Source organism: Panicum virgatum, chromosome 2N (assembly GCF_016808335.1).
Source record: "Panicum virgatum strain AP13 chromosome 2N, P.virgatum_v5, whole genome shotgun sequence".
In the NCBI taxonomy this organism is placed as follows: domain Eukaryota; kingdom Viridiplantae; phylum Streptophyta; class Magnoliopsida; order Poales; family Poaceae; genus Panicum; species Panicum virgatum.
Window position 1 is genome coordinate 70089854 of NC_053146.1, and position 70199 is coordinate 70160052.

The 70199-nt window shown below is 47.1% G+C and overlaps 5 protein-coding genes across 9 annotated transcripts in view; 3 read left to right on the forward strand and 2 right to left on the reverse strand.

Moving 5' to 3' along the window:
• The first annotated feature begins 4135 nt into the window (after window positions 1–4135).
• On the forward strand, window positions 4136–16744 carry LOC120662270 (two-component response regulator-like PRR37). 3 transcript variants are annotated; one of them, XM_039941451.1, is made up of 10 exons: window positions 4136–4304; window positions 4388–4457; window positions 4661–5109; window positions 11162–11323; window positions 11439–11572; window positions 11770–11937; window positions 14288–14474; window positions 14561–14942; window positions 15024–15867; window positions 15953–16744. In XM_039941451.1, exons 3-10 carry the CDS (start codon window positions 4797–4799, stop codon window positions 15998–16000), a joined length of 2238 nt encoding a protein of 745 aa, XP_039797385.1. In that variant the 5' UTR covers window positions 4136–4304; window positions 4388–4457; window positions 4661–4796; the 3' UTR covers window positions 16001–16744. The 3 variants fall into 3 exon arrangements, with proteins under 3 accessions (XP_039797385.1, XP_039797383.1, XP_039797384.1); XM_039941449.1 differs by having other exon boundaries at window positions 15024–15813; window positions 16249–16744; XM_039941450.1 differs by lacking the exon at window positions 4388–4457 and having other exon boundaries at window positions 4173–4304; window positions 15024–15813; window positions 16249–16744.
• Window positions 16745–17960: 1216 nt separating this feature from the next.
• LOC120662271 (serine/threonine-protein kinase PBL27-like) lies at window positions 17961–20663 on the forward strand. Its single transcript, XM_039941452.1, has 4 exons — window positions 17961–18215; window positions 18517–18755; window positions 19038–19227; window positions 19334–20663. The coding sequence occupies exons 1-4, from the start codon at window positions 18137–18139 to the stop codon at window positions 19888–19890; spliced, it is 1065 nt and encodes a 354-aa protein (XP_039797386.1). The 5' UTR covers window positions 17961–18136; the 3' UTR covers window positions 19891–20663.
• On the reverse strand, window positions 19907–21563 carry LOC120662981 (protein NETWORKED 2D-like). Its single transcript, XM_039942021.1, has 2 exons — window positions 20144–21563; window positions 19907–20046 (listed from the first exon to the last, which is right to left on the reverse strand). Exons 1-2 carry the CDS (start codon window positions 21561–21563, stop codon window positions 19907–19909), a joined length of 1560 nt encoding a protein of 519 aa, XP_039797955.1.
• A 2492-nt stretch (window positions 21564–24055) lies between these two features.
• Window positions 24056–25929, forward strand: LOC120662272 (glutathione S-transferase T3-like). The gene is made up of 3 exons (XM_039941453.1): window positions 24056–24190; window positions 25027–25480; window positions 25567–25929. The coding sequence occupies exons 2-3, from the start codon at window positions 25103–25105 to the stop codon at window positions 25912–25914; spliced, it is 726 nt and encodes a 241-aa protein (XP_039797387.1). The 5' UTR covers window positions 24056–24190; window positions 25027–25102; the 3' UTR covers window positions 25915–25929.
• Window positions 25930–65434: 39505 nt separating this feature from the next.
• LOC120662273 overlaps window positions 65435–70199 on the reverse strand; it is a 5492-nt gene continuing 727 nt past the window's right edge. For 2 of the 3 annotated variants that reach the window (XM_039941454.1, XM_039941456.1), the window contains exons 2-5: window positions 69257–69309; window positions 66944–68920; window positions 66542–66725; window positions 65435–66461 (exon numbers count right to left, since the gene is read on the reverse strand). In XM_039941454.1, coding sequence (XP_039797388.1) covers window positions 65836–66461; window positions 66542–66725; window positions 66944–68920; window positions 69257–69309 — 2840 coding nt within the window. In that variant the 3' untranslated portion in view covers window positions 65435–65835. The remainder of the gene's footprint in view (window positions 66462–66541; window positions 66726–66943; window positions 68921–69256; window positions 69310–70199) is intronic. The other variant, XM_039941455.1, reaches the window with a different exon arrangement.

Below are 70199 nucleotides of genomic sequence, written 5' to 3' on the forward strand. Positions count from 1 at the left end.
AGCAAGCTGAGAAAAAGCCACGAAGAATCAACATGGAGGATGGGCTGTTGCTCTCTGCCCCAAGTCCAAACTGAAGGCCAAAGCAAGCACTACTATGACTACGAGGAATAAGGGAGATAAAGCATGAGGAGGGAAAAAGGATTCACCTGAAGCCACACAAGACAAAGCAAAAGAAGATGCAAAGGAAGGCACACAAAAAGCACGGCTCCTCAGCCACACCAAGAGAAGGATAAGAGAAAGAAGGATGATGCCTGCAGAATCTCTGATGGCACGCAGCATTGTTCTGCAGCCATGGCTCAGTCCCAAGGCTATTCACCAAAGTGACATTCAACTGCCCAGCCCAGCCCAGCCCGGCCTAAGTCGTGCCCGTGGTTCCCTTCTTTTAACGGCGATTCGTGTGTTTTGGCCTGGATGGAGATGCAAATTAAACCAGATAAATCATCAAATGATAATCTAGGAGTGATGCCTTCATCCATGGCCATTCATTAAATATAGTATAGGTTTTTGCATTTGGGTGCTTGTTAGTTTCATCCTCTCTCTCTCTCTCTCTGTCTCTTTCTTTATTTTTGTCTTTGTTTGAAAAAAAAATGAGTTTGCATGTGTGCCTGTACTTGGGCATCAGACCACTTTAGCTCTCTTGCTACTAGTGTGCTACTGTCTGGAGCTGGCTGGAAGATGCACTTTGCACAGATGGATGAATGAAGTGATGCATGGTAGGATACCCCCGAATATATATCTGGATTGTGGTTGGCTCTTTAGATAGGTACACCTTTGTGGCCACAAAGTATGGGGAAGGTCGAGCACAAATAATAGGAGGCATGTTTCCTTTATTTTTTCCCGCTCTTCCTTCCTTTCCCCTCGACTCCATCAGTCGAGGAAGAAAAGAAAAGAAACAACAAATGATACAATATCCTTCAGTTTAACTTTGCCGCTCTGGTCCTCCTTAAATTTGTGATCGGTGTGGTGTGCAACACCATATTTTGATCCTTGATATCTCACAATGTTCATGACCATAAAATATTTTCAAATATCAACACAATAATCTTAGGTTTGTGTTGTATATATAATCTACAAATGAAAGTCTAAGTCTCTGTTAAATATTAAAGAAATTTGAACCTTAATCAGCAGCGTCCTTATTCTCAAATACACACACACAGCAATACTATTCTACACTCTAGGTGTAGCGTTTATTCTACATCCAGTAGTCAAATTACTAACCGAACTTATCAGAAATTATTGAACCGAGTTATCGTATTACTGAATCATGTTAAGTAAAATGGTGTTCAGTAACTGCATACAACGGTTATTACTGAAAATTTGTTCAGTAATTAGTTGGATATAGAATAGTGTTCGCCAGCTTAATTGGCCTGGCCCACACCAAAAATGGGTTGCAGCCTATGAAACAATTGTACGTTGGAAGTTGGAGTGATATGAGCTTCACTTTGCAGCACAAACCAAAAAAGAAAAGAGAAGTTGGAATGATATTTCTTCATGTACTGTTATTTTACTGAAAGGGTCTCTTACTTTTATTCGTGATTACTTGCTGTTGTCCGAAACAACGTAGATTTTTCAAAACTAGTATGATCAAAGGGATGTAGCGCACCTTTTGTTTAGATACTATAGGGACACACAAGTGTAATATAATTTGCTACAAAAATGAAAAAAAAATTCTGATAGGTTACTAGGAATGGGCACTCAATCAGTCACAAGTCACAACACTATTTTCTTTTCTTAAAAAAGGTAAGACGAGAGGAGAGGGAGCGGTGCGGGACAAAAATGTTTTCTGAACTGCTGATATCATATTAAGTGATTGAGGTGAGAAATAGAAAATGGTTCGCAGACTCGTCCCGTCAGATGAACTAGGTTTATTTTAAGATGCAATTTAGACTCGAGCATTTGATATAAAACAAATAATACTATATATGCCTGTATATGTAGGGGCCCATTTGGGAGGGTTCCTTCCTAGATGACGGCTTCATTAGTGAAGCTAAAAGCCGGTAAAACACAAAAACTAGTTTCACCTGCCTTCTAATTTATTTTAGCACTGCCTTATAAAAATAGATTCATGCTAAAATATCTCGATTTGTGTAAAACAGATGAATCCGAAGCCGAAATAAACCTTGCTAAACAGGATATCTTAAACCTTACATCTTCAATATTTAGACTAGTCTTAGTGTATAATTTTATTGTACTATTATTAAAACTGAGAATTTGACAATCAATCTGGATTAGTGTTATGGAGATGAAACTCCTATCTCCTCCTAAAAAACTCTCTTTCTTTCTTCTCTCTTCTCGTGATCATGATGACTCTGTTATATTAGCAATTAGCAATTTACTGATCTATATAACCCACTAAGTGTTATAATTGTATTTCTCTCAATTCTCATACTGCCACGTCATCAACCCACTAAGTGTCATGCTGCCATGTCATCAACCCACTAAGTGTCATAATTTCTATTTCTCTCCTATCATGTTTTCCATGTATTTCCACTATGTTGCGGTTCATCATAAGTATAAATAAAGAAGAAACCCAATATCCAAACTTTTTATTTATCAACTAAATATTACTCTATGTAACATACATATGTTAAATTTCCCTCTCTTTATTTTCTTTTATTATTGCCTCTTAAATGTTATTTTTATTTTCAATGTATTTCTTTTTATTATTGCCTCATGAATGGTATTTTTATTTATCAATTAAGTATTAATCTATCTAATATTAATAAATAAATAAATTTATATTTACTCCAAAAATGCAAAACAATTAGTCTCCTATAGTCTTTCTGTCTTCTAATATTGATGCATCCCACTAGGAATGTTAATTTATATTTCTCTTAAACCTTATTGAGTCACCAACGATGGAAGAAGCACTTCATCCACCTTCTGACCCTATCTCTTCATTTCTCTCATGTTTGTAACTTGATCATCCAAATTGTAGTTTCCATAAGTCTCTCTGTCTACCAATACCACCACCACCCCTTCCACTTCTTCTGATATGTACACCCCCAACACTCTATATATTTTGTCCGGTCGAAGCCCATCGCAGCGTTGCACACACACTCGACTCCATTATTCTATTCGGTTCTGGCAGCTCCTTGTCTTCCCTAGTTATTTCACTACTCTAAAATTCTACCTTGCGTCATTGTGGTTTGCAGGAAGAGCATCGTGCAGCAGAGACGTCGTCAATCCATATGTGTTCTCCACCTCCTGCCCCTAAGAGTTAAGGAGTAGAGTTGTTGCACGTGTTTCCTTTTCCACCATCACTAGAGTACTAATTCTGTCATTTACAAAATCTATGCTCGGGGAACCATGGATTCATGGTCACTGATTTTTTTTTGCAGGATTGTTCCTGTCTCTTCTCTTCCTTACATATTCATTCATTGTGTTATAATATTAGTTCTATGTTTGGTTGCTCTTTAATATTTTAATATTTGATACAATTATATTTGTACAACTTATTTCAATTATCAATATTACACATAACTGCATTCCTCACACTTTAATTTTTTTTCAAAATATTTGTAGAAACTTTGCTTAGCCAAGAGAGTCGATACAAAGTCGAATCACTTGCAGACTTTTCCATTTCCTCCCAGAATAAAATTAAAGCGATCTTACCATACCTATTATGATTTCTCTTTTTTTCAGTTTCATCAACTTGAATTTTTTATATGTGCACCAACTTTAGTATTTAAGCATATCTTATATATAATCATGCCATATATCTCAAATGCTATAATTGACTGCAACATCATATCTCCATCTTTTCAGTACACTCAACTTTAACATTTTTATCCAAAAATTCTGCAGCACCTCTCGCGAGGTATTCAACTAGTATGATATAAAATTTCACGAAACTGCTATGAAACCTCCGCTTAAACGGTGGCATACCCGGCGTCCCGTTGGGATTCCAGGGCGGGAGTATGACGCCGCTAAGCAAGCAAGGTTAACGGCGTGACGATCTTTCCCGCCGCGCCGAGCGGGATGGGATGGCCCGGCCCATCGGCAGGCCGAGCTGGACGGAGCGGTGTGGCCGCCAGGCGGGCCCGGGAGGCCATGTGGGGTGATATGCTCGCGGATCTCTGGGAGGCGCGCGGCTTTTGATTTCGTCGGATCTCGGGGTGGGCCACCACCGCCGCTGCCCACCTCGATTTGCTCCACGTCATCGCCCCCTCCCAATATTTATCTGCTCCTTGTGTGGAGATGGGCAACGACTCCCCCTCCGCCGCCGCAGGTCTCCGCCTCCGGCTGTCATGCCACTGCCTTCTCCTCCGCCCTCCGTTTCCTGACTCAGCCGCCGCCCCAAGGTACCTCCTCTCCTCTAATCGAGGCGTTCCATTCTGGGGACGGATCATGGATGTAATAATAATCTGCAAAATCCCGTCTGCAGTTTAGCTTTTTGGCAAGGCACGACCTCCCTCCGTCCCTCCTCCATTTGCTGACTCGCCTACACTAGAAAGGTATGCTGGCTGCTCCGCCCGCGTTCAATTCTTGGCGATCGTTGTTGCTAGGACTGGAGCGAGGACAAATCTGGATCCCACTCTGAACGAGCAAAATATACGACACTAGCAAATAGTAGCTCATCTTGCTTCCTCGTTCATTCTCTGAACCTATCTTCGTTCTGCTCATCTGTCTCCTCAACCACCTTCTTGTTTGCGCGCAGTGGATTTCTGAGTTGTTGGATGCAACAGAGGTGCTCTCCAAGGCAAGCGTAACATGTGCCCAACCATCTATTCATTAACTCAAGACCTGCCTCGGATCAATCCCGCCACTTTCGTCTACCTCTTCGAGTCTGGCTGATGGAAGGTGCCCGTCAGCAACCGGGCGTGGACGGACCTTTCCTCAGAGATGCCAGACTGCTTGGGAACGGCGCCGTGGGTGTGGCTGGAGACTATGGGCTCCAGCAGGGGGAGGACGACTTGAGGAGCAGTGATCCGGATGGCCCGCTCAGCGGGCCAACCGCTGGTCTGCAGCAGGGTGACATGGAAAACCACCAGCAGGTCTGTTGGGAGCGCGTCCTCCAGAAGAAGACTATCAAAGTCTTGCTCGTGGAGAGTGATGATTCAACTAGGCAGGTGGTCAGTGCCCTGCTTCGTCACTGCATGTATGAAGGTTTGTTTCGTCCCAATTCATCCTTCTGACCCCTCTATCAGTTACTTGAAAAGATCTGTTTTTACTTAACAGCTGTCTCTATTTAGTAGTGCCCACTACTTATGGACTAATCCCAACAAAATTCCATCACACCAATAGGGGGAGGTGTGTGTGTGTGTGTGTAGGGGTGGGCAATTGGTCAGACCGAACCGATCAGTTCGATTCATCAGTCTTTTTCAAAGTTCGGTCTTCAGAAATTTGAGACTGATCGGTCTTTTCTAAAACACAGGACCGAGACATTTCGGTCTCGGTTAGTTCGGTTCGGTCATGGCTGAACTAAAAAAAAGGCATGTGATAGCATAATTAATTAGAAATTGACAGCATTTTGCCTCTTTCAAAGCGCAAATCACAAGCAGTACATAATAGATGAAAAGACCAACACAGAATTACAGTTGTTTATATATCTACAGTTAACACTTCTATTGGGCTGGGCTGTTTTTGGGCTACGTAATGGGCCTTATACATAGTTTGGTCAATTCGGTTAACCGTGCTCAAAGACCGAACTAACCGTAGAAAGTTCGGTTACCTGGAGGCCAAGACCGAACTGCTGACTGAACATTTCGGTTTCGGTCTTTTCGGTCTCGGTTCCTGTCTTTTCGGTTCGGTCTTCGGTCCTCGGTTAATTATGCCCAGTCCTATGTGTGTGTGTGTGTGTGTGTGTTGGTAGAGCTGGGCATTCGGTTCCTCGGTTCTTTTGAAAATTTTGTCCCAGGAAATAGGAAGCGATCGGTTCTTTTTCAGATGTAGGAATCGATGAATTTTGGTTTCGGCGGTTCCGGTTCTAACCGAAGGAACCAAAATTTTTCAGGATGCATAAAATAGCCCATTCAATAGCAAATTTTAGGAGCATTTGAACTGAATTGATGTAGCAAATTTCAGGAGCATTTCAATAGTTCACTGCAGGATGCAATTGATGTAGCCTTTGTGGACAAGACAGAGAAAAGGGGAAGGAGAAGTGGCTGTGGGTGCCTGCATCGGTCAGCTGCGAGCGCTGGCCGTGTGGCAGGCGCTGGGTGGCTAGGGTCCCTGGGTCGAGGTTGGGGACTCGGCCACTCGGGGGGCGCTGGCCATGGCACCGTGCAGCGGGTGCAGTTTGCACGCGCTGGGCCACTGGCCTGGCCGGGGGCGTCTGGCTGAGGTGGCGGGTTCGGCGAGAGCTGAGCGTTGGGTAGCGGCGGGGGCCGGGTAGGAGGCGGTGGGGCTGGGGGCGCCGGCGGCCAAGGGGTGGATGGCACTGGCGAAGACGTGAAGTGGCAGGAGTGCGGATGGTGGGGACGGGGACGTTAGATGCGGATGACGGTCAGTGAGAGTGCGGGACTGGGTGGGAGCCTGGGGGAGTGGGAGGTGCGGTGCGGGGGGTGTGGGTTAGGTTTCACCCCTAGGGTTGGCTATTGGTCTGATGGGGGCTTAATGAGTTAATGGGATGAATGCTATTAATCTTTGTTCCCTCGATTAACCGAGAACTGAACTGAATTAACCGAGTAAATTCGGTTCCCAAGAGGAACCAAACTTCTCGGTTCTCGATTAAATTTGCCCAGTCCTATGTGTCTTTGTGTGTGTGTGTGTGGGGGGGGGGGGGGCTCAGGTTCAGAACCACAATATGAGTGGCCTAATGGCCGATCCATCGCAAACATTGGCCTACCCACCATGCCATGATTCCAGTTAAGACTAAATTCATGCTTCAGCTTCATCAGGTGAATTGTGTGAGCTACTTAATGTATTAGCCACTAATTTTGGATAATATTTTTTTAGAAAATGGAAATTGTTCTGTCCTCTACAAGTTGGTTTATTACAAATGGAGAACAAACATAACCGAAAGAATAAATTAAACGGGACGGAGTCCATTATTATTCGTCCATCCATTCTTGGCAAAAAAGGTCCATGGCCTTGACCTCTAATCTCAAGCTTGTCGAATGGAAGATCTTCATTACCTCCTTAGTCCTCACAGAGCAACGCCCACAACCGTTGTAAATAGCCTGCACAAAGGAAGGGTACTGTTTTTTTTTTCTTGAAAACAATATCATTACAGCAACACCAAATAGCCCAGCAAAGAGCTGTTTAAACCCACAAAGATAGTTAATTTATCTTTTTCTCTCTCTTTTTTTCCCCCAATAAGCCAGCTCCTAGCATATGTGACATAGATCATGGTGGTGTTAACCCAGTAGCGATATGAACTATTCTCCAAATGGACCGCATGATGACATTCAATGCTTAATTGTTTCATTGCAGTTACGGAAACAATACTTTTGGTTCCTGTCCAATTCCTTTTTGCTAGATTACCCTTTGTTAATATGGCTCCATGTCGAAGGTACCACAATAATATTTTTAATTTTAACCGGAATTTCCAGCCTCAAAATGAGAAAACAACACCCAGATTTAGCATGTATTGATGCATGAAGCATACTGAAAATTGACCATACTTATGTAATCCCAAGTAAAAGTGTATTTCTCATTTGATAAATGAATATGGGCTATTTTGGCTACTAAGTTATGCCAATCAATAAGCCTCTTACCCGTTAGCGCCCTACAGGAAGAAATATCTAGTGTCATTTGCCCCATTATGGTATGGTGATTAAGGACCATATTATATAGGATAGAGAACCGCTCCTTGAGAGGTATAGAACCTACCCAAGTGTCTTCTCAAAATCTAGCTTCGAACCCATCTTTTAGTTTGAATTTTGGAAGCCCTTGTAAAAAAATGTGAATCACCTGGTTTAATTTCCACCCTTGGCAAGGTCTTTGAGTTCACATACTTATTCCTGAGTAGGGTCTGCCATGTCCCTTGTTCATTTATCAACTGAAAAAGCCATTTACCCACAAGACATTTCTCCAGTTGGAGAACAGCTACACAATACTAGCGATAAAGGAAACCTTTTTCTGGTTTAAACCAGGATATCATACGAGTCTGACCATGTATTTTTTACTACTAGACATGTAATGCAGTAGAAGAATTGTTTAGTTGCATGTAGTTTTGCTAGCAAAATGTGCACTACTGGATCTAGGGCAAGTGGTATGTCTTTACAGTTTAAATGCTTGTGGCCCATCATGATTCTAAAACTGTAGTTTTCATAATTCATTTGAGTCAATTAGCGGATCCAATCCGGTTGGCTCTAGGACATATGTCCAACAATCTCCTGTTTGCATTAGAGTCAACCATACAAGTATTTTAATGCTCAAGCCCTTTAAGTGTGCGATCTGTTAGGTTCATGTATAGACATTTGTGACTCTTTAAAAAAATTTCTGGACCATAAATCATGGCACCTAGTAGGACATATTGATTCCTAAATTCACATAAAGTTCATATTGGTTGAACCTTGATGTACACGTGCACTGATCCTTTGCCGCATGATACTAGTCAAGTTCAAGGTGAGATTTGTACCACCCTTGTGATAGCTCTACCATTCACTTGATCTTGTATTGGATTATTTCACACAACTAATCTGTTTTGTCATATTTAGGTTAACCTCTTTAGCATGGCCTGGCTGTGCACTTTCTTAGTCCATCCACATCGAGGGGGTCCAACAATATCTCTCTCGTTTTTTGGGAGGGGAATATTCCATCTTGATGCACCAATATCCCATTCCATATTTCATTATGAATTTGAAAACTATTTTTTTTGTTTTTACATAAAGGAAGTTTCTGTTGAAATCAAGACAACCACATCAAGGTGATACAGCCATTTTGAAATTGCCCCCGACCTTTGCATGACTAGGATACATACAACCCATGAAACACGTGCACCAAAAGTTTTAATTGGATACAAAAGAAATTGCTAGGGATCATCAATTTGAAGACTAGGTTGCTATCTGTGCTCCTGGGTTAAACTCTCCCTAACCACCTGCTCCAAGTGCTGACATGCTGCTATAACAAAATCTTGTGAACCTGGATTATAAAGTGGGTAACTAAGAAATAATCAAGAGAAGAATTTTTGTTCTTGGCAAAAACAATATCATTCCTACATAGCCATAGTGACCAACTCGTAGCAGCCGCCCCCAACTAAGTAGTGGTTTCAAGTCCTTTCTAATTCCCCATAGCCAACTAACAAACAAATGTGAGTCCTGAAGCCATATGAATATGAAAAAAACTGCTTTTATAGCTACCCAATTACAGAGTAGCATTTGGTAGCTCCAAAATGCACCATCACACACAGTGAGAAACAGTTTCTATCTCGGGTAGTGAGAAACAGTTTCTATCTCGGGTCTAAGGAGTAGGTATTACATGAGCTCTTGATGGCACATATTAACATAACGGTCCCAACAAAAGTCTTGAAACAGGTCAAGTCCAACACCATGCTCCAAGCATCTTTCAGCACTGTTGTTAGGGTTTAGGGTTTAAGCACCATTACCCTAAAGTCCTAAACCCTTGGTATCTCCATATATATGGTCCATGAAACACGACCATAATTCAATACATGTGCTGGTTTATTGCTAACAAATAGTCACACACTTGCTAACCAATTGCCTCTCATGCATGCATGTGGTTCAACAAGCATCTGAACTTTCTTTCTTTTTTCCCCATGATGTAGGGTTGCATGTGCATATTAATTGCTTTCCCATCTTCTCTTCGTACATTTCTTTCTCATTTAGTGTACATAGCTGCTGGGGAGCACTGACTTGTTTAGTCAAAGGTAGTGGCACGATACAGTAGTTGTTAGGCATCGCCCCACTTCTGGATGTTTGTGAATGAGAAACTGGACTGATAACATAGTAGAACTCCTTACTTTATTTTTCCTAATATATATACTTCCTTCATTTTACAATATACTTACTTTTGTGCATAGACAAAGGAAACTCAACGTTGATCAAAATAAGTAATGAATCAACCTATAATTAGGTGTCTATCCCTTGAAACTCATAAAGAATGCTCTACATGGGTTGTTTTTTCCCCTCCACAAGCCAGACTTGAATCTATGAATCTATGAAACTCATAAAGAACTCATAAAGATGCTATCGAGGCTATGGACATACATTGTGATACAAAGGGAGTATTTCTTACTGACCGAATCTATGAATACTATGATGTATTGTTACTACATATAGAATTATTGTACCTTTAAGTATTATGGCTTAATAATTTTCTTCAATTTGAATTGTTGGAAGGAGGAAGGGGATGTAAAAGAAGAGAGTCTAAAGCTTCTCTTACAAAAAAGCACCAGCCAAAAAGCAGCGGATGGCTAGATAGCAGGGTGGGAACTTGTTGTGCAACAAAATCCATCCTTTCGACTAGGATGAGTGCCATATATACTCTACGCCTGACCTTCTGGCCCAGAGTAGTTTGGTAGGAGAAACCCCTCTTTACGCAACCTGAAATTCCAAAATTGTTAAAGTTGGATTGTTGGACAAGGTGGCTATCTAGTTGGTCTATCATTCGAACCAACAATTCTCAAAATAATGATGTTATAATATAGATATAGACTTAAATGGAAATAAATTGATGGTAATCATTGGAACAGATTATTCAGTGTGTACAGTTGATGTTTGCACAAATTAAATCGTTTCTTTATGCAACATTACATACCTCATCCACAGTTCTCTTGCTCCTTAAAAGGAAAAACCTTTTTTCTTTTGAAAAGAAACAGCAGGGGAAACCCCAACCTTGCAAACAATATTAGTTCGTTTAGTCACTTAGGATAGCAAGATGGTTTTTTCAAGCTTGAATTTTTTAAAGTTCTGATCTTGGTTGATCACTTAAGGCACTGCAATAGTCTTCATTAGAGGTGAGATTGATGATCCTCGGTCTACCTGAGTTCAGCTGTGCTCATGAACCACTAAACTACCATTTCAATCGCAAGTAGACAAATAATATAAGCATATAAGGCGATATGGAAACAAGATCTAAGCATCAACCTATAAGCCATGTTGGTGACTGTTTTGTTTGTTTGACTTTGTTGTTTTGAGTTCGGAGCTAATTGCACTTGAGTGATGTTTTGCACATATAATATTTTTTTAGTTGTGGCCATTGACTGACTGTTGATGTTCTTCAAAAACTGAGTTATTCTATTCATTTTTTTCAGTTATCCCGGCCGAAAACGGTCAGCAAGCATGGAGTTATCTTGAAGATATGCAAAACAGCATAGATCTTGTTTTGGCTGAGGTTTTTATGCCTGGTGTATCTGGAATATCTCTGCTGAGTAGGATCATGAGCCACAATATTTGCAAGAATATTCCAATGATTAGTAAGTAAACTTCGTCAACTCTATATTGCAATTCTTATAATGAACAGAATGTTGCTTTCAGCATTTATTTAGTTCCAATGCTTTTAGCTGCTACACTGATGTGGTTTGTGTGCAGTGATGTCTTCGAATGATGCCATGGGTACTGTCTTTAAATGTTTGTCAAAAGGTGCTGTTGACTTTTTAGTCAAGCCTATACGTAAGAATGAACTTAAGAACCTTTGGCAGCATGTGTGGAGACGGTGCCACAGTGTAAGTCGTTAGTGGTCTGGTTTACATATTATATTTTCTAGAAAATTGACCAAGGTTTACATATTATATTTTCTTGAAAGTCCATCAAGTACTAATTTGCTGCTTCAGTTTCAAGTTTTATTCTAATGCTTCGACTTTATTTCTGGTTCTCTGATGTATGGTTACTCTAAGCTAGAATTACCTGTTTTGGAACTCAGTCCAGTGGTAGTGGAAGCGAAAGTGGCATTCAGACACAGGAGTGTGCCAAATCAAAAAGCGGTGATGAATCCGATAACAACAGTGGTAGCAATGAAGACGAAGACGACGATGACGCAAGCATGGGACTTAATGCAAGGGATGGCAGTGATAATGGCAGTGGCACTCAAGTATGAGATTTGATGATTTTTTACTTGTTTATAAAGCTTTTTTTTGTCGGACACTTTATAAGCTTATTACTAGCTGTCATCATGTTATCCGAAGTATGAACTGAGTATCACTTAGAGTACAAGAAACTATTTTGACTGAACTTGTCTATAATCACCAAATGAAGTGTATTTGAGGTCATTTCACATAGTAGCTACGTTTAATTACATTTAGAACCACAGAATTAGATGATGTGTTCCTGCCACTGCTAAGCATTGAATTCATGTGGATCTGCATGCAATTCTATAAGTTTGCACACAAACTAGAGAATCCTTGTGATTTGGTTTAATTGCACCTAAGACACTTAAGTTCATATTGCCTGTGTTCTACTTTTTAGGCCAAAAAAAAAAAGACTGTAAGTGCCCCTTGTATGCTATACATGTATATGTTAGTCTAGTTTGCTTAAATAGTAGCAAGCACTCAATATAACCAGTTCTTAGTCCAGAATTCATTTAGAAATATGTGGCCATGCAAAACTTGAAAATGAATTGTTAGTTCAGAAACAAATGATTTTTTTTCCATATGTACAGACAATGAGTTTTGACATCCATTAGAAATATGTGGCTGTGCAAAACTTAAAAATGAATTGTTTGATTCAGAAACAAATGATTTTTATCGTATGTACAGCCAGTGATTTTTGACACCCATTTAGAAATATGTGCCTGTGCAAAACTTGAAAATGAATTGTTTAGTTCAGAAACAAATGATTTTTGTCACACAGCCAATGATTTTGACATTACAAGTTTGTACTGTTTAGTTCAGAAACAAATGATTTTTGTCACACAGCCAATGATTTTGACATTACAAGTTTGTACATGCAGCAGCCATGTTTGAAATTTTCACCTTTGCCACTTTGGTTTTCAATGCCATGTGTTTCCAGATCCACATTGTCAGACCCAATAGAGAATATTTTGTAACTTGGGAGTGACATATATACAGTTACTTCTAAACACAATGGAAAAAATTGCGCTTTTAGACTTGGATCCGTTAATTGAACTTTAATTCTTGTTAAACTTGTAGTTTCCAAATTGGCTGGGTTAACCTCTTTCCCTTTCCCCTTTTGTTTCTTTGGAATTTCTTTTGCACCGCTGTTGCTTTTTAATATAAATGTTTATAGTATTCTCATATGTACAACACAGTTATTACTAACAGTGTTAGGGAATCGGTACTGTATTTACAAAATGAACTAAGGTCATCATCGAATATTTCTCTGATCTGGTTGTGCAACAAATCAAATTTCATTATGTATCAATCAAAAGCATACTCTGTGCTGGGCACTCGATAAATCAAAGGTTCTCTGACAGAATTTACATGAAGCTGCGTATAGTTTCTGTTAGTTATCGTGGTCTTGAATTAGAGTTGGACAGCTGTAGATGTACTGAAACACTTCATATGAATAATCAAATTCACCTTTGAATAATACACATGGCTTTGCTGTTTGTGTTTAACTGGCCCTTAGAATTTGAGATTAGGCCTCCGGATTCAGTTACAACGCCAGATAGAGAATAAGAATCGAAGTATGTGTCAAAACTGCATCTATTAGGTCTATTTGCATATCCTACCATCAGACCACTATACATAACCTGATATGACAAGGATATAAGGGGTTTTATTACACATATTAATCAGGACACGATAAACAATCATTGGACAAACCTTTAATAATTGGATACCTCATAAGCAGGAAAAAAGAATCTACAGAGCTTGGTAACATGTGAAAAACAATAGCATTGCGGTGTGTGGGTCTTTTATGAGGTGGGATTTAAATGATCTGATGGGGTTGGGTGGCAATCAGAGAATGGTAAGTACATAATGTGAAGCATTTGAGATGCTAGACTCTTGGGAAAAGTGGTAGGTCGGTATGCATATTTCTGCATGATAACTAGATCCGGAAAGTATTTGGATAACAACTCAACAAAGTGTGTAACTCAAAACCTAGGAAGTAAATATTGGACTGCTATACGATAGAACTAATGTATTTCATGATGTGATATCATACTATTTTTATTTTAACTGATTATGAACAGGAGTGATCTACTCCTCTTTCTATAATTGTTGATGAACTGATTTTTCCCTTTTTGACTAAGCCTATGTATTTCATTATTCTCGTTTATTTTGCACAAAGCCAACCCTATTTTGTTTCTGTACTGAGCTATCTCACTGATAGGTGGGGTCTAGGCCCATGTATCAGTGAAAGATCTCAGCGGTAAACTGGCAATTAACACAATCTTCCTGACTAGCATCACTAGGTGGAGTAGCTATATCAACAGCATGGGCACATTTTAACTCATTTCCTTGTCAATTTGTTAAAAGGCGCAGAGCTCGTGGACTAAGCGTGCTGTGGAGATTGACAGTCCACAGGCTATGTCTCCAGATCAGTTAGCTGATCCACCTGATAGCACTTGTGCACAAGTGATCCACCCAAAATCGGAGATATGTAGCAACAGATGGCTACCAGGTACAAACAGCAGGAACTTCAAGAAGCAAAAAGACACTAATGGTATGGTATGCTTAACTGATTCAACATGCAATTTTACAAAATAAACTTCCTGACTATTGTTGATTAAATTTGTCAATTGCTTTCAGACGTGGGGAAGGACTTGGAGATAGGTGCCCCTAGAAATTTAAATATGGATCGTCAATCTTCCCCAAACGAGAGACCCATCAAACCAGCAGAAAACAATTCAAAGGAGTCAATGATGGAAAATTTGGAGGAGCCAACTGTTCGAGCTGCTGATCTAATTGGTTCGATGGCCAAAAACATGGATGCCCACCAGGCAGCAAAAGCTGCAGATGCCCCTAATTGCTCTTCCAAAGTGCCAGAAGGGAAAGATATGAACCGTGATAATGTTTCGCCATTACTTGAGTTGAGTTTGAAGAGGTCGAGATCATCTGCAGATTGTGCCAATACAGTCCAAGATGAACAACGGAATATATTAAGACGATCAGATCCCTCAGCATTCACAAGGTGCAAAACATAATATCAGTGTCATTAGTGAGTTATGAAAGCAACAGTACGTTGCGTACTAACTGTTGCTTTTGTTGCAAGGTACCATACATCTGTGGCTTCCAATCAAGGTGGGACAGGATTTGTCGGGAGCTGTTCGCCGCATGATAACAGCTCTGAAGCTATGAAAACGGACTCTACTTACAACATGAAGTCAAATTCAGATGCTGCTCCGATAAAACAAGTCTCCAATGGCAGTAGCAATAACAATGACATGGGTTCCACTACAAAGAATGTTGTGACAAAGCCTACTGCAAATGAGAGAGTGATGTCACCCTCAGCTATTAAGGCTAATGCACACACATCAGCGTTTCATCCTGTGCATCACTGGATGGTTCCAGCTAATGCAGCAGGAAAAGTGAAGGCTGATGAAATGGCAAACAATGCAACTAAGCATGGTCACCCTGGTGAAGTGCAAAGCAACCTCGTGCAACACCCTAGTCAAATGCTTTATGTCCATTTTGATGTGTCACGGGAGAATGGTGGGTCAGGAGCTCTGCAATGTGGTTCCTCCAACGTATTTGATCCTCCACTTGAAGGTCAAGCTGCCAACTATGGTGTGATTGGGAGCAACTCAGGCAGTAACAATGGAACCAATGGGCAGAATGGAAGCACCGCTGGTGCAAGTATGGCTGCTGCAAATGGTGAAAGGACAAACACGGAGATTGCTAATGGTGCCATTGAAAAAGGTGGACCTGGATGTGGCAATGGGAGTGGAAGTGGCAACGGCAATGACACATATGTGAAACGCTTCGCCCCAGCCATTACACCCCGAGAAGCACGACTGATGAAATATTGGGAGAAAAAGAAAGATCGAAACTTTGGGAAAAAGGTAGCCTGTTTTCAATTGAATGTTTCTATAGGCAGTGATTTAGGACCTTCTCATTTCCAACATACATGAACCAGCAAATAGTGTATCATCAAAAAAGTTTGCTTCAAAGGTTGGCTAAGTAGAATCTCGTACATACATGTTGTTTCAAAGGAATTATAAACATTATGTTTCTACTGCAAATAGGTAAGTATAATTGAAATACATTATGCTCAGAGATTACGAGCCTAACTTCTTTTACTTGATACAGCTGTGCTGTGGATATGTCTTTTCGGAAATTTGATTAATTGTTACTCTCAACATTTTGTGGCATACCTGAAATAAGCTACGAAGAAATGATTCTGTATTTTTGTTTCCCCTTCTTTGTTTGTGTATGATGTGTTTGAGAAAGCTTTGGTTAGGACCGGTTTCTTTCTGATGGCTGTCTGCCATTTTCAGGTGCGGTACCAGAGCAGAAAGAGGTTGGCCGATCAGCGGCCACGGGTCCGTGGACAGTTCGTGAAGCAAGATCAGGGCAGACGGGAAGGAGCTGGAGATAGATGACCCCCCTGGTGTGGCTCCTGCTCTGGCATGACTGCATTGGACTCCAAACACTTGACAATTATACAGTTGATCCTTCATTCCCATCATTGGTTTCTCCACATTCAGTGTCTACTACCTACCCTAGAAAGAATAAACAACGAACTCCTATCAATCAGTCCCCGTAAGCATGTAGAGGAGGAAGTGCATGGGCTGTAATTCTACGTGCGGATTCATGCTCGCTCCTATGTAACTAAGCATGTACAAGTGTACTCGTAATGTCTGAACCCCAGTACTGTTGTGTGTTGTCATGGTTTGGTCTTGGGTCAATTGTCAACAGAATGCACTGCGCAGCAGTTGGCTTGCTGCTGGTGCGGTGCGTCAGTTTCAGTCAATATATGTCATCTTTGCGTACTGTCGTGTTCCTTCGTCGTTGTTAACAGTTGTTCCCTGCCGAATGAAGTAGTGCCCGACTGACTTTACTGAACACAGTAGGTATGTTTTTTCCTCTGCATGTATGCAAACTAGGTAGCTGAATATACATGCATGATTACATGAGGAAGCATGCAACTACATATACCAATGCCCATTCACGCTCTTGTATAAAGATCAGTAGCGTTTCAAGATCTTTGCATCCATTCGATATAGCGATCTTGAAATCAATAAAACTTCCTTTGTTGAAAAAGCTATTTGATGCACAAAGGGATGCGTTTTCGTGGCTTCAACACTCACGGCGAGAAGTCCTTTGACCTTTATATGTTCCTTGTATCCACGGTATGCTACTGAATAAATGCAGTGAGGCTGGCAGTGATATGCAAAGAAACATTTGCATTTGGCGTACATTGAAATACGCGTCTCCTAAAGTTTGAAATCGAACAATTTTGTCACATTTCTCATTTTTGCTTTCATCTTGTACGTTCCCAAGGTGTGTTGTGACTAGAGGCCCTATTCGCTGTGCTGGTGCTGGAGGCTGCTACTGGAGTGGTGTGAGAGAAAAACACTGTTGGCTGGCTGGTGACTGGAGGCTGCTGCTGGAGTGGTGTGAGAGGAAAATACTACTGGCTGGCTGGAGGCTGCTGGAGTGTTCATTATGCATAGCAGCTACCACACGAGTTTGCACCGTATCAAAAACGATGCAGATGAATCTTGTACAAAACTTCAGATGACGACGTTGAAGCAACTTTGTCTTTAAGCACAAACAGAACAGGATTTTGACGAAGCTGACCACAAATTCTTTAAGCACAATTTCAAAATAATATATATGATTATCATTCCCTCACAACCCTAATTAACCCTGTAGGATTCTCTGATTCTTGCCCTAAACAAGAATCAAGTGCTATATAACTGTCTACAGCTGCAACCACAAGAAGCTACTCCTAATAGACTATTTGTTTCACCAATACCCTAGAATTGAGCTTTTATATGCTGAGGTGAAAACAAAGAAACAATTTTTTTTATCTTCCTTTTGTTCAATTTTTTGATCTTTCAAGACAGGAGTAATAACAATCAAACAATCCACTTGAATTTAACTTTTTCTGGAATATGATTTTTTTCAAACTATATAGAGGACCCGATAGAAAGTTATTCATGAAAATGGCCGCTGCGTTCGTTGACAGCGCATCCGTACAGGTACAGGGGGTTCTAGAAGCAGCAAGGAGTTGGACTCTGCCTCTTCCTCCTTTCCTCTCTTCACCGGAGGGAGGAGGGCCGGAGGCCCGCACCGCATGCAGTCTTCTACTCCTCCGCCCTTGGGTTCCCCATCCTCTCCCCTGCTCTCTCCTCGGCAAGGAGAGAACCGGAGCGAGCCATGGAAAGCTGCTTCCCCTGCCTCGGGGGCGCCAAGAAGAAGAGGCCGCCGGAGAAGCCTCAGATCCCATCCTCCTCAGGTGAGGTGATCCTCCTCCCCCCAAAGGTGGCCCCTTTCTTGGGGCTCTCTTCCGCGCTGTGCGCGGCGGGTTCCGTGATTTCGACTCCATAATTCATCTCATCAACAGTCTTCCTGCCCCCGCCCCAAACTCCCAAACTTTGGGTTTTTGGGCCAACCATTCATTTCTAAAACCTCCTTTTATTTCGCAATTCGGCTTGGGGAATGAGAATGAATGGTGCACACCACTTTCATGACTTGTATCCGGTCATGCCCTTCCTTTTTGCTCAGGCATGTGTCGATTGTTCCTGTTACTGCTGCAGAGAAACCCAACCTGGGGCCATCGCCCAGTGTGATGAAGCAGGACTCGTTGGAGGTGAACAAGGACGCTGCAAATAAGGACATCGTCTTGAGCAATGGATCTGACCATCACCAAATCGCTGCGCAGACCTTCACTTTCAGGGACCTCGCGGTGGCCACAAGGAACTTCAGACCTGATTGCCTTCTTGGTGGGGGTGGATTTGGCCGAGTGTATAAAGGCTATCTGAACTGTGTCAACCAGGTGAGTCTCTTGCTTCCCTGCCTGTTTGATTACTCACTCTCTAAAGTTCAAGTTGTAACTGATTTAGTACAAACCTGCAAAACATTCCCTATAAAATGTGATGATGAATATACAAGACATAGGCTACTATTAGGTTCCTTTGATTACATCCCCCCACAAATTCCATGGATGCACACCCAACAATCCAGCAATGCCATAGCATGTTGTGCATGTGTAGGAAAACTCAAATGTTTCTGATGGCAAGTGCATTTTAACATGGCATGCCGTTCCTTACCATGATAGGTTGTTGCTATAAAGCAGCTTGACCGTAACGGATTACAAGGCAACAGGGAGTTTCTTGTAGAAGTTCTGATGCTAAGCTTGCTGCATCACCCAAATCTTGTCAGCCTTATTGGCTACTGTGCCGATGGCGATCAGAGGCTCTTGGTTTATGAATATATGCCTCTAGGTTCTCTTGAGGATCACCTTCATGGTATGCTATTTAAATCCTGCACTGCTGTATTTTCCTTTTGAATTGATAGCACTGTTACTGGACGGTTAAAATTTGTATACTCACAGCTGCTTATTATTTTACTCAGATCCTTCCCCAGATAAGGCGCAGCTTGATTGGAATACAAGGATGAAGATAGCTGCTGGTGCAGCGAAAGGTCTAGAGTATTTACATGACAAAGCCAGTCCTCCTGTCATATACCGTGACTTGAAATGTTCGAACATCTTGCTTGGAGAGGGTTATCACCCAAAGCTTTCTGATTTTGGATTGGCAAAGCTTGGTCCAGTCGGTGATAAAACTCATGTTTCCACAAGAGTGATGGGGACATATGGGTATTGTGCCCCTGAGTATGCTATGACCGGACAGTTGACCCTAAAGTCAGACATTTATAGTTTTGGACATGTTTCCTTCAAAGTGTTCGAGTCAGAGGAAGCAACTGGACTAATCTGCTCACAGATATTTTTTGATTTACTATCTCCAAGTCTTTCCTTCTGGACCACACTGCTCCCAGTAAAAGCATTTCCATTACTAATATTTCCCTCGGCAACTTCCGTTAGTGGCTCAGAAGCTTCAGTTGATGAACCTTGTTTATTAGAGTCATACTTCTTGCCTAAAGTATCTATACTACCTGAGCGAAGGAGATGAGTCTGACTGATTATTCTCAATGGATATTCACCTTTAAAAATATTACCTTGAGCAAAGTTTCCACTTCCACTCTCATTTTCTGATGAACCCTGGCATACTTCTTCCGATGAGATATCTGCATTGCCCTTGCCTGAGTTATCAACACCATTCTCATTTCTGGAACAGACAAACTGATCGATATGGTTGTCAGAATACATGGACATTTTATTTCTGACTAGAACGCAATTTTCTGTTGGCAATTTTTCCCCATCACCATTCTTAGATCCATGGATGCCATCATTACCATTATCATTTACAACTTCCGAGGCATCTTCTCTATCTTGACCCAAACGATCACTTAGAGTTGGTGCCTCTATGTCTATGAATTGCCCACTCTTGCTCTTTTCCGTAAAGTACTCCAGGTTCATATCTGTTGAAACCATTGCACCATCTCCTACATCAGTCGACAAATTATACAGGTCTTCAGGGTCTAAAGATCCAAGTGCCTTTGAGATATTAATTATGCAACTAAGGACTTCAGAAAAGCATACGCTGATAGAAACTTCATCCTCAACAATTGATCTTTCAAGAATTCGGGCACCATTCAACTCGTCCTCTAATAGCTTGAGGTGTGCATTTAAATCGCTTTGGTCATCACGAAGTGCCATCTCGTCTTGTAACTCATCCAATTTATTCTTGAGGTTCTCATTCTCTTGTTTCAGTTGATTGATTTGTGCTGACTGTTTTGGGAACTTGAGCTCCAAGCTGACAACTTTATCAACAAGTTCATCAACATTATCTGCAATCGCCTCTGAAGAGGATTCAGAACTGTTGGCAAAAAAATTGTCAATTTTTTCATATACGGGCTGCAACTCAAGTATTCTCTGGGTGACTGGACAAACCCTTGTGCTCACCAACGTGTTAATGCTGCTAGCGTCTCCTGGAGGTGTGGCAGTGTTGCCATTCATAGCATACAACTGTGCTTGGAGAGACTTTGTCTTTTCGGACTCCATGGCTGCAATCCTAACCAACTCCTCAAAATGACGTACCAGCCGAGATATGGTACCCTGACAAGATCTAAGAGCTGCTATTGTCATCAAAGCACGTGCTTCATCATCGTGAATGGCTGCATGAGCGTCGAATTTGTCTTGAATGAGACAAATTTCCTGCTGCGAATCTGCAATCTGCTTCTCAATCTCCCAGCACCTAGCAATGCCACTCTCATAAGAACTCTTAACATATTCTTTCTCGGTTTGCAGGACAAGTATAGCCTTCTGAAGTCTGCTGATCTCCTCTTGTGCCTCCTCTGTGGTCATGTGTGGAGCAGAGGCTAGCTTGTTCTGGCCTGACGGACCTTGTCTCTTTCTGTTGAGAATTTCTTCAACCGAGGACTTGTGTATCTTGTTCGAGTTGATTGGTGTGATTGCTTTGGGGAGGTCACCATCTTCATCATCCTCTTGTAACATTGCATATTGCACCTCCTCTGGACATGCGGTAGCAATAGTGTGGTTGGCCTTATGGAGCTCCTTGGATATATGGTCGTAGCGTTCAACGAGGGCTCTGTAGGCCCTGTAGACTTGCTCCACATGGCTTATCACCTCCGGTCTTGTGCGGTAGTACATCTCGGCCCTCTTGCCAAAGGAATCGGCCTCCTGCCCGAGGAGTTTAAGCATGATCTTGACTCGATTCTCCATATCTGCAAAGGGATCCAATCCAATCACATGGGAGGGGGAGGGGGAGGAGGAGGGGGATGGTGGAAGAAGAAGAAGAACTGACCCTGGAGGTTTGCGTCGAGCCATTTGGACTGGGTGGTGCGGATGTGGCTCGCCCACCACCACGAGTAGGCGTTGCTCGCCGCCCGCTGCAGCATATCTTGACATGAATCGATCAGAGCTCCTTGGGCGGCGCGGCGGCGGCGGGCGTTCGATCAGATCCCCCTCCTACGTCTGGGCTGTTGATATAGGTTGACTGGCTCGAGACTTGAGAGCTCCTTTCTTGCCTTGCCGCTGCCGGGAGGGAGAGGAGGAGACTAATCTGCTTGCCCCCGCTTTCCTCTTTCTTTCTTGGCGGAGTGCCGGAGTCCGTCGCTGAGTCAACCTATAGTGACTTGCCTACCGCAAGTCACCGAATCTGGATCCGTTCTTGAGACGGCAAAGGCGAAGACGAAGCAAAGCAAAGCAGATGCCTTCGATCTGCGTGCCCACCACCAGCAGTTTGAGCGCGGGCAGCATGGCAGATCACATGTACTACACGAATAAACAAGCAACCCATCAAATCCAGCTACACCTACACGTGTCGCGGCAGATCTCAAAAACAGTAAACTAAGGCTATCCGCACTACTTTAGACTCGTCCTCTAAAAAATATTCTATTCTAATCATAAATATTCTCTTCTCTACATCCAATTTCACCGCAGCCATCTATACTCTATATCTTACTCTGTCCCAACTACCAACCCTTTCTATTTTTTTACCACACCCCCTCCTCTCTCTCCCCACCCTCTTCCTCACATGACTGCGCCCTCCTTCCTTCCTCCCTCCCTCCTCCAGTCCTCCTCCCCCTCCCTCCCTCCCACCCCACCGGTGTGGGCCGAGCGCCGCACCGCCCTACAGCTCCTCCCTCCCTCCCTCGAGCTCTGCGCGGCGCGCGACTCCATCGCAGATGCGCCCCTCCTCCCTCGAGCTCTGCGCGACGCGGCAGCGGAGGCGGCCGGGGAGCTTGCAGCGGACGCGCGACAGCCGGCCGGCGAGCTTGCAGCGGACGTGCGACGGCCGGCCGGCGCGGCGCTCGCCCTCGCCGCGTGCGGGCGTGGCTCGACGGGCGATCACGGCGCGGCGCTCGACGGGCGTGCCACGGCGTGGCGCTCGATGGGCGTGCCACGGGCGGGCGGCGCTCGACGGGCGGCCACCGCTCGGCGAGCTCGGCGGGCGGGTCCTCCCTCCGCGGCGCCTGCTCCTTCCTCCCTCCTCCGCGAGCATTGCTGGATCTGGGCTCGGCGGCGTGGAGCTCCGCCGCGCCGAGCTCCCTCCATCTCCGGCGCGCCCGGGAGGGGCCCTCTCCGGCGGCCTCGAGCTCGGTGTAGGGGAGGTCGGGCGTGAGCGGAAATCGCGGCCCGGCAGAGCGGCGACCTCGCGCTGGCTTGCTCTGTCTCGGCAGCAACGCCGAGGAACCGCCAGCATCGGCCGGTAGCGGTGTCCTTCACCTTCTCTAGGAATAGCGGAAGCGGATGTCTCCGCTTGCTTACCGTGCCCCTCCCAGGACCCCGCTGCAGCAATTTTTACGCTAAAGGCGTACTGCAGTGCGTGGTACCAGAAGGCAGTGCAGGTAGCCTAAGGCCTTGTTTAGTTAGTTCCCTTCAAAATTTCAAAACTTTACAAGATTTCACATCACATCGAATTTTTAAACGCATACATAAAGTATTAAATGTAGCTAAAGAAAATAACTAATTACATAGTTTGTTTATAATTTGCGAGACGAATTTTTTGAATCTAGTTAATTCATGACGGGACAATAATTACCAAGTACAAATAAAAATGCTACAGTACTTTACAGATTTACTTCAATGCATCTAAACAAGACCTAAGAACAATTATTTGGATAGCTTGAGGCAGTACGGGAGCGGTTAAAATATCTCGGCTGCTAAGTTATGAGTGGACTATAAAATCATAAAGTTTAGAAATGGAAATAGCTCAACATAAAACACTCGTCTCACCTGAACATGTGATTCGCTTTTATCAGTGGTCAAAAACTGAAAAGCGAATCGAGCCAGTGATTTCTGCTGAGCCAAGGAATATAGAAGTTAAGGCTCTGTTTGGATTTTATGGTATTTTTCAGTCTTCCAATTTGGATGTTAAATAGGAGGAATATAATTGCGGGTTAATTTGCACAAATAAGCTCTTTCTCAATGGAGAGTATTATGGGATGTGAGAGAAATTTCATCCCCACAAAACTCATCCTGCACGGTTACCTAAAAGCATCTCCAAGAGTTTGCTAAATGAGGTTGGCATCCTAGAAAATTTGGCAAAACAAGAAAATTTTGTCTCCAACAGTTTGGGAAACAAGGTTGGCATTTTTAGCAAGTTGGCATTTTTCCGGTCCGCACGCGCATCTTTCCGCGCGCGTATTCGGCTGCGCATCGCCGGCGCTGGACTTCCCGCGCGGTCGAGGAAACTTCGTCGCCTCTTTCCCGCGCCAAGCCTGTGTCCCGCCGCCTCCTTGGTCGCGTTTTTTTTCGTGGCCGCGACCGTCCAGTTCCATCGCCAAGGCCGCCGCCTCCCCAGCAGATCGATCCCGTCGCTCTCCTCGCCAAGGCCGCCAGGTCAGGTTCGTTCTTCCTCCTCGATTTTGTTTTTTCCTTGGCCGTTGTTTCTCCGATGGGCTCGAAGCCGACGGAGTCCAAGACGCCGTCGCCTCCTCCCGCGCCGCAGAGTCTCTCCCGCGCCCGGCGCACCGCCGGCGGATGGCCGAGCTCTCGCCGTTCCCCGTTGCTCCGCCCTCGCCGCCTTGCCCTCCAGCCAAGCGCTTCACCTCCACACTGCCCATCTCGATTCGAATCCGCGCGACGCGCCCCTGCTGAGCCGGTGAGAAGATGCCGCGGCTGACGCCGCGGACGTGACGCTGATCCTGGACTACGCCCTGGGCGACCCCGGCGTCCATGCGCTGCTTGCCGCGCTGCCCTTCCCCTCCGACCCGGCCCATTGCCACATACAGACCCTGTTCGATATGCATCACCAAGACCCATGGCCATCAGTACACCGAGTTCAGTAAGTTGTTGGCAAGAATTTTTTGAATTATGGTTTGTCGGTGTCGGTGCAGCCGTTGGTGCTTAAAGGGATTGGATTGAAGGCGATGGGTGGGACTTTGGAGCATTTAGGCTTGGGATCAGTGGTTAATTGGCTGTGAATAAGAGATTGAGAGGGACAGAAGAGGATTGTAGCCTTGTAGGTGCAGGGATATCATATATCTGGGTGTATAGAGAACTTCACTTCAGTTGTTCAGTCAGACATAAGAACAGAACTTCAGTTCATTTGTTCAGTCAACTGCTACTTGTTCTTTTTTGTATCACAGCTATTATCAGTTTTTTAATCTTATATTATTTAGTTCGATTCTTTTAACATTATCGTTTTTTTTGTATCAGTCATTGATCTCATTTTTTTTAGACTCATTCAAATGGAAGGAGATGGATTCTTGACAGACATTCTTCTCAATTAAGATCATGGTGGTTTTGCTGGTGGTATGGAGGACAACCTCAACATTCCGATCACACAAGGCATTATTTCCGAAGGTCAACAAGCCCATGTGGAAGTGCAGCCAAGTCGCAACACAAAGGGATCCAAGAGGACAAAAAATTTTGATTGGAAGGAAGACGAAGTTGTATGCTCTGGTTGGTTGAACGTTAGCAAAGATCCCATTAACGGTGCCAATCAATCTCGTTCCACATTTTGGAGTAGAGTTCATGCTTTCTTTGAGGAACACAAGCAAACTGCAGCTGTGAGGACAGAGAGTTCCATTATGCATAGGTGGCTGACAATTCAGTCACAAGTGAACAAGTATTGTTGTTGCTATGATAAGATTGAGCGTAGGAATCAAAGTGGACAAACTATCCAAGACAAGGTATACAATATGTGTTGAATATTTACTTTAATCAATTTGGTTTATTTGAACCGCACATTTTATATATTGCCAAATTCTCTCAATAGATTTCAGAAGCATCCAAGTTGTACCAGGGATTAGACAATGATAATAAGTCATTCACTCTTATACATTGTTGGAATATATTGAAGGAGGAGGACAAGTGGAAAGCCAAGAGGATTGAACTTGCCGAGCTGGAAAAACTATCAAACAAGAAAAAACAGAAGTCCAGACCAAGGGATACAGAAGGCACCAACAATGATGAAGATGCAGCAAAGGAAGTTGCTCCAGAAACCGAAGCAAGCAAAAGGCCACCGGGGGTAAAGAAGGCAAAAGAAGCACTTAGGCGAGGCGGTGGTGGTGATGCTTGCATGGAAGCTTTGGACAAGATGTGGTCCAAGAATGATAGCTGCTAGCTGCAATGAATTGCCACCTGAATGATAGCTGCAATGATCCTGCTAGCTGCTGTGACGATGGCGCGGCGCGCGGCGACGGGAGGAATGGGTGACGGGAGGAATGGGCGACGGGATATGAAGCGGTAGTTGATTAGGTATTTTTTTGTGGGCCTCCTTTTAGTTTTACCAAGCCCAAATGGCAAACTCTTGGAGATAGTCTTCTTTTTAACTTGGCATATATTTTAGCAAGTTGCCAAATCACAAGATTTGCCAAGTTAATTTTGCCAAACACTTGGAGATGCTCTAATTCTCAAATTTAGTAATTGTGTCATAAAACTGTACGCTGAGATAGAGTAAATGATGGTTAGAGTCCATTAGCTCTATTTAGTTCCATTTTATTCCATTATTATTAGACCCTGACTAATGCCCATCCAAACAGGACCTATGTGTAACATTGAAATGTGTGTGTTTACTCACATATGTGTTCGTCTGCAATTTAAATATTTCTACAATAAATGTAGTTCATGCGAAGTGAGGGACCGAAACTGGCGACCAGAGGGGGGTGAATGGGAGCCGAACAAAATTTCTTCGAAATTTGAATCGTCGGCCTATGTCCCAAAATCACCGCAAGCCCTCGAACCTAGGTCAGCGAGAATAGCTATGGACAAGCTATCTCGAAGCAAAAGACCCAGGTCGCAGCGCGGAAGCAAAGCGAGTCGAAACGCAGAATTGGACTGCAGAGACCGGTCAGACCGGTTGCACAGACCGGTCGGGCTGGGAAATCAAACTCCAGACCGGTTACTCAGACCGGTCAGACCGGTCGCTCCCAGACAGCCCACCAACAAAGCTTCAAATGTCAAATCTCGAGCAAACGAAGTCCAAATCCAACGAAACTTGGAGGAAAGCTTCGCATCTACCCCATGAACATATTCCCAAAAGATCTTTCCCAAAAGATTAACAGATCGTGAGAAATTAAGAGAAGATCAAAGAGAATTGGGGTTTTCTCAAGAACCCAAAAATCTCAATCTGTGAGAACTCGCGATTCCTGCGGGTTTGGCACTAGGCTAGATAGATTAGAATCGTCACAACGAGTCCATCAAACCATGAATCGAAGAACTTGACTCCTCCGAACACAAAACACCTCAAAGGAGGAAAAATCAAGTCAAAAAACACAAAGGGAAGGGGAGGACAAAAAGCTCAGCACACACGGGTGAATCTCAACACAATTTCATTCATAATTCACGGAGGAATTCACCTATACAAAGGCTAGAGCCAACCACACCATCATCCACCCTCTAAATCGAAGAGATTAGCTATAATCTAACCTCCCTTTGCGTTGGAGACCTTGGCCCTAACCTACAGCAGGGGCAGGGAGAAGGAAAAACGAAGAGAAAACAAAAGGCTCAAGAGACTCCACCAGCCACGGGCTGGTGGGGGGTATTTATACCAGGCTGCTGCGGCCAGACCGGTCAGACCGGTCGGGTCAGCAGCACCCCGCTGTACAGCCTCGATCGACGGCGGAGCTTCTTTCTTCGACTCGAAGTCTTTGCTGCGATGCCGCCACGTCGACGAAGATCCGGTCCGCGGTTTTGGAGGGTCCGCAAAACCCGGGTAGGTGGCCGGTTTTGAGAAAACCGCCAAAACCTCACGCGCGGGAAGATTCCCGCCTCCACGCCGTGGCCCTAGACGCCGTTCCCGCCTCGGCCTTCTACCGGCCCTAGACGCCGCCCGACGCCCGTCACCTCCTCGCCCGCAGTGAGGCCCTAGACGCCGTCGACACACGTCGCCTCCGTCAGTCCCGAGACCGACGCCCGTGCCTCCACGACTTGGCATCTTCAACCGCCGTATGCCTCCTTGGTTTTGTGGCGCAAACCAAGAAACCCGCCTTCCGTCGCCGCTTGCGCCCTCGATCCAGGAGTGGACGTCACAGCTGCCGCCCGGTCCGAGCTCCGGTCCCGGATGCCCTTCACCGCCGTCCACCGCACGGTCCATCGGCCACAACACCTCCACAGCAGCTCCCCGTCGACACTCGACGCCCGTGTACCCGCAATCCAAAGACCAAGCGCACGATCACACCGCACGGTTGACAATTCACTCATCACAGTCAGGATAGAGTACTCTCGTTCCTTAATCTCCCCCTTGATGAGTGCATTGTGAACACACCACCTGAAAACAGAGAAGTGATAAAAAGAGAAACAAGAAAGTGAAGAACTCAAGCAAGTGACAGAGAAGCTCTGAAAGTCAAGAATAGTCACTTACTCAAGCACAGATCGATTCCCTAAGACAAGGGCAACGGCTCGACGCAATCGATCAAAAGCCAAAACATGACTCCTCAAAGACAGAGGTAACGCTCGACGCAGTCATGCAAGAAGCAGAGGGAAAACGAGAAAACCAGGAGCCAAAATCAAAGTAGAAACTCCCCCTCTCACAAGTGCAACTCTCCCAAAATGATGCACTCTCAAAGCCCTGTGCACAAGTTTTTCAAAAAACAAACAAGTCTCCCCCTTGTTCGATCACTTCTCCCAAAATTCTCCCCCTTGTTAGCACATGCACACATCAAGCCTAAAAAGACCTAAAGCTCCCCCTAAAGCTGAGACTCCCCCTGAACAGATGCTATACAATGAATGCAATGTAGGAGGTGTAAGCGAAAGCATTCAGGGATACAAGGATATGAGCAACATCTAGTCACAAGCACGTGTGCATCCATAAACAAGACCTGCATCTAGCTCAACAGGGTATATCAAATCAGTCTAGAGCTAGGCAAGTTCATTTTAGGAGAAATAAAAGCATCACCCATGATCTAGCACTAACAAGTAGGGAATGGAAAGCAGTGGTAATCAAACTCATACAGGTGAGCCAAACCAGCCAAAACAAGTTGCCAACATTTATTTTTCAATCAAATTTATAGAAAACAATTCTTAATGCCAGGGGTTGAAAGCTTGTCATGCTTTACTTAGTAACAAGGCCAAGCCTATGCCAAAAAGACAATCAGAAGTTTAAAGCACTCGTTTCAGTCATACACAGACTTGCCCGGGTTCTCACAAGTGCAAAGTGAGCCGTCCCGAAAGCTCGATCAGTGCGACAAGCAATCCCACCTGGATCTTTTCAATCCATTTCAAGAATAGTTCAAGCAATTTTATCAGATTTAGATCATTTCAAGTATGAATTGCTGAACGAAAAGCTACACTAGCATGAATATGATAGCAAAGCATATCAACACGCCCTAACATGCTAGTAGCCAAGACAGGGTGATCATGTTTTTAGATTTTCAAATCAAAATAGCTTAACTCAGATGATGTCATATACACAGTGGAGCAAGCTATACATGATTAAGTTTATCAACTCACACTAGCAGGCACTAGAAGATCATAGCAATGTATACAAGAATGCTAGTGCAAGTGAGACAATGCAAAATGCAAACATGTACAATGCATATGCACAATGCAACTACCAAACCTAGAAAACAAAGAGAAGCAAATAAAATCTACAAAGCTAACCAAAGAAAAGTCAGCAATCAAAAGGGGGTAACAAACCCCAAGCTCCCCTCGCAAGTGAGCAAAGGTGTCCTGCTCAAGCGGTTTGGTGAGAATATCTGCGGTTTGCCTCTCTGAAGGGACATGGACCAAGTCTATGTGGCCTCTCTCATGGTTATCTCGCAAGAAATGGAACCGGATATCTATGTGTTTGGTTCTGGAGTGTAGGACAGGGTTCTTTGCAATGCTAATGGCTGACATGTTGTCTACAAAGATGGGAACCCTACCAAAACTCAACCCATAATCCTGCAAAGTTTGCTTCATCCAAAAGATCTGGGAGCAGCAGCTAGCAGCGGCAACATACTTAGCTTCTGTGGAAGAAAGCGCTACGCTAGCCTGCTTGCGAGAGGACCAAGACACCAAAGATGTACCGAGAAATTGACAAGTGCCGGATGTTGACTTACGATCCAACCGACACCCACCGAAATCGGCATCAGAAAAGCTCACCAAAACCAGAGAAGAATCCGCAGAAAACCAAAGACCAAATTCATGGGTGAATTTCAGATACCTTAAGATGCGTTTCACCACCTGCCTGTGGGAGGTGCGCGGAGAAGCTTGGTAGCGCGCACAAAGGCCGACTCCGAACTGAATGTCCGGCCGGGTCGCCGTCAGGTACAGGAGAGAGCCGATCATGCTCCTGTACTCCTTCTGGTCCACCGCCTCGCCGTCCAAGTCCTCATCAAGCGCCGTCGAAGTGCTGATCAGAGTCGGCTGAGGTGACAAGTCACTCATGTCGAACTTCCGCAGCAAGTCCCTGGTGTACTTGGCTTGATGGACGAATGTGCCCTGAGGAGTTTGCTTGATCTGCAGCCCGAGGAAGAACTGCAGCTCACCCATCATGCTCATCTCGAACTTCCTGGACATCTTCTCAGAAAACTTGAAGACAAGAGCGTGAGAAGAGCCACCAAAGATAATATCATCCACGTATATCTGAACCAAAAGAAAATCAGTGCCAGATCGCATGAGGAACAAAGTTTTATCAACTCATCCCATTTTAAAGCCCTGAGCCAGCAAAAAGGTTTTCAGTCTATCATACCAAGCTCTAGGTGCCTGTTTCAAACCGTAAAGAGCTTTCTGAAGTTTATAAACATGGTTTGGAAACTTGGGATTTTCGAAACCAGGGGGTTGCTTCACATAAACTTCTTCGATAAAACCATTCAAGAAGGCAGATTTAACATCCATTTGGAAAATCTTAAAACCCTTGGAAGCAGCAAATGTAAGAAAGATTCGAATAGCTTCCAAACGAGCAACAGGGGCAAAAGTTTCCTCAAAATCAATACCCTCTTTTTGGCAAAACCCTTGGGCAACAAGACGAGCCTTGTTCCGAACAACCAAACCATCCTCACCCTGCTTGTTTTTGAAAACCCACTTCATTCCAATGGGATTACAAGCAGGTGGAGGCTCGACTAAGACCCAAACTTGGTTTCTTTCAAAGTTTTCAAGTTCCTCATGCATGGCATTGACCCAATTAGAATCAGAAAGAGCGTGTCCAATATCTTTGGGCTCAAAAGAGGCAACAAACGCTGAATGAGCAAAGCCAGCGATACTTGTTACCTTGGACCTGATGACTCGCTCGTTGAGATCACCTAGCATCTGTTGAGGTGGATGGCGACACTGAATGTGTCGCGGTGCTTCCCGTGTCGAAGTCGCCTCCTCCTCAACCAAAGCTGGTGCCTCCTCAGGTGCAGCTGGTGAAGCCTGAGTCACCTCCTCGATCAGCCCCCGTGAAGTAGACGTAGTCGGATCGGGGCCGTCATCATCGTCCGAGCTCGTGGCGGAGGCAACTGGGTCCACAGCACGCGTGGTAGCCTCAGCCTCGCCCTCCGCAGCTTCTTCCTCCTCATCTTCAAAGATGGAGGTGCCGAGCTCATCATCTCCTACAACTTCAAAGACAGAAGAATTGCACGGTGCAGTCTCGTCGAACGTGACTTCACAAGTCTCTCTGACGATGTTAGTATCAATAATCAGCACACGGTATGCTCTAGAGTGAGAAGCATAACCGAGAAAAATGCCGTCAGACGAACGAGACTCAAACTTATCAAGATTTCCATCTTTTAGCACAAAGCACCGGCAACCGAAAACTCTGAGATGGTCAACACGGGGCTGGCGTCCAAACCGCAACTCATAAGAAGTCATGCGCATGAAAGCACGCAAGAAAATACGGTTGGACACGTAACAAGCGGTGTTAACCGCCTCAGCCCAGTATTTGCGAGGAGTCCTATGCTCATCGAGCATCGTCCTCGCCATCTCAACCAACGTCTGATTTTTCCGCTCTACAACTCCATTCTGCTGTGGAGTGTAGGGAGAAGAATACTGGTGTTCGAGCCCTTGATCACTGCAAAAGGCATCAAAACGAGCGTTTTTGAATTATGTGCCATTGTCACTGCGGATCGCTCTCATGGCCTGGGGTAACTCGTTTTCCAACCTCAAGATCAAGTCTCGAACAAACTCAAAAGCCTCATCTTTGGTTCTCATGAAAAAGACCCAAGAATAGCCAGAAAAGTCGTCCACAATCACAAGAACGTACCACTTCCCACCAACAGACATCACCCGAGAAAGACCGACAGTGTCCATGTGTAGCAACTCTCCAGGGTGAGAGGTCATCACCTGATTGATAGACGGATGTGAAGTGGCAATCATCTTCCCGTGGTGACACGGATGGCAAACAAGGTCCTTTTCAAACTTCAATTTGGGCAATCCTAGGATCAGGCCAAGTGAGCTCAGTCTCGACAACAAGTCAATGCTCAAATGTCCAAGTCTCCTATGCCACTTCCACAGATCAGAAGAAGGACCAGCAAACAAGCAACGAGAAGGGCCAAGAGGAGTTCCAGAGAAGTCAACCAAGAAAACCCGATCGCGAGGTGTAATCCGACAAACCAAATCTCCTCTGGAATCAAGAACACGCGAACAGCCCTCCTTGTAGTGAACCTCAAACCCCTCATCAAGAAGTTGCGAAACAGAGAGCAAATTAAAGCCAAGATTTGAAACCAAAGCAACTTCTCTCAGGGTAAAGCGATCAGAAACTCGAACAGCGCCAAGTCCACGTACCTTTCCTCTTCCATTATCCCCGAACATAATGTACTCCTTTGAGCGCATCGGGGTGAGGCTGGAGAACCATTTGTCATTTCCGGTTATGTGGCGCGAACAACCGGAGTCCATGATCCACCTGTTCTCCAAGCCTCCGACCTGCACATCAGTAGTGAGACAAAGGGTGAGCAAATGTCTCAACACTGGGGTTAGCAAAGTGAGAAGCAAACCAGTGTCGAGCCATTTGCTCTACAGAAGGGTTAGCAAAACCAGACAAAGCGTATCCCCCGTCCCGTCTACCGCGTGACTGACGAACACCACCGCGAGGAAAGCGTGGAGCCTCAAAACCTCCTCCAAAGCCTCGGTCCCGTGGTCCATAGCCGTACTGAAAATGACCAGGAGCACGGCCGGCAAAGCGACCACCCGCTGGAGCACGGTAACCACCACCGTCTCCCTGACCTCCACCTACACAGCGCGCCCTAGCATCTTGCCTACCACCACGCCGAGAAGGACCATGCACCCAAGCAGAGTACATGTCCGCCTTCCGTCTCTCCTGCTCTCACCTCACAGCCCGCTTCCTCCTGAAGCAAAATTCCTCCAGGTGACCTTCCCTGTCACAGAACTCGCAGTGGTACCTCACCTCACACTTGGGAGGTGGAGGCCTAGCCTGCGGACGGGGAGGAGCAGCCCCCTTCTTCTGGGCAACCTGGGCTGCGGCAGCAGGGAGTGTGTCGAGGGAATTCCTCAGCACATTGGGCTTGGGAACCCAAACCTGCTTCTGCGGAGGTGCTTTCGGTGGTTCTTTAAGCACACCATCCGCAGGGTCAACAAGTGAAGGTTGTGTGCTCGTGCTAGCAGTGTTTCCAGCAGCCTTGCCAATCTTACCATACAACCTGTCAAAGTCTGACTTCGTGTATGTGTAACCGACCCCAAACCCATCACCACGCTTGAACTGCTTAATCATCATGCCCAACTGCGGCTCACTGCTAGAAACCCAACTCAGAATCGCCCTAAGATAGGTATTCTCATTCTCCAGGTTGGCTTTCTCTACCGCAAGATTATCCAAATCAGAGATCAAACTAGGGCAAATAGAGCAGTCAATAGGTGGGCTAGACTCTACGACCTTAGTCTTTCCAAAAGACTTGATCAAAGCGTTCTTCTCCTCTAGCTCCGACCTAAGCGTGGGACAAAGCTTACAAGCGCCAAGCAAAGCAGGCCTAGATCTAAGCTCCTCTAGTTCACAAACAACAGTAGCAAACTTGGACTGCAAAGAAGTTAGATCAGACTTGAAGATAGGACACTCATCGCATTCAAGCACATCACTAATAATGGGAGCGTCCTTGACAAGTTCAAGCTCATGCTTGGCCTTGGCTAGCTCGTGAGACACGTCAGAAAGCGAAGTCTTAGCAACATCTAAGTTCGCGACGTTCTCATCATGCTTGGCACGGAGAGCAACAAGATCATTCATGTGAGATATGCAGCCAGCGCACTCATCCTCACTAGATTTCTCCCTAGCACAAGCCAGCTGAGCCCTAAGCTTTCTACGCTCTCTAGCTGCTTCCTTAAGTAGCCTCTTCTGGTTGTCGAGAGCGGCGTACAACTCCCTAACCTCTGTATCAAGCAGGTCGATCGTGGAGTTTACCTTTGAATCGCTCTCGAATCCAGGAGAAGAGCCGGAGTGCGTCGGTGTAGCATGCCCACCTGAAGATGCACGAGCACCATCGGCTTCGCCCGCCATGGTGCAGAAGCTCTTGCGCCAACCGGCCGCCAAGCAAAGGCCGATGAAGCCGGTGGCTTCCTTGTCCCGCTTCTTCTTCTTGTCGTCATCGTCGGAGGTCGGTGAAGAAGAGAGGTCGGTGTCGGAGCTCTTGTCAAGGTCGCTGAGCTGCGCCAGGAAGGCCTTCTCCCGTTTCTTGGCCTTGTACTGGAAGCGCTTCTTGAGCGACTCCTTGTCGAAGCGTCCTCCCCGGTCACGACTGCGGTGCTTGTGGCGCCGACGCTCCTTGTTGGAGCCTCCCTCGTCGCAGTCGCGGTGGCGATAGTAGTCGAAGGAGTTGTTCTGGCCACCGCCAGACTTCTTGGGGCAATCGGCGATGAAGTGATTCAGATCGCCGCAGTTGTAGCACCCGGGGTTCTTCTTCCTCTGCCTGTTGTGGTAGACGCGCTGGAACTTGCTGATGAGGAGGCACAAATCGTCATCACCCAGCGTCTCCAGCTGCTCATCTGAGACAGAAGTCAATGAGGCAAGAGAAAAGCCAAGACAAGAGTTAGCGTTAGAGCTCGATCCACCACCTGGGCCAGTCACAAGAGCGATGCTCTTGGAAGGAGGGGCACCATTGAGCTTGGCTCGTGTCTGGTTATCCACCTCCGTGGCCTTGAGCTTGCTGAAAAGCTCGTTCACGGTCAGAGTCTCATAGCCTGTAGACACAATGATCGTGTTCACCTTGAGATCCCACACAGAGCGGTCAAGTGCGTAGAGCAACTTGAGAGCCTTCTCGTGCTCTGTGTAAATGATGGTTAGAGTCCATTAGCTCTATTTAGTTCCATTTTATTCCATTATTATTAGACCCTGACTAATGCCCATCCAAACAGGACCTATGTGTAACATTGAAATGTGTGTGTTTACTCACATATGTGTTCGTCTGCAATTTAAATATTTCTACAATAAATGTAGTTCATGCGAAGTGAGGGACCGAAACTGGCGACCAGAGGGGGGGGTGAATGGGAGCTGATCAAAATTTCTTCGAAATTTGAAATGTCGGCCTATGTCCCAAAATCACCGCAAGCCCTCGAACCTAGGTCAGCGAGAATAGCTATGGACAAGCTATCTCGAAGCAGAAGACCCAGGTCGCAGCGCGGAAGCAAAGCGAGTCGAAACACAGAACTGGACTGCAGAGACCGGTCAGACCGGTTGCACAGACCAGTCAGGCTGGGAAATCAAACTCCAGACCGGTCAGACCGGTTACTCAGACCGGTCAGACCGGTCGCTCCCAGACAGCCCACCAACAAAGCTCCAAATGTCAAATCTCGAGCAAACGAAGTCCAAATCCAACGAAACTTGGAGGAAAGCTTCGCATCTACCCCATGAACATATTCCCAAAAGATCTTTCCCAAAAGATTAACAGATCGTGTGAAATTAAGAGAAGATCAAAGAGAATTGGGGTTTTCTCAAGAACCCAAAAATCTCAATCTGTGAGAACTCGCGATTCCTGCGGGTTTGGCACTAGGCTAGATAGATTAGAATCGTCACAACGAGTCCATCAAACCACGAATCGAAGAACTTGACTCCTCCGAAACACAAAACACCTCAAAGGAGGAAAAATCAAGTCCAAAAACACAAAGGGGAAGGGGAGGACAAAAAGCTCAGCACACACGGGTGAATCTCAACACAATTTCATTCATAATTCACGGAGGAATTCACCTATACAAAGGCTAGAGCCAACCACACCATCATCCACCCTCTAAATCGAAGAGATTAGCTATAATCTAACCTCCCTTTGCGTTGGAGACCTTGGCCCTAACCTACAGCAGGGGCAGGGAGAAGGAAAAACGAAGAGAAAACAAAAGGCTCAAGAGACTCCACCAGCCACGGGCTGGTGGGGGGTATTTATACCAGGCTGCTGCGGCCAGACCGGTCAGACCGGTTGGGTCAGCAGCACCCCGCTGTACAGCCTCGATCGACGGCGGAGCTTCTTTCTTCGACTCGAAGTCTTTGCTGCGATGCCGCCACGTCGACGAAGATCCGGTCCGCGGTTTTGGAGAGTCCGCGAAACCCGGGTAGGTGGCCAGTTTTGAGAAAACCGCCAAAACCTCACGCGCGGGAAGATTCCCGCCTCCACTACGTGGCCCTAGACGCTGTTCCCGTCTCGTCCTTCTGACGGCCCTAGACGCCGCCCGTCACCTCCTCGCCCGCAGCGAGGCCCTAGACGCCGTCGACACCCGTCGCCTCCATCAGTCCCGAGACCGATGCCCGTGCCTCCACGACTTGGCATCTTCAACCGCCGTCCGCCTCCTTGGTTTTGTGGCGCAAACCAAGAAACCCGCCTTCCATCGCCGCTTGCGCCCTCGATCCAGGAGTGGATGCCACAGCTGCCGCCCGGTCCGAGCTCCGGTCCCGGCTGCCCTTACACCGCCGTCCACCACACGGTCCATCGGCCACAGCACCTCCACGGCAGCTCCCCGTCACACTCGACGCCCGTGTTCCTACAATCCAAAGACCAAGCGTACGATCACACCGCACGGTTGACAATTCACTCATCACAGGCAGGATAGAGTACTCTCGTTCCTCACGAAGTAATTCGAATAAATACATTATTGAGTTCTCAAAAAGGTACATAACTGTATAAAAATTATCGTTAAATTTTTAATGAACAAATGTGACAGAGGAGATAAGCTGAGAGGGAGTAAAGGGTAGGGAACAACACCACGCCGTAGCGAACAACCACATACATCTGTAACGCTCCTATGTCATCGTCGCATCTTATCGTTACCTCTGATCACGCGCATGCACCACGGTGTGTTCACCCTTAGCTAAATAGACATTTTAATCCGTCAACTTTGATCTAAAGATCATGTTCATCCCTCAATTTTTAGATAGGTCAACATAGTTCCTCAACTTTTGTTTTTTTAAACAAACTCATCCTTTTGCTATATTATACTCTATAATAACAAGAGGTTTATGCAAAAATAAAGTTCTCTTTACACTTGTCTCCTTCCCCTTTTAAATTCCTCAACAATTTATTATTACTAAAAAGTATTTAGCCAATGCAAGCAATCAGTGTAGTGGCATGAGCATCAATGCATTTAGGTGCTCAACATCACAATACTAAATTTATAACATAGATTTTTTTATTCATGTATCACATTATATTGCTGGTGTTTGAAGAGTGGAAATTAAGGAGGAGACGAAGAAACTAAGAATAAAAAGAAATTTTGCATTTATATCATATTATTATGGAGTATAATATTTGCATAAGGATAGATGGATATGACTACAAAATGAAAGTAGATGGACTATAGTGGTCAATTTAAAAGTTGAGGGATGAATTTAACATTTACAATAAAGTTGGAGGATCAAAATAGCTATTAGGGGGCGATCATTTGAAGGGAAAAAATGACATGGGAGGTCAATTGCAAGGAAAACAAAAGAGAAAGAATATAAGAAGGGGCGAAGGTATGTTGTAACTAGGGGGCTGCATTAGCATCCAAAAAATGGAAAAAACAGAGATTCGATCTATTTTTCACCACCATAAAAACCAAACTTTATACATCCACACTACACCCTCCAATTTGTTGTAGCTTCGCTACTGAGAAAGGAGGAAGCTAGAGGAGAAAGGAAGAAACTGGAGAACAAGTATATATATTAATTACAAGGGCTGTAGAATTAATAAATTAGCGGTGAACTAAATAATAGACCACCTAGCTAGGCGGCAGCAGCAGGGGCGCACGCGCAGGGAAGGAGGCGAGTGAGCTGGGACAGCACCTTGCCTGCTTTCGCTTTCCATCTATTGGTCTGTGTTGACAGCCAAAATTGGCCCCAACCGGTCTGACCGGTCGAGGCACTGTGGCCTGTCCGGTAGGGACCGACCGGTCCAGGTAGAGTCCGAATACAACTAGGGTTTTTCATAGATTTAGATCTTGTAATAGGATTTCTTGCGGGACAAGTCCACCCACCCTATAAATATAAAGGGCCACGGCCGATTGAGACATCCTATCGATCAAAATACATCAATACATTACTTTTCTTTATGTTTATTGCCTTTACTTTTGTCTCTAAACCCTAGCTCCTTCCAACCCTTTTCTGCCATTCTTCCTTCGTCTCCGCGACGTCTGAAGGTGTTCTAGGTGGCCTGCCGATCCTAGAACAACCCTACGCGCGTTTGCCCTGACGGGGTCCCTCCCGGGCGAGCGTTCGTCGGATTTCGCCGTTCTGCACCGGCGAACCGGTCTGACCAGTTACCCCGACCGGTCTGACCGGTCTGAGCATCGGCGCTGCAAATTGTGCCGTCGCTCGCTGCGCGATCAAGTGCGTTCGTGTGTTGGCCCTAGATTGGCGCCAACATATTTTGGCGACTCCGCTGGGGAAGAAAGATCTTGGTTGTAAAACCGATCTAATCTACTCCATCTACTACCATGGTGAAGCTGTCGAATCCTGATGAGATCGATCCCGATAACATCAGCAGACCGTCTGTTGATGAATTGCCGCCCGCGGATCGTCAAGCTTATGAAGCCTTCATAAAGGAGTGTGAAGAGGAGAACAAGCGGCGCAAGGAAAAGGAACTTTAAGAAAAGCGTCGGTGGTTCTTGTCTCACTTCTCCAAGAATCGGAAGGGTGATATCTCTAAAGACAAGGAGGTGGTCATTCTTTCGGATGAAGATGAGCAAGCCAAATCAAGTGCTACTATAAGTGCTACAACACCGCCTACTTTAGAGCAAATTACTCAATTGGTGGTTAATGGTCAAGAAAAGATTCTTGCTACTATTCAAAATATGATTGATAAATCATTAGGCAAGCACCCTTTGATTGATGATAGTGGTACCCTTAGACCTAATATTGATGGAACTTTTTATCATAATACTATGCATCTTGAATCATCAGCAGCACATGCACCCCAATACGGCATGCCGATGAATTTTTATGGTCAGAAAACTCCAGAGCAGTATCACGCGCATGGAGCGGTCGGACCGGTCTCGCAGACCGATCAGATCGGTCATGGAGCTGTCGGACCGGTCTCGCAGACCGGTCAGACCGGTCATGGAGGACCGGTTCCAATCGGTCCGACCGGTTCTGGAGCTTTAGTTGCATATCCATCGGTCCTGAACCAATTACTAGTGTACCTTATGTTTCAGCTGGCTTTAGCTGAATGAATAATTCATACACTATGCCTCCTCAGGGTTCAGGTTATTCATATGGTACAATACCAAATAATGGACATTTGTAGCAAATACCATATATACAACCGAATCATATACCGCATGTGCCGAATAGCTCTAATACCAATGTTCAAAGGCCAAATGATTCTTATTTTAATCAAATACTTGAGAAGCATAAGAAAGATTTGGCTGTTATGTTTAAAGAAACTTTGGCGTAGAATTGAAGGACAAAACTCTAGTCTGTCAAAAGCCTTATCCCGAGAGTTTTGATTCCATACCATATCCTCAGAATTTCAAGGTGTCTGAATTTATTAAATTCACTGGGGAGGATAGTAGAACTACATGGGAGCATATTAGTCAGTTTAATGCGCAAATGGGAATTTATGGGAGTCTTGATCATTTGAAAATTAGAATGTTCCCTTTGTCTTTATCTGGCACTGCTTTTTCATGGTTTTCGGCATTAGTACCTAATTCTGTGCAAACTTGGTCTCAACTAGAGCGTAAATTTCATGATCATTTTTATAATGGTGAAAATGAGTTGAGGCTATGTCATTAAACATCGGTTAAGCAAAAGCATGATGAGTCTGTTGCTGAATTTATTAGAAGATTTAGAGATACAAAAAACCGATGTTATAGCTTGGTTATTTCTGAAAAGGATCTTGCCGAATTAGCTCTTAATGGTTTGAGATCTCATATTAAAGAAAAATTAGAAGGATATGAGTTTCTAACTGTTAATCAAGTGTTGCAGAGGGCTTTGGCTCAAGAAAGCCGAAGCAAAGAGTCTAAGTTTAAACCCGATCGTCTTAGTATGCATATGCTACAAGGAGAATCTTCAGACGATGAGGATAATGAAGTATATGCTGCTAAATTTGTATGGTCATCTAGTGATAAGCCCAGAACTTGTACTTCTTTAAAGCCGATTTCTAAAAATCGGCAAGATGAGATTAAATTCACCTTTGATGTGATAAAGTGTGATAGAATTTTTGATGAATTGGCAAAACTTGGGAAGATTAAGTTCTCTCACACTATTCCATCAGCGGAGGAATTGAAGCGGCGTGCATATTGTAAGTTACACAATATTTTTTCTCATGCCACTAATGATTGCAATGTTCTTCATAGACAAATACAATCGGCTATAAATGAAGGACGATTGGTTGTTTCTACGATGCAAATTGATCAAAATCTTTTTCCCGTTCATACACTTGAGTTGTCAAATCCAAAAGTATTGATTCGGCCGCATCAAACCAAATCGACTAAAGGGAAAAATGTGGTGGTTGGTGAGGAAAGGCATGAGAAAAAGGTGCTGCAGAGCAAGACTCCTCGAGTTGCAACAGAGGCTTCAACGCTCGGGGGACAGGACAAGGAAAAAAGGGGACGATAGCGAGTCGACCGGTCTGACCGGTTCAAAAGGCGGTCTGACCAGTCCGACCAGTCTGACCGGTTCTAGAACTGGTCTGACCGGTGCGCCCAGTAAATCTAGGAACTCCTCCAAAATCAAGACAAGGCCGAATTTTAAGGAACTCTTGGCCAAATATGAGATGAAAGGGAGTGCTCAGAGACAGAAGGGGCGACCAAGCAAAGTTAAGGATACGGGATCATCATCAAGACATCAAGAGCAATCGAGTCGAGGTAATTATACTTCATCTAGTGGACCGATTGCTCCATGGTATTGCTGGTATCCTTACTTTTATACACCTATGGATTATAGTAGGATGCATATGCAATCATATTATATTCAATATCCTCCTATGTATCCAAATCATGCATTATTATAAAGACCGATTGTTGCTAGCAATAATCCAGTCAAACAAGATGTTGATTGCAGCAAAGAGAATGAAAAGAGCAAGGAGCAAGATTCAAAGTATTTACAGCCGAGGTGGTGTCCCTCAGGCTTGTCTCATACTCAGAAGCGAAGGCTGCAACGTATGCGCAAGAAGGAGTCGATGGAACAGCAAGTGGAGGCCGTGCCGAAGATGTCAGCGATAATGAAGAAGGTGTGGCGGCCCAAACAAGTTGTTTCAACATCGATTTGAGCAAAACATGGCCGATTACTGTTTATCGCCTTTAGTACAAAAAATGGCCGATGTAGTGTTAATTATCGCCCTTAGACAATTTTGGTTCAGAAGAATGTTTTTTGGCAAGCAAGCTTTACCAAAAAACAGAGGGGCATATGTTGACAGCCAAAATTGGCACCAACCGGTCTGACCGGTCGAGGCACTGTGGCCTGTCCGGTTGGGACCGACCGGTCTGACCGGTAGGTCCGACCGGTCTGACCGGTCCAGGTAGAGTCCGAATACAATTAGGGTTTTTCATAGATTTAGATCTTGTAATAGGATTTCTTGCGGGATAAATCCACCCACCGTATAAATATAAAGGGCCACGGCCGATTGAGACATCCAATCGATCAAAATACATCAATACATTACTTTTCTTTATGTTTATTGCCTTTACTTTTGTCTCTAAACCCTAGCTCCTTCCAACCCTTTTCTACCATTCTTCCTTCGTCTCCGCGATGTCTGAAGGCGTTCTAGGTGGCCTGCCGATCCTAGAACAACCCTACGCGCATTTGCCTTGACGGGGTCCCTCCCAGGCGAGTGTTCATCGGATTTCGCCGTTCTGCACCGGCGAACCGGTTTGACCGGTTACCCTGACCGGTCTGAGCATCGGCGCTGCAAATTGTGCCGTCGCTCGCTGCGCGATCAAGCGCGTTCGTGTGTTGGCCCTGGATTGGCACCAACAGTCTGGTTGCTGCTGCAGGTTGCACCGACAGCTGCTGCCGCTATGTGGTCGTCGTCGTCACTCGTCAATCCTGCGGCGCCGGAGCAGCAAGGCGTCGGCGAGACCTCCTCGGCTGGTCGTGGCCTCCGCCTCCGCCTCATCCTTGGTGGCAAAGACGTAGCTCTTGAGGTACGCTTGCCGCCTACGCTGGGCCGCGTCGCCGTCTCTCCCGGGCGTCTTGTCGGCGATGGAGCGCAAGAACTCGGCGTCGGACGCCGGGCCGTAGCAATGCCGGCGCCTCACCTGCACGGCGTCCTCGGCGCACGACACCTGCTTGCACGACACCATCATCGCGATAATAGCTCTCTCACTCTGCTTATTAATATCTCGACGACAATCCATAGATCAAATGATGAAGGACTGCTGCTCACCTAATTAAACCGCTCATTAATTGGACTGCTAATTTTCAGCCACCACGTAAGGTAGCAGTCCACATCATCGTCTTTAATTAGGTTGATGTGATCTCCCTCAAGTAATTTTTTTCTTACAATAATTGGTCTCCCATGCTATCCCTTATTTTCAACTGATCTTGATCTGCATCTTGCTGAACAAAAAAAGCACTATTGCACCGTACTATTTTATATGTTGTTCGTATTTATTCGGCAATGCTACATTATCAATATAACAAGGTACATTGTTAGTGCAATGAACCCATGCCAACCTTTGCAGTTGCAACTAGAAGATTGAATCAAGTGCAACTGGACTGAACTGTCCTAGCTAGCCCAATAGTTCCAAATCGATTGCAAATGCAACTAGATGTCACCATACATTTGCATTTGAGGCTGATGAACTACTAGTTACAAGTTGGAGTACTATGTGTAGAAGATGTGAGAATGGCAACAACACATCTATTGATAATTGCCTGTGCATATTTGTACATGTACATATCTGATTGAATCAGCAACTAACTGAGCACTAACCAAGTATAGCTACATGCACGGAGAGCCTGTGAACGTGTGCAGCTGAAGAATGGGTCACTAACCCCCCCCCCCCCCCCCCCCCCCCCCGCTTATGAGCATCATCGTTGCCGGAGACGCACAAACTAGTTCTGAAGTCTTCGAAGGTTGACGCAGATAGTCCTTTGGTCATCATGTCTGCGAATTGTTGATGAGTCGGTACATGTAAGACACGGCAGTGGCCAAGAGCAACCTTGTCGAAATGAACATCCAACTCGATGTGCTTTGTTCTGCGATGATGAACTGGATTCTTGCTCATGTAACACGCTGAAACATTGTCACAAAACACCACCGTGGCATTGTCCTAAGGGCAGCCAAGCTCGCCAAGGAGCTGTCGAAACCATGTGCACTCAGCTACCGCATTGGCCCCACCACGATACTCGGCTTCGGCGCTCGAGCGTGACACTGTGCTTTGGTGCTTGGAAGATCAAGAGACCATGGCGTCGTTAAGGAACACACAGAACCCAGAAGTGGAGCGGCGTGTGTCCGGGCAGCCGGCCTAGTCGGCATTTGAGTAAGCAACTAGGTCAAGTTGCTGAGAGCCACGGAGATGGAGACCGAGGGAGCATGTTCCACGAACGTACCTGAGGATTCGTTTGACTAAAGATTGGCGGTCTGTCATTGGTGCATGCATATGTAAGCAGGCCTGTTGCACAGCATACTGAAGATCGGGGCGTGTCATCGTCAGATATTGTAGAGCCCCGATGATGCTGAGATATGACGAGCCTTCAGCATCGGAGAGCGGCGTGCTAGAGAGAGCCGAGAGCTTGCCAGCGGTATCAATAGGAGTAGAGCATGAGCGACAATCTGTCATACCGGCACGATCCAGGAGATCAAGGGCATACTGGTGCTAATGGAGAAAGAAGCCATTGTTGGATCGATGCACTTGAATGCCGAGAAAATAGTGCAGCGACCCCATATCCTTGAGCTTGAATTCTCCATTGCTCGTGGTTGTCATCTCACGAAGCAGTGCTGGTGATGATGCCGTGATGACAATGTTGTCAACATAGAGGAGGAGGTACACCGTGTCTTGGCCGTGGCGAAGAACAAACGGAGAGCTGTCTGATCTTGTTGGGGTGAAGCCGAGGTCGCCAAGGAATGTTGCAAAGCGAGTGTACCAGGCGCAGGGCCTGCTTAAGGACATAGAGGCTCTTGTTGAGCTTGCAGACTTGTTTGTTGCGCACTAGATCGATGAAGCTGGCCGGCTGGCGAGCGAAGATGTTCTCTTTGATGAAGCCATGTAGGAAGGCATTGTTCACGTCGAGTTGGTGGACTGGCTAGCCGCGTGAGCTTGCCAGGGTGAGCACGGTGTGCACGGTCGTAGACTTGACGATAGGGCAATATGTTTCATCATAGTCGATGCCCTCTTGCTGTGCAAACCTGCGCACGACCCACCTTGCCTTGTAGCGGTCGAAGCTCACTTCATCCTTGTACTTGATGCGAAACACCCATTTTCCACTGACAATGTTGGCACCGGGCGGCGTTCGGACAAGCTCCCAAGTTTTGTTGGCGACGAGAGCCTCGAATTCGGCTTGCATGGTCACGGCCAGTTCGGATCTTGGAGTGCGGTGTGCACAGACTTGGGTATCATGGAGATTGATGACATGGTGACGACGCCCGCGTACCGAGGGTTTGGCTTGAACGTTCCAACCTGGGAACGTGTTGTCATTGGGTGCAGATCGGCCGCACTGCAACGATTGGTGGGGATGAGTGCATGTCCGCATCAGGCGCTGGTGAACGTGTCCCGGGTGTTCGGGATGGCGTGGGCGAGGAAGACGGTGGTGCATCGTCGTTGCAGCCCGGAGAACCCGGTGACGCCGGTAGAACCGGGATGTCCAGGGATGTTGGGGAAGCCGGCGCAGCAGGTGGTGGTGAGGAGGTCGTGGTAGCCTGCTGGTGCGACGACAACGCAGCTGAAGGCGCGGATCGCGCGGACTGTTGAGTGGACCTGGTCCGTGGTGAGGGCGGCGCTGGGTCGCCCGCTGCGACATGGTAAGATGACCATAGGTTGTACGCAAGTGCGGCAGTGGGCGCCATGGTTGCAGACGACCGGAATGGGAAGACGCCCTTGTCGAAGTAGACGTGTTGAGAAATAATGACTCGCTGCATAGCCAAGTCGTAGCACCAATAGCCTCTGTGATCCTTCGAAAAACCAATGAAGACACAAGCAACCGAGAGAGGTGCGAGCTTGTTTGCACTTGTGGCTGTGTGATGTTAGGGTAACATATACAACCAAAGACACGTAGCCATGTGTAGTCTGGTAACTGGTTGTATAGGAGTTGAAAGGGTGTGTCAAGCAGCTTTGGTTTGCATAGTCGTCAATTGAGAAGAAACGTGGATGCCTGAAGGGCTTTAACCCAGAATTTTGATGGCATGCCAGCGTGAAGGAGAAGAGCCCGAGTGCCATCATTGAGTGTACGCAAGATGCGCTCGGCCTTCCCATTTTGAGGTGATGTATAAGGACAGGAGAGACGAATAAGAATGCCATTGTGAGAGTAGAAGGACCGCAGAGCTTGATTGTCAAACTCTCGTCCATTGTCAGACTGAAACGCAAGAACAGGATGTCCAAATTACGTGCGAGCATAAACATGAAAATTCATGATCGTGCCGGCAACCTCGGATTTGTGGCGCACTGAGAACGTCCACACAAAATGAGTATAGTCATCCAGCAAAGCAAGATAATATTGAAAGCTAGAAAAGTTCAACGCCGGTGAGGTCCAAACATCACAATGGATTAATTTAAAAGGGGCTGAAGTTTTGGAGTAAGAAGGAGAAAATGGAAGGCGAACATGTTTGCCTACACGACAAGCATGACATGTGTGTGATAGATCCTTATTACAACTGAAAGTGGAAGCACGAAGAAGACTCTAAAAAGAATCTCTACCGGGATGGCCGAGCCGCTGATGCCAGAGATCAGCCGAAGTTGTGACGAGGCAGTGAGGTGATGAAGGTGAAGTAGCCGTGACTGGGTAGAGATCACCATCGCTATCACTGTGGAGAATCACTCCCTTCGTGTGCAAATCCTTTACAGAGAAGCCGAACTTGTCAAATTCAATTGTAATAGGGTTTTCACGAGTAAGAGAACGCATAGAAATTAAGTTTTTGATGAGAGAGGGAGAAATGAGAATGTTGTCAAGAACCAGAGGTGTAGATGAGGTGGGAACTGTGGCAGTGGCAGTGTGCGTGATCGGAAGTGAAGAACCATTGCCAACAATGACACAAGAAGAGTTAGAATGAGGGGTGAGAGAGGAGAATTTACCAGAGCCCGACGCCATTTGAGAGGAGGCGCCGGTGTCTAGAAACCATTGGCCACCGGGTGTCGGCTACTTAAGGGAGAGGTTGGTGAGCGTGGCGAGAAGTTGAGGATCAAGCTGCGCCGTCGAGCTCGCAGGCAAGGAGTCGGTGGCGACATGAGACTACGGTCCAGGCCCTCTAGGACGAGGGCCGAGAACATCGGTGGTGGGGCGCGGCGCCGGAGGAAACGGCCACACCTAAACCATGCCCGTCTAGGGGTTAACATTGGGGAAGAACCCTTGTTGGGCGATGCTAGGAGCTGGTGCGGGCGACATCGAGGACGACGTCGAGCGGGCCGCCGGCTTGTTTTTCTTCTTTTTGTGGAGGTGGGGGAGGAGGTCGGGTGGTCGGTGTTGCTGGAGCAAGAACCGCCAGGGGTTGCAGATGCAGCAGGAGGAGGGTGGACTCCGCTGTGATGTGCTTCAACGATGAGTGCAGTCGCGGCCTCCAGCTTTGCCGACTCGGAGAGCCGATGTTCCTCGAGTTGGAGCATGGATCACGCTTTGTGAAACGAAGGGAGCCGCTTGCGAAGAGTGAGGTGAGGAATGTAATGTTGGAGGCTGGGGTTCAAACCGCGGATGATGTTCTGGACGAGATCGTTGCTGGTGATCGGAGAGTCGAGGTCGCCGAAGCGATCAGCCATGGCTTTCATGCGCGTGCAGTATGTGAGCACAAACATGTCGCCCTGGATAAAGCTATGAAATTCTGCGTTGAGGTAGATGGCGCGCGCGTTCTTGTTTGCCCAGAACAGATAACGGATGCCGCGCTAGAGAGAGTGCGCGGTGTCGTCATCGGTGGAGACAGCGATGAGGAGGTCGGGGGAGATGTGATTGTAAAGCCACGAGAGATGGCATAATCATTTTGAACCCAGTCAGAGTCCCCCGGCGGAGTGGTGCCGTCGATGTGGTCGCCGAGCCCGTACTGGCCGAAGACGGCCGAGAACGCACGAGTCCAGGCGGTGTAGTTGGCGTCGTTGAGGTCCAGCACGATGGGCACTCGTGACTAGATGTTGATGCCATGAACGACCATCGGAGGAGCAGGGTCGGTGGTGATGTGCAGGGTGTTGGGGATGGCGGCGTCGGAGTCGGAGTCCGATGAGGAAGAAGACGAGGAAGAGCTCATGGTGGCGTCGGGTGGGAGAGAGGAGGAAGGCAACAGATTTTTAGGATTGTAGATCGCGAGATACCATGTAGAAGATGTGAGAATGGCAACAACACATCTATTGATAATTGGCTGTGCATATTTATACATGTACATATCTGATTGAGTCAGCAACTAACTGAGCACTAACCAAGTATCCTAGCTACATGCACGGAGAGCCTACGAACGTGTGCAGCTGAAGAATGGGTCGCTAAACACTATGTGGGTGGGTACATTAATTCTTTAAAAAACTACACCGGGTGCATTACACATATGTATGTATGTATGTATGTATGTATGTATGTATGTATGTATGTATGTATGTATGTATGTATGTATGTATGTATGTGATGTGCAGTTAGCAAATATACTCGTGTGTTGCAATAAAAAAATTATGTTGGCTGGAATTGCATATATAGATTTGGAGCGTGCCATTTTTTATAAGAAGAATTAACAACTCCAGCCCCATAAAGTTTGAGAAGATTTTTTATACTGATCGAACTGCCATTAAAATCACAGGAATACTAGGGATAGCATGTCCGATGCGTCGGACGCCCTGTTGGGGGAGCCACCTTCGGGACTAAGGTGCGGCGACCCGAAGGCCCAAAGACCGAGAACGAGCCGATCGCGCGTGCTCTGGCCGGCAGAGGCCATGGAGCGAAGCATCAGCGGCGAAGGCCTCCAAGTGAAGACCCCGAGTCTAGACGAGGAGAGCGACCCGGACTCGGCACGGTAGCGAATGGGAGCCAGCGAAGGCCGAGAAGCGAAGGGTTGTTGAGCGAAGGGGAAATGAATGACCTGAATGGCAAAGGTCGAGCCCGGCGAAGGTCAAACCCGAAGGCCCTGCGGGAGACGTTCGGTAGCGAAGGTATCGGAGTCGTCAGGAGGCCCACTTGTCGGTCCAGCTGTAATCCACTATCGTGTTTGTTAATGTAATATTACCTGGAAACCCATGGAATATTCTGTAATTGTGGCGGTTGAAGGGCAGTATGGGAAATTTACACCCGCGGGCAGCTGAGCTGCCGGCTATAAATACCCCCCGTAACTGATGGTGATGGGACATTGAATACAGAGCGATTACTCCCTTGCTTTGATTTTCGTGCTGTTACTGTGATTGTGATTGTTTTCTTGAGGGTTCGCCCTCGACGAACCGAACTGTTGTGATACTCCTTTGCTCCGAAGGGTGTCCTACGCCAAAAGTTTTGGTGCCCACCCGCGGTTCATCCTAACACGACCACATGGCAGCGAAGAAGAAACCAAACCCTGGCGCTTCGGAGGAGGCCAATGCCTTGACCGAAGCCCCGCCTTCCACAAACGACGCTCTCGTCACGACGAACAACGACAATGAAGACCAAGTCGAAAACATCGAGAGCGAAGACCTCGCCGAAGGGAAATTCGAGGTCAACCTCCACAACCTTGGCATCACCGCCGAAGACATCCAAGCCTTGAAGAGAATCGACGAGCGTCTCATCGAGCGACTTCTTCACGCGTAGCAAGCTCAAGCAGGCACGTCAAACGCGCCGGTGGCAACAAGATCGAAGGGCAAAGGGTGTGAGCTCACCGCACAAGAGCTGGAGGAGCAACTCAACAAGCTAAGAGAAGAAGAGCTTCGCTACTAGGCAATGCGGCAAGCCATCCGTGATCGTCTGGTGATGATGAAGCGCCCTCGCCAAGCCCTGAAGCCCGTGCAGTAGGCACCTCAGCCCCAAAGGCTCCGCCAACAACCCATTCACATCGAAGAGGAACCGTACTCAGAAGAAGAGGAAGGTGAATATGTCATGCCGCATCAGCAATGACCACAACAAGGCCTCGCCATGCCTTTTTCGGCAGAGTTCGAAGAGCTCCCGTGGTCTCCACGCTTCAACCCAACTATTCTTCCACAATTCGACGGAGACTCCGACCCAAAAGATTTCCTCCTCAAGTACGAAGTGGCCATCGAAGCAACTGGAGGCGGCCCGGCTTGCAAGGTCAAAGCATTCGTTCTTCCGTTGAAGGGCATCGCTCAACATTGGTACTCCAACCTCCCAAGTGGCCACATCCACAACTGGTACCAGCTCCGAAGGGAGCTCACTGCTACTTTCAGAGCGCCAAAGCCTGAAGAAGTCAACTCATGTGACTTCCACAATTTGAAGCAAGAAGGGTCCACACTACAAGAGTACTTGCACTGTCTCGTCAGGCTTCGCGCAAGGGCTCTAGATGTAGCAAAGAAGACCATCATCAACGCCGCGATAGCGGGTCTGAGCCTTGGCCCATGCAGGGAGTACCTCGAGCGCCGTAGGCCGAAGACCCTGAACAGGATCTTCGAGATTATGCAAGAGTATTGCATCTCAGACAAGGGTAAGCGTCGAACAATCGAAGAGATGAATGAGAAGAGATTGCGCAATCGCGATCGACTGAAGCCGCATCAGACTGAATAGGCAAAGACCCCAAAGGCCGTGAACACAGTCTCCGGTGACGAAGCCCGTGACTCCCGGCCTCAAAACAACAGAGGAGGGATTAGTGACCGAAGCAATTCCATCCGCGGTCGCAGGGAAAATTCTGACCAAAGGCAGAAAGTACCCGACTGCTGTATTCATGGCAGAGATAAGGGTCATTGGACGAGTGATTGCCCCCTCGTCAAGGAGAAGAAAGAAGAGTTCGACCGAAGCACAAACACCCAACAACTGCCGAAGCCCGTCAACTACACTCACAACAACCAGCCGCGAGGCTCGCCCCCACAAATCCAGTGGTAGCCTTCGCAACAACCTCATTGGACTTCGGCATACCCCACTCTATTCCCATCTTTCCCAACCTTCCACTACAACCCCACATATACCCCACCAGCCCTCCCGACCCCTTCGGCACCCCAACTCCCACAAATCCCAGAGAGAATTCCTTATTTGCCATCAAAATTGAGAGTGCTTCCTTATTTGCCATCGTGAAAACTTTCTTTCCTTATCTGCCATTGAGTCAAATTTTGTTTCCCTTCTTGCCATTCCATCCCATCTGTTAGGGTAACGGTGTTAGAGACCATATGAAAAGACTATTTTACCCTCGGTTCACCTTGCCGTGTGTGCGCGGGAGAGAGCCGAGCCCGCGGCGAGGAGCGGCCGGCGCTGCCACGACCGCCTGCCGAGCGATGGCGAGCAGGAGCTCCCTCCCCTTCTCTCCCTTGGCCCATATGATGAAGCGGAGGAGCAGGGGACGCGGAGGAGCAAGGGAGGCCGGGCCTTCCTCCTCTCCGGCAGATCCCGGCGACCGCAAGCCTCCTTCCCCTTATCTCCCTCCTCTCCGACGGATCCCGGGCGCGGCCAAGCGAGGTGGGCGGAGCTGCTGCCTGTCCCCCTCCTTGTCGTCTTCCTTGCCGCTGCGGCCCAGAGCAGGAGAGACCAGCAGGGCCTCGTGCTGCCGTCGAGCTTCTCCCCGGTGGGCGAACGACGCATGGCGGGAGGCCGAACTCCGCGCCGTCTAGGGCCAGATCGTGGGCGGCCGAGGTTCGAGCACGATGCCGCGGCCCGCGGGCGGGAGCGCGGCGTGGCCGGCAGGGGCGGGCGCGCGCGGTGGGGCTAGCAGCGCCGGCCGCGGCGGCGTGGCCAGCAGGGGAGGGTGCGCGCGGCGGCCGCTGCCGCGGTCCCTGCTCCATCCTCCCGTAGCTGCAGCTCCACGCAGGGGGCAGCAGATGCGGCGGCGGGCACGTCGACGACGGAGGACCCGTGGTCGCCACACCGCCTGTCACTGCGCACCACGGCCGCAGCACCGGATCTTGTCAGCGGTGAAGGCTGCATCCCCCACTTCCCTCCCTCGGCGGCCATGGCGGGCGTGGGCGTGGTGCGGGCAGATCCAGCAGCCCCTCCTCCGCCAGCGGCGGAGCGGCGTGGCGCGGCGGGGGCGGAATGCCGCGTGCAGGATGGCGGGGAGCGGCGAAGGCGGAGCGGCGCGGCGTGGCCCTGCTCCCTCCACGAGCTAGGGCACGCAGGGGGGCCTGCTCGAGCTCTGCCGTGCGAGCTCGGTACACGCCATGGCGGGCCTCCTCGAGCTCCGCCGCGCAAGCTCGGCCGCGCGCCATGGCGGGTCTCCTCGAGCTCCGTCTCGCGAGCTCGGCCATACCATGGCGGTCTCCTCGAGCTTGGCCGAATCTGGAGGCCATGGCGGGGCATGTGCGCGTCAGGGAAGGGGGGGCACACGATCCGCTGCCGCCTGGGCTGCTCCCGCGGCAGGGGGGCGCCCCTGCTCTCACCCAATCGATTTGGGGCTGATGGGAGAGGTAACGGGAGTTTGTACCGAGGGTAAAATGGTCATTTCATCTGCTCTCTACTACTATTATCCTATCAGACGGACGGAAAAGGGAAAATAGGGAAACAAAGTTTAGCTCAATGGCAAATTGGGAAAGAAAACTTTTTCAATGGCAAATAGGGAAGCACTGTAAATTTTGATGGCAAATAAGGAATTTTCTCCAAATCCCAACCCATTCGGCGCCACATCAAGGGTGGCACCCACAACCCCCACCACAAGCTTCTGCCTATCTCCCTCCACCTCCAAAGTTAGAACCTAGCACAATCCCGAAAAGAGGCAATGATCCCGTCGGAGGCACGGTAAATGTCATCAACGCCATCTCCGGCGGATCAAATGATCATGTACACGAGACGAAGCGGCAGAGAAAGGAATACCTCCGCACAGTCTCGCATGTGTGCGAAGGCAAACAATTCTGCACTCCCTGGTCCCACGTCCCAATCACATTTTCCAAAGCTGACCTCAGGCTTCAACACTACCCACACAACGACCCCCTTGTCATCCGCGCAAATATCGGCAGAAATTCTATACACTTCGTGGGAAATGACGTTGGTCGAAACCTTGTTGACAATGGAAGTTCTGTAGATGTTCTCACTTGGCAATGGTTCGTCAAGATGGGATTCACAGAGAAGAACCTGCACAAATCTCAGTACCCGCTCATCGGCTTCGGAAGGAAGCAAAATCGAAGCCCTCGGAGAAGGCAACACCCAGAGAACGGAGCTCATAACCTTCAATGTGGTAGATATAGCCTACCCATACAATGTCATCTTCGGCCGCAACAGCATCATCAAGTTCGCGGCAGTTATCAACCAAGCTTACCTCTACATGAAAATGCCGGCAGCCGGAGGGGTCATCACGATCCTCGGCAATCAAGAAGAAGCAAGAAGATGCGAAGACAATGCAGCGTGTGCCATGAAAAATATCCACGCAATCGAAGCTGACAATGCCGAAGAAGAAGAAGAAGAAGAAGAAGAAGAAGAAGAAGAGGGAGTCATGCCTGCCGAACACACAAAGAAAGTCCCGCTCTGCGAAGATGTACCCGATCACACGGTAATGATTGGCAAAGGGCTTGAGGACGCCGAACAGGTTAGGTTAATCCAGTTCTTGAGGAACAACCAGGATGTCTTCGCATGGTCGTCTTCGGACCTGCGAGGAGTCAGCCGAGAAGTCATGGAACAATCTCTGAGAGTCGACCCGAAGGTCAAGCCGCGGAAGCAACACCTTTGCACGATGTCCGAAGACCGCAAGAAAGCCGCACAAAGCGAAGTCCAGAAGTTGCTCCATGCGGGTGTAATCCGCGAAGTGCAGTACCCAGAATGGCTGGCCAATGTAGTCATGGTCCAAAGAAGAATGGCAGTTGGAGAATGTGCATCGACTTCACCACGCTCAACAAATTCTGTTCGAAGGATGAGTTTCCTTTGCCTTGCATCGAAACTCTGGTAGATGCAGCGGCAGGGTCGGAGATGTTAAGCATGTTAGATTGTTTTTTCAGCTATCACCAGATCTTCATGAAGAAATCGGATGAAGAAAAGACCAACTTCACTACTCCCTTCGGCACGTACTGCTATGTGAGGATGCCTGAGGGGCTTCGTAATGCAGGATGCACATTCAACGAAACCATCACAGCGGTATTGGACACCCAACTTGACAGAAACATTTCTCCGTACGTCGAGGATGCCATCGTGCGAAGCAAAAAGCGCGAAGAACACATCTCAGATCTTTGAGAGACCTTCGCCAACCTTCGCAAACACGGGCTCAAATTGAACCCAGAAAAGTGTGTCTTCAGCGTCAGAAAGGGAAAACTTCTAGGATGCATGATCACAGAGAGAGGCATCGAGGCAAATCCGGTAAAGATCGAAGCCATCAGAAGAATGCAACCACCCACGACGAAGAAGGGGGTACAGAAGTTGATAGGCCATCTGGCTTCACTAAACAGGTTCATTTCACGGTCTGCAGAAAAGTCATTCCCTTTCTTCAAGGTGTTGAAAGGCTCCGAAAATTTTCACTGGGGTCCTGAGCAAGACAAAGCTTTCGAAGAACTAAAACAGTACTTGGAAAACCTCGCCGTAATGACAAGCCCTTCGCCTGGAGCAGAGTTTCTGCTGTATATTGCAACTTCGAGCTCCGCAGTGAGTGCAACATTAGTTGAAGAGAGAATAGTCGAAGACAATTTGAAGCAGCTACCAATCTACTTTGTATCCGAAGCCCTTAGCGGATCGAAGTTGCTATATTCGGAAACGGAAAAGATGGCTTATGCAGTGGTAATGGCAGCTAGGAAGCTTCGCCATTATTTTCAGAGCTTTAAAATCAAGGTCCCAACATCTTTTCCCCTTCGGGTCATCTTTGAGAACAGAGAGGCCTCAGGAAGGATTGAAAAATGGGCAACACAGCTGGCATCACACACCATTGATTTTGTCCCTCGAAGTGCAATTAAGTCTCAAGTCCTGGCAGACTTCGTTGCTGACTGGACACCATCAGCATCTTCGCAAAGCCCTTCGGTCATTGAAGCAATCTGGCAGCTAGAATGTGATGGAGCTTACTGCAAGAATAGTTCAAGCGCTTCGGCAGTCCTCACAGCACCTTCGAGGACTCAACTCAAGTATGCAGCAAGGCTGGACTTCCCAGGATGCACGAACAATGTCGCTGAATACGAAGGCTTGCTTCTAGGCCTTCGCAAGGCACGAGCACTTGGAGCAAGGAGGCTATCTATCAAGTCCGACTCCGAGCTCATCACCAACCACATAGGCAAAACTTACAGAGCACTCAAACCCGAGCTAGCGAAATATCTGGCAGCAGTCTGTAGCATGGAGAAGTATTTTTGGGCTTCAGCGTGCGAAGCTTCCTAGACTACAGAACAAATAGGCAGATGTTTTGGCAAAGGCTGCAGCAGAAAACGATCCACTGCCTCTGGACGTATTTTTTGAAACACTCAGGAGCGGCTCAGTAAATTGCGCCGAAGAGCCAGCAAAATTCGTCAATGCAATCTCAAGCGAAGACTAGAGGTCGACAATCATGGCCTACCTTCGAGGACACTTCATCCCAGAGGATGAGAAGGAGGAGAAATGACTGGCCCTTAGGGCGCGAAGCTACTCAATCATCAGCAACACACTGTATCGAGGGGGTGTCTGTGCACCTTTGCTAAAGTACATTTCGCAAGTCGAAGGCAGACAGCTGCTGCAAGAAATACACACAGGCATGTGCTCTTCGCACATCAGAACGAGGGCTCTGGTGGGAAAAGCATTTCGCGAAGGTTTCTATTGGCCTTCGGCTGTGGCGGACGCCCACAAAATTGTGCGCACATGCCCCAATTGTCGGAAGCACGCCCATTACAGCAAGTTCCCGCCAGAGGAAGTCTACCTAATACCTCCGGTCTGGCCCCTCGCGCGGTGGGGCATCGACATCGTTGGCCCCCTGCAAATAGCACCAGGCAACTTCAATTATGCAGCAGTCGCACTGGAGTACTTCTCAAAGTGGATCGAAGCCAAGGCGCTTCTCGATATCACGGTCGCAACCTTGCAGAAAATTTTCTTGCTAAACATATTATGCCGCTTTGGCGTACCCAAAGAAGTCACAGTGGACAATGGTAAGCAGTTCGATTGTACCACATTCAGGGAGTTCTGTCATCAATTGGGCACCAAGTTGTGCTTCGCTTCAGTATACCATCCGCAGTCGAATAGAGCCGTCGAAAGAGAAAATGGTATCATCTTCTCTGGAATCAAGAAGAACATCACCAAGCAGCCGAAGGGCAAATGGGTTGACGAGCTGCCAAAGGTAATCTGGTCGCATAACACAACGGAGTCAAGGGCAACAAAGTTCACTCCCTTCAAGCTCCTCTATGGCGAAGAGGCAATGACACTAGAAGAACTTCATCATGGATCTTATAGAACCGAAGCTCCTAACAAAGATATCAAGCCAACAATCGACACAATCGAAGCCATCAAAACACAAGCAGCCATTAACCTTGGCAAGTACCAGGATGAAACCCGAAGGTGGCGCAACAAGAAGGTGAGACCTCGCGAAATCAAAGAGGGCGATCTCATTCTTCACCACATCCCGAAGAGCAGGATACAAGGCAAAATGTACAGCAAATGGGAAGGACCATTCCTGGTCACTTCAATGGCAAGACCCGATGCTTGTAGGCTTCGCACACTAGAAGGCATTGAAGACCCGTACTCTTGGAACAAGGATATGCTTTAGCGCTACTATGTCTAGCTTCCCTCAATTTTTTGTAATAAATTGTAATCCTTTTTTTTGTACTAGCTTGAACAATGTATTCAAGGGCTCGTACTCTTTTCCTCACAGGGGAAGCCTTCGTGCAATCCTTGTGGTTGTCGAAGGTGTGAGGTTTTTAACGAGGCGGCAATCCTATGTAACCCCTTGTGAAATATAAACAAGGTCCCCAAAAAAGAACATCATTCATATGAGAAGGCACATAAGCGTCTATCCCCCTTCGTCATAGCGAAGGGGGGAGTCATCGGTGCATTAAACGTGAATGCCACTTCGAGAAATGAGCCAAGGGCTCACGAAGCTGAATGGCCCGCAGCACCCTTGGGTCTCAGTTCTTAATTTTTCCTAGTCGAAAAAACATTCTGCGCAATGCGCCGAAGGCATGTAAACACCTATCATGCGAAAGCCGAAGGCCAGGGCCCACCTAAGCATGCTAAAGAGCCGAAGGCCCCCTCTACAGAAAAGACCCTCCGCGCGGAAGCACCGAGGGCATGGAAAGTCCTATCGTGTAAAAGCCGAAGGCTAGGGCCCACCTAAGCGAGCAAAAGTACCGAAGGTCCCTCTATCAAAATCCCTTCAAAACAAAGTTCTGAAGGCACTTTGCATTTTCTATCAACGAATGTGGCGTGCCCCACTCCTCCAAGAACGCAAAAGGGGGGGGTGACGCTTCACGATTAAACATGTTGTGTACTTGCAGTCATGGGCCACTCCAGCAAATAAAGGGGGGGTGGCGCTTTGCAATTAATCAAGGGCTTTGCCCAATTTGTTGCAAAAAAAATGAGCTTACATCACAAGTGCAAAGGGGGCTTCGCACACTCGAAGACCCATACTCTTAGAACGAAAGTGTCGCCCTCCAAGAACGCAAAAAGGGGGGTGGCACTTCGCAAACAAAATACAATGCGTCCTCGATGGGATAGACTTTTCATCAATAATGGTATCGCTCCGCGGATAAATGTGTGATGTACTTTAAGGCTTTAGGTCACCCCAAATGACAAAGAGGGGGTGGCGCTTCGCAGGTAACCAATACTACAAGGATAGTAGAAAGGGGGGGCTTCGCCCAGTTTATTACATTCAAATCTTGATTACATTTACACCACAATTACAAGCAGGACTTTGCATAGTCGAAGACCCATATTCGTGGAACGAAAAGTGCCGCCCTCCGAACACGCAAGAGGGGGGGGTGGCGCTTCGCTAACAAAATCAATAGCGTCCTTGAAGGGACTTACTTTTCGTTAAAACAAGGACAAACATACGACATTCGCAACACATCTGTTAGGTAACAAAATTACTTTTACAAAGAGGGCTTCGCCCATCAAATCATTTACATAGTTACATCTGATGTTTCCTCTTCGAATATTATGCGGTCCATGTCTTCGATGACCATGCGGACCGCGCGGTCTACTATCTCTTCGGCCGTCTTCCGCAAATATGCTTCGAATGCCAGCCCAAAAAATGTACGAAGCCCGCCATAAGTCTCATTCGGACACAATGTCCCCTCGCCGATGAAACGCGAAGTGTCTGGCGTCAGAGACTTCATCGGCAAGTTTCGGTTTAGGTTCAAGTAGCCCCATCGTGGGTGCATAAGGACGATTTGTGTCTAGAATACGCTTTGTCTCACGACAAAGCGAACGGTCAGCGAGAATCTTCGCTTGCTTTTCCGCGTCACGTGAAAACTCAGCCCAAAAATGTTTGGCCTTTGCATTATCATTATCATTTCTCCGTTCCAAATATTCCCACCATTCCCCAAATGAACCCCAGGGATGATCATAATAATACTTCGCCCACGCCCCACCGGCAACACGAAAAGAACCACGTTGCATCCATAAAGGCCGAATACCTTTGGTGATCCGTGCAGGTTCCAACGTAGGGTCCTGCGCAGACACCGAAGGTGTTAGTTTCTTACAAAACATGTCCATTTCGCAATAGTTACATCAAGAATTTATTGCCCCGCGGCATTTACATCGTCAGCTGTAGGAGCGCCCCAGCCGTCTTCGCCCCCCGTAGTCGCTGCCGCTCTGCCCGCCGAAGTACCCTAGAGATTCCCAGCATTGGCGGGGCCGAGGAAGGTGCGCGCGTAGGCTTCGGCGTTGTCTTGAAGTTGCAAAGGAAATCGAAGTCAATATCAAAACAAAAGGAAGTGATAATGCCCCAAGGCACAGAAACACACCTGTTTCTGCAGTCGCTCTGCTTCAGCCCGAACGAGGTCCCTCCCGCTTGTCTTGAAAAAACTTGCTATGAAGTTCTTGGCAATGTTCTTTGGAAGGGGGGCAGCGCTTCGGGGCGGACCTCATTTGGCGAAGGCCACTCAAAAGTAGCATCGCACATTGATCGTAGTTGGGCCTTCATCACGATGGCTTCTACACCTCACCCATCAGGAAGAAACTTGCAAATGGCGGCGCTAAGAGACCACACCGCTACCGCAACGCTTAGGTCACCCATCGCACGGTTGCCAGAGGTAGCCACAGAAACACAGGCGCAAAGCCAGTGGAACAATTCGAATATTGAAATAGAGTTGGCTGCCGGAGAAAGGTCGGGAGCAGACAGGCCCATAGTCCTCAAGAAGGCAGCAATCTCGAGCTAGAGAGGTTCAGCACTTATTCGCGATAGGCATTGATCGCTTGAGTAGCTTCCTGCTCTCGGAACTCCGCGTCCTTCAGTTCTTGGGTCTTCGCCACCAGTAGTCAGCGAACTTCAGTCGTCTCAGCCTTGGCGGCCTCGGCTTCCCGGCGGGCGGTTTGCAGCTCCGCTTTCGCTTCAGTTCGTGAAGTGGACAGCTCAGCTTCAAGCGCGGCTTTCTCTTTCTCCAAGCCAGGGACCTACTGCTCCAAGCATGCAATGCACAAAGGCCCACGCTCTGCACTCAACTGGCGGCTGGCGCACCTCGCAGCCACATAAGCCTTTAGAGCAAGATCTTCAGCGCAGCGCAGAGCGTGCCCAGGCCCGGTCATCATAAGCCTTCGCTCCATAAGCGTAAAGCAAAAGGCGTCGCCCGCCTCAGCTAGGTAATCCCGCTCGTGCTGACCGCTCTCGATCCGAAGATTCCTGACAATCTGGCCATCGATCAGCCTTGTATTCCCTATCCCTAGAGCCTCTGCGACTTCGGCGGGATTTGATTGACTCATTAAATTGCCACTGCTCTCTGAGGAGCTCGAGCTATCTGTGCTGCCTTCCACAACAACCTGCTTCCCATTCGCGGACGTGCTACCTGCACACTGGGTGTGCCCGGATTCACCCAAGTCCTCCATGTTCACCTCCTCCTCCTCCCTCGAAGAGGATGAAGCCGTCTTCTTGAGAGGTTTCTCTACCTCTGAAGCGAAAATGGCCTCTCATGCCATATTTCAATATAATATTTTGGTGATTGATATAGACAACACAACACTTGGACTAATATGATTGTTAAGATGACCATTCTCAGGCTTTTAGGTTCAAGTGATGACAAAGAGAAGATAGGCGTAGCTAGGCCCGAAGGGCCGCACCTACGGGAGCCGCCCCTCGCGGGTCTCAGGGCAGCGCCCTGAAACCTCTTCGGTCCAAAGGACAAGAATTGAAGAGACCGTGAAGAAATCCAAGTCGAAAAGATCAAAACGAAGACAATTTGCTATCACTAGTTAAACCGATGATGAGCAAATTGCACTCATCGGTGCAATGAACACATAAGCTGCGAGCTAGGGTTTGCCACCGGATTAACCGGCGTTGGGTGTTTTACACTCACCGGTGTAATGGACTTGGAGGCCGAAGAAGCAGCAGGAGTTTTACAGGCACCGGTTAAACCGGCGATCAAGGCAAAGTGAACGTCGGTGTAGTTGTCCAGAGAGTTGGTTTTCGGGAACTCTGGGACAGTTACATGCACCGGTTAAACCGGCGATGAAGATACATTCACCGGTTGATTACGTCGGTTGATTAAGGTAGCCGTTGAAGTATAACGGCTAGTTGGAAAAAGGTGCTCACCGGTTAAACCGGTGATGACACAAAGTGGATCATCGGTTTAACCGGTGATAGCGCTTTTTGTCAGCCATTTTTCCAACGGCTCTTTTGGGGTGTGTGGGCTATATATACCCCCCAAGGCTGGTTGCTGCATATGATTGGACGCCAGAAAAGTTGAAGGAAGTGTTGCCCAAACAAACTAACATCTCCAACCATCCTAGCAAAGCTTAGTGTCATATCTAGCTTGTGAGAAGCTTTGAGAGAGTGCTTTGTGCACTTGTATAGGGATTAGTTCTTGCGAGAGCTCCCTTGAGCAAAGTCTTGCTGCGGCAAGCAACAATGTACTCGTCGTGTGACCCTCCGACTTGGTGTGGAGCGGCAACGACACTTTGTGCGGGGAAGGAGACCCCTCTTGGTGAGAAGATCCGATAGTGAAGACGGTGCCGTTGGTGACGCTTCGAGAGAGACGGTGGAAGTGGCCTTGTCTTGGTGACTTGGCGCCACTTAGCCTTTGCTTGCCAGAAGCCTTGGTGGCGAACGCAAGATGGTGATCAAGCGAAGAGACTCGGCATCACACTTGTTCTTGTTGGACAAGTGGCCGTGGACGTAGGGAGGGACTTGGTGTCCTAACCGAACCACATTAAATCGTGTGTCTTGGTGTCTTCATGGGAGTTTGCATATTCTCTCCCTTACCTCTTTACTTACCATATTATGTTTCCGCATTTACTCTATCTTGCGTGCCTTTACTTTCCTAGTTAGTTTGATTAGGTTTGGCTATAGGTTGCAAGTCTTTTAGGGGTAAGTAGAGAGTAGCATAGATAAACCTTAGTCATAAATAGCATGTGTAGGACGTGTTAGGTTTATCTTATGCAAATAGATTGAGCCCTAGGATAAAAAGCGATTAGCGACCCTATTCACCCCCTCCCCCTCTAGGGTCGGACACCCCAGTGATCCTTACAATTGGTATCAGAGCCTGGTCTCACACCTCTTACTAGGATTAGCCAATTCCATTGGTAAATTTGTGGGAAAGCTCGTAGGAGACCCGTCGACTTCACCATCGAGTGAGTATCATGTCCGGGGAAGGGATGAGTAGTGATAGGGATCCGTTTTTCGTTGGCACTTGTTTTCCACGATGAAAAGTGCTTATGCAAGCACATCTCCAAACCCGTGGGCTTGATGTTTGGCGTGTCACCGAATTAGGCAAGAAAAATTAGACTAAGGCCGAGAGACAATATGATGCCATTGCAAAATCAATTCTATTGTCTTCTCTATGTGACAGTGTGTTTAATCGTGTATTTGCTAATGAAAATGCTCATAAGCTATGGAAGCAAATTGTTGAGAATCATGAGAGCACAAAGGATGTTGCCAATCAAAAATATCATATTTTCGGCGAGAAGCTTAGTAGCTTTAAGCAACTTCCCAATGAAAATTCTCATGACATGTACTCACAATTAAATACTCTTGTAAATTAAATTAATGCCTTAGGTCTCAATCAAGTTAAAGATGAAGAAATCAACCGCAAGATTCTCTGAAGCCTTCGCAAGCCCGACTACGACATCATCAACACACTCTTGCAAAAGGAAGACTTGGTCAAGCTTACACCCAACCAAGTCATCAATCAAATCATTGCCCATGAGTATAGTATGGGAATGACAAAGAAGGATCAAGAGTCCACCTCCTCCTCAAGCCGCATGAGTCTCGCCGCCAAGCACTCATTCAAGCACCAACCAAGGCGACAAGACTCATCAAGCTCAAGTGAACAAGAAGAAGAGGATGAGGAAGATAGTGATGATGAATCAAGTTCAAGTGATGAAGAATATCCAAGGGCCATGCTATACCACCACCGCAAGATTGCCGAGCATGTACATGAGCTCTATGAGCTTGGGTATAAAACTCTCATTAGAGGGAGTGCGGTTGGGATGGAGAAGATGGCGAAGAAAAAGAACAAATCAAGATCTCAAGCTCTCTCCGCCATCTACAAGCCTAAGAAAAGTGGTGAAAGCTCAAGTCACAAGAAAAATTCCAAGAGCTCCACCACCCATCGCCCTCGGAGATCATCACCACCTCCCATGTGTCTCATGGTACAAGGAAGCCGAATTGAGGCTGCACCTCCGAAGTCTCATCGCCCAACTTCACGAACACCATCTTCGGCTGAAAATGGCATCGGAAGAGGCGAGCAAAGCCTATAGCAGTAGGCTCCAGCTTACAGGTCTTCGTCAACCACATGTACAGGTTGAGCCGAACGAAGGAGGTCGGTGTCATCTGATGAGTGTAAACATCGAAGAGCTTGAAAATTTGAATCACCACCGGGTCCAGAGGAAAATGAAGGCCGGTGATGAAGAAGTCGCGGAAGACTACGACCTCGTCAGGCTGGGGCTTCGCTTCAGTCTCCCAGGCCGGAGGAGCCCGCGCGAGGCCATTCTTGTGGACACCCCACTTCTCCATGTCCTCGATCATGGCTTGCGTCATGTAGCACTTCCCAAGGACGCAGTCGGTGGGAATCAGACTCGTTTGCATGGCGTCATGTCCCCGGAAGAAGCCGTCGCGACCGAAGAAGAAAACAGCGACGAAGCAGACAACAAGCGGCGGGGCGAGGCGTCAGAATATGAAAGCACAAGCGAAGAGAGGTTTGGGGCTGGGGGGCTGGGAGAGCGAAGGGAGCCGAATCGACGTGGGGGCAACATCATCTTTTATCAGGAATTTTAACCGTCTCATTTATTCAAATTTCAATACTCTACTTCTTAATATTTTCCCTGGAAAATCCGAAAAGGTTATCTAGCCTCACCAGCGTCGAAGCCAGCATCTTTCCCCATATCTTCGTGCCATTACAGGTATTCAGGTCGCCCTCGCACGCTCGTCCGCCCGAAGGGTGGCGCTTGAGGCAGCGTTTCACGCGCTAAGGGATCGAGCCTCCAGGTGCTCCGAGGAGTGCACGCAGCCTCGAGGGGCTACTGTTGGGGGAGCCACCTTCGGGACTAAGGTGCGGCGACCCGAAGGCTCAAAGACCGAGGACGAGCCAATCTGGCCGGCAGAGGCCATGGAGCGAAGCATCAGCGGCGAAGGCCTCCAAGCGAAGACCCCGAGTCTGGACGAGGAGAGCGACCCGGACCCGGCACGGTATCGAATGGGAGCCAGTGAAGGCCGAGAAGCGAAGGGTGGCCGAGCGAAGGGGAAATGAATGACCTGAATGGCGAAGGTCGAGCCCGAAGGCCCTGCGGAAGACGTTCGGTAGCGAAGGTCTCGGAGTCGTGAGGAGGCCCACTTGTCGGTCCAACTGTAATCCACTATCATGTTTGTTAATGTAATATTATCTGGAAACCCATGGAATATTCTGCAATTGTGGCAGTTAAAGGGCAGTACGGGAAATTTACACCCGCGGGCAGTTGAGCCGCCGGCTATAAATACCCCCCGTAACTGCTGGTGATGGAACATTGAATACAGAGCAATTACTCCCTTGCTTTGATTTTCGTGCTATTACTGTGATTGTGATTGTTTTCTTGAGGCTTCGCCCTCGACGAACCGAGCTGTTGTGATACTCCTTTGCTCCGAAGGGTGTCCTACACCAACACGCCCTTCCTAGCCACCTCTCACCTTCGTGTGTCTCTCACACAGCCTACTCCCGCTGGTAGCTCCCCCCCATCCCACCAGCCCGCGGGAACCCTTCCCAGCCACCTCCTACCTTCGTGTGTCTCCCACACAGCCTACTCCCGCTGGTAGCTCTCCCCCCCTACCAGCTTGCTCCCGCGCAGCTCCCCCTACCAGCTGTGGTTCCCAGTCCCTGCTCGGCTACGGCCATGGCGGCGCAGGGGCAGCGGAGCTCGCGTAGTCAGGCGTGGGCGCGGGCGGAGAGCTCGCCTGGTGAACGGCGCACCACAGGGGAGCTCCACCTCACCCTGTCAGCGGCGTGGCCCCGCGGTGAAGCTCCGAGGCGGGGGCGCACGAGGCCGCGCGAGCTCCCTTGATGGCGCGACAGGTTTGTTGGATGTTGCAAGCATATGTTTTATGTGTTTCAAATGTTTAGAACAATGTTGCAAGTGTTTCATTGTGAAAGTAGACCTAGATGCTGTGATGTTGCACGTTTTTCACATACATAGCAAATGGTCATTGAAAATTGTTATCGAATCATCAATTAAGTGGAAGGCATTGTTCAAGACGCATGTTGCAATTGTTTTTCTAGATGTTGCGTTTTCATTGAGAAATTTAGAATGTTCCATGCAACATGAAACATATGTTGCGGCGTTTTTTCTCATTATTGATGGATGGATAATAAAATTTTACAACATACTTTGATGTTGCGAACGCTGATTTTCGATGTTGCGTATGTTGAGTTTTCTATGTTGTAGAACCTGATTTTGGATATTGCATCGACCGTCTGATGGAAGATGTTCCTGTGACATCCCGGCCCAATAAGGATAAATTTGAGCCCACTAGTGGCTCTAGTGTGAGTGGCATGGCGTGAGTGTGGGGAGTTGTCCCATCTTGCTAGTTGAGGGTGAGTCTCACCAACATATAAACCCAAGTGACAAGTGCATTTCAACCCCAGGGTTAACCCTTTTACGCGAAGCGAGGACGAAAGCGTAAGCGAGGTTGGTGCGAGTGCGTGTTTTACTCAACGTGCAGAGTAGAACTTAGCCATATTTGGGACTGGGGCGTTACAATTGGTATCAGAGCCGACCCTCGCGGTTACACGGGACGTGTGCGTGCTAGTGACGCGGGCATATGGCGCATGGCGCGTGTGGACCCGTGTGTGGTCACTCGGCATGGCATATGTGCCTGACGCGGGCATATGGCGCATGGCACGTGTGAACCCGTGTGTGGTCAAACGGCATGGCATATGTGCCGGTACGAGGCGCACGGACGGCGTGTGCTAAGAGGGGAAGTTACTGGTCGATTGCCCCAGTGTGTGCGGGTATGTTGCCGATGAGGACGTCGGGTCCTTTAGGGGGGTGTATGTGACATTCCGGCCCAACAAGGATAAATTTGAGCCCACTAGTGGCCCTAGTGTGAGTGTCATGGTATGACTGTGGAGAGTTGTCCCACCTTGCTAGTTGAGGGTGAGTCTCACCAACATATAAACCCAAGTGCCAAGTACATTTCAATCCCCGGGTTAACCCTTTTACGTGAAGCGATGACGAAAGCGTAAGCGGAGTTGGTGCGAGTGCGTGTTTTACTCAATGTGCAAAGTAGAACTTAGCCATATTTGGGACTGGGGCATTACAGTTCCTATCAGACGTCCGGGCGCTAGCACGTCCGTTAAAATGATTACTTATTCTATTAAGTCACATCTCAGTCGTAATAATCTTCGGTCATGAGCATGCGTCTCTACATCTCAAGCATATCTCCGCATGTAGATTAAACACATACACACACAAATCATAATAATTAAGTTAACAAGAAAGAGGGCCGGCCGGGCCAGCGGCCGCATTTTATAAAAAGCTAGCCGCCGTACCGCATGCAGCAGATGATCGCATTGAGTTGAAGAGAGATGGCAGCCACAGGCTAAGAAAGGTGCATGCCTCCTTATCGACATCGATTGCCTTTGTTCCTTTTTCTGAAACCAATAGCTTAACAACAACATCAAGAGAGTCACTGCCTGCCGTACTACATATCCTATCCTAGTACTAGTATGATATGATAGAGATAACAATGAGTGGATCGACAGACACTATCTAAACTTTAGCTAGTCAGATGCAAGAATTGGTATGTGTATGTCGATGTATATCATGCCTTATTACTAGGCCAGGTTACCTGTTACAATGCAGCAAGCCACCAGATGGTGTTTCGCAACATCGATCACTCATCGTAACAGTAACACAAGCTATGGCCTGCACTATATACGGAGTTGCTGAGAAACCAGTGTATGGAATAGTATCACATTACATGTTAGAGGATAGGAGCACTGGTGCTTTGGACTTTCCCAGTCACAGCAGCAGCTCGGCCACTTCTTCAAGGAGATCCGCGCCTAGCATGCTCTCCAGCTCTCCTGCAATTTGATACGTGGCATCTTCGCAGTCCAACCACTCTACACCCATCAACCTTTCCTCCTGGAAGCACTCTGCTTCCTGCCGTTGTCGGCACACCCTTTCCCACACATGGTCCAAAACACTATCTTTACCCCTTCTTTTGGACTGCCGCTTCTTCCGCATCCCACTGTGTTCCAGACAAGTAACCACAGTTACCACACCCCTAAGGGCATCATTTGTCAGATCGAAAAGGAGCCTCCTATCGGATTGCGGCCATCGGATGTACTTCCCGTACTTCTTTTCAAGGCTCTCATAAACGTCACTGCTCGCAGGAGCAGGATACTCCCACAAATAACATGCATCCAGTAGAAACTCCTGCTCATTGCTCTGAATACCCATACAAGTGAGAATGTCAAGGACATAGGCAAAATCCCTTTCATCCGCATCCCAAAAGGTGTTGGACATCTGACCAGCCTCATTATGTGGTTTGCAGCTGGCAGAAATTCCATTATCGCTCCACAAAGCGGTTTCATCATCATTGTTTGTGGCTTCTATCCTGAGAAGTTGAAGTTGCATCCTCAGCTCTGCAACAACCAAGCAGAACAAAACTCAGCAATATAATGTCAGGAACATGAATCACCAACTGAGAATTTGGCCTCCTTGCCTTGCAGATCTGCGCTTATTTTTTCAAAGCCTCCTGAACAGCCATCTTCTGCGCCCAATGAAGATTCAGAAACTGACACTGGTGGCTGATCATCTTTGCATGAGCTCACATGAGACACTGACTCTTCTGTAGGATTAGAGGTGAATGCATAGCCCGCGCATTGATCAAGCACATGTTCCTCAGCCTGAATGCAGCAGAAATGCAGAATCATCAATCCATAAATAATTCCTCAAGATTTTTTTTAATTAGCATAGATTCACAGACAAAATATGGAACTTCAATACTACCATGCAAGGGTGCTTACAGATTAAGATAAATTGCACCAAATAAAAATCATGTACTGTTTTCAATAGATTGTTTAAGCACGTTCAGTACAAACTGAGTAGCATGAAGTTGAACTACCTCGTTTGCAGAGTCACTGGGACTATGGGAAACAATATGGTCATCTAGCACCCACGTTGACTCTTGATGCATCACCAGGTTCCCTGAAACAGAAGCCTGGTCCTCATCTTGCCATTCTGGAACCATGTAGCTGCTATCCAAACAGCATTGTGCACTTAAAATATGTTTGGAATTTGCAGGCTGTACAAGTCTCTCTTCAGATGAATCTATCACAGCAACACTGCAAGCCGGTTCTTCAAAATTCACATGTATCTCACGTTCAGTAACCATATTTTCATCTCCATCCAGCGATGGCAGATCACTTTCATTGCAGTGACGCGTTGATGTCCTGTCCAGTGATCTCATTGGTCTTCCACGAACTAGCCCATCTTCAGAATTATTATGTGCCACTATGACAATGTCTTTGAGTACAGAGAACTCACCAAGCCTATAATTTTCTTTTCTGCTGGTCATCTTCAGGCACTGTTGGGTGATGGATGAAGGAAGAGACTTCAACCTTGTCGAATTGCACACATTCTCATCTTTCCAACCATCATTGCTGCTAATACCAAGAGGATAACCGCACAACCCTGGCATTCCATCCTTATGCAACTCTCCCTTTGGGCATTCGCAGCAAATTGACGATCCTGAAGTAAATTTTGATACCTCTTTGTCAGAGAGGGCAAGCATGTCCCCTAGTGTACGGAATGAATTAGCATCTTGTGATGGGTGCTGATATTGGTGAGTTATCTTCCATCTATCATATAGGCGTCTTTTTGCTTCCTTCCTGATCGATGTTTTACGATTTGATCTTTGATATGCTTCCGAACTCTTTAGCTTTGCCATGGATGATAATAAAGATGCTTGTGCATCACAGCTAAATGGCCCAATATCTGGAGTGAATATCCGGTTTCCACTTATGCCTCCCTTGACAGCTCTTGTTATTTCTTTTGTGACTTCACGGGCAATTTCTATTGACCCTTTGCCACCAGGGCCAAACACATCAAATTTTCGTGTTGGCATCTTATACATGTATTCTTCTGTATGTCGACTCTGAGCAGCACTGCCATAATCAAGGGGTGCTTTGGACTTTCTGTAACTAGACTGGCACATTTCATGTGTTAGTGGAAATGCTCCTTCCATGTCTTCAGTTTTGCCAAGGCATGGCTTCAAGACAACAATGCGAGTGGGAGAACAATGTGTGTCAATCCTTTCCTTGAAGCTTGACCTTGAAAACTTCTGTCTGAAAGAACTAGTTTCCTCTTCAAGAGGTTGACTACAATGGTTAGCACAAGGATTCGTTGGAGAATGCTTCGCTCCTTTTGGTGCACAACAACACATTGTAGTATCTTCTGGTGGATAAATAATATCTGCATCAACAAACTTATTTCTTCTGGATGGTTTCAACACGGTAATACGGTTTACAGCAGAAAATGGAGAACGACTGATATCAGTAGAATCTTTCATCAGAATATTGTTGGATTTTTGAAGAAATTCCAACAAAAGATCTTTATTCAATACCAATGCCTCAAGTGCACCATCGAACTCTTTCAATCTCTTAAAAGATTCCTTAGTTGAAAGACACTTTGCATCCATAAATTTCTGCCTCAGGAAGTTCATCTCAGCACTGTTAACCTTGTCTGGTCCAGAACAGGTGTTCAGGCATCCAGAACTTAGGCTCTGAGTCTTCATCCTTGCAGACTCCATAACTTCGAAAACATCTTTGAATTCTAGAATATGATCAGTGCTTATCCTATTTGGAACATCTCCAGAGAAACCATATTTGTCACAATAACTCCCAGGCGACATGAAATGTGAACAAATCCCGCATGTACTGTTGCTATGGTATCCAAATGAAGGCATCGTGTCAAGGCCCATAAGCCTTCCTACAATACTTGGCGATGCATGCCTGACATCTCCTGAGACTTCATCATCTATCAGCATCTTCATTGGGGTGCTGCCCACACTTATGGATGAACAAAGCCCCTCCCCACCAAACTGACACAAAAAAAAAAAGAAAACCGCAAATCTGAAACTATTAGTTTCGCTCTTGAAATGACAAAGCACATTCAATAAGGCATAGCATCAACAGCAGAAAGATTACAGCAATTACAAAGCATCTGACCAGAACCTACACACTATATGAGTTGGCCTGGTTCATGACATGCTGTGTAAACAGGATTGACTAGAAAAAAATGCATGCATGCTTAACGAAGTTTAACTAGCTCTGGCGCCCTGCCAGCAGCTATTTTCTTAAGCTTTGGAACTCTGTGCAAGCTACATCCCATAGGATAGAAGTATCAGAGGCTTTGAAGATAAGAATCCACCACTCACCAATGAATCTGAAAGTATTCTGGCTGCTCCTTGTTTCCTGGAGGATCCGGCCTCTTAATCAAAGATCATGATATGGAATAAATAAAGTGTTGGTAATAGTTCAGAGCAGCAAAAAGAACAATGCATGGAGTAAGCATCGTGGATGCAGTTCACAAAGAACTAATTTCACCATCAAAGGAGATATTAAAGAACAGGGACAGAGGAATCAGTTTCGTCCTTGAACTAAATGGAAGAGGAACACTTGCATATTAGACAAACGTTGCACTCAGCACACCAACTTAATGGAAAACAAACAGTGTCAAACTGCATGGGGGCAATAGTTTGCCCAATATAACCAATAAGAGTAAGATAACCAGAGAAAAAGATGTATGAGGATTGTCACTCATTTGAATTTGCAAGCGAAAACAACTGAAGATATCATCCCATTCCGACCTACCTTGTGAAGATGAACTTTTCATCTTTCATATAAACTAATCCCCTATAATTGTAGCAGAAGTCCCCACAGATCAAGTTCCGATCTTATAGACACAGTGCATGTGAAGATGAGAACGATTAATAACCGATGGGTGTTGGATGTAGCAGCCAAGGAGTCCAAGATAGAGCATATCTATGGCCATCCAACGGATACAAACAGCAGAGCATAGTACAAACTTGGATCCGACACAAGGACCAGGCAAACTGAACTTTTGCTATTAATTTACTACTTCAAACAATGTAACTCAACACCCCAGTTAACTATCTTTTGAGACTGCTAATAGTATGACTCAATTTTATTTACTGATTAGAATGAACTCCTACTTATGTGTGAACCTTTGGGGTGCTTAACCAGCATGTGAGGAGTACAAGTTGACATGAGCTGTACCAGCATTTGACCTTAAAAAGGGTGCCATGTTCCGTCTTTCAGGAATAGTTTAAGCTTGGGCCAAGAGGCCCGGCACAAGAA

Coding starts and splice junctions, on each gene's coding strand:
- LOC120662272 (XM_039941453.1), top strand. CDS start 25,103: ATGGAGGACAACCTCAACATTCCGATCACACAAGGCATTATTTCCGAA. Junction 25,481..25,566: donor GACAAACTATCCAAGACAAG/GTATACAATATG, acceptor TTCTCTCAATAG/ATTTCAGAAGCATCCAAGTT.
- LOC120662981 (XM_039942021.1), bottom strand. CDS start 21,563: ATGGAGAATCGAGTCAAGATCATGCTTAAACTCCTCGGGCAGGAGGCC. Junction 20,047..20,143: donor CATCCATGGATCTAAGAATG/GTGATGGGGAAA, acceptor TGTCTGTTCCAG/AAATGAGAATGGTGTTGATA.
- LOC120662270 (XM_039941449.1), top strand. CDS start 4,797: ATGGAAGGTGCCCGTCAGCAACCGGGCGTGGACGGACCTTTCCTCAGA. Junction 5,110..11,161: donor TCGTCACTGCATGTATGAAG/GTTTGTTTCGTC, acceptor CATTTTTTTCAG/TTATCCCGGCCGAAAACGGT. Junction 11,573..11,769: donor TGTGGAGACGGTGCCACAGT/GTAAGTCGTTAG, acceptor TTTGGAACTCAG/TCCAGTGGTAGTGGAAGCGA.
- LOC120662271 (XM_039941452.1), top strand. CDS start 18,137: ATGGAAAGCTGCTTCCCCTGCCTCGGGGGCGCCAAGAAGAAGAGGCCG. Junction 18,216..18,516: donor TCAGATCCCATCCTCCTCAG/GTGAGGTGATCC, acceptor TTACTGCTGCAG/AGAAACCCAACCTGGGGCCA. Junction 18,756..19,037: donor ATCTGAACTGTGTCAACCAG/GTGAGTCTCTTG, acceptor TTACCATGATAG/GTTGTTGCTATAAAGCAGCT.